Raw genomic sequence first — 69,787 nt, forward strand, 5'->3', positions numbered from 1 at the left:
TGAGTGCTGGGATTACAGGTGTGCGCCACCATGCCCAGTTTATAGTTTAATATGTTTTAATTAGGCAAAGAAATTTAAGAGTAACCAGGCATTATTTTGTACCATTTTTACCTTCATCCCCCAATTTATATTCACTAAGTATTTAGTCCTACACTAAGATTCCATTTTATTTAAAAATTCTTTTACTGGAAACCGGAGTTTTATTGAATGTAAAGAGCTGAAGCTGAATGGCTAAACCAGTACCTTAGGGTGAAAGGGATTTAGGGAACACTTTTGTCTTCCAAGGGACATTTATCAAGTCAGAAGACTTTTTGGTCGGCGTAATCAGGAAAGGGTGGCAGCAGCATCTAATGTGAGCAGGATCTTGCTAAACAGCCTGCAGTACATAGTACAGCACCCTTACAGTAGGGTCACGTGGAGTTTAAATGTCAGCAGCGACTGAGATGAGGGAAGCTGTTACATATTAAGGTTACAAAATACTCACACGTTTTAATTAAGAGTTTTCCTTACCCCGATTCATTAATGAAGCAAATAGGAACATTAGCCCATTTGTCTATCAAGTAATCAAATAAATATACAAGTAATTTCTAATGATGGATTTCTTATTTAGACCTACGCCTTCCCTAATAAATCATATATAAAACTAAACTTTGGTTTTATGTCGTAAGCTCTGAACCATGTAATGATAATTAACCCTTCTGTGATACCTAGCAGAGCTACAGAGTTCAAAACATGCTCTTAAGGATTATGATGCTATTAAAGTATCTGTGTGATGAATAAGTAATAATTCTCTTAAATTACAGCATGTAAAAGTAGACCATGTCCAATTCTCACTCTATTTTCTATATTTAATATTCTTCTACTTGAAATATGACAGCAGTCTGAATTTTAACCTACCCACTTCAAATGTATATGTGACAGTAATGCAAAGGAAGGATTACTGAACTGAACAACTAAGTTATAGAGAGAAATCATTGTCACAAGATGGCCAAAATCATTACACTTTTTAATTATTCATCTCACTTCAAAATTTTCTTGAGTCTGTTTTTTGTGCCTTTTAAAAAATGGTTTATTACTGGCTTATATTTTATTGCCACTTGCCTGATATTCTATATGTCACAATTATTTGGCCAGTAGACTTTTCTTGTCTCATACTTACCCTATTGTATTTCTATTGAATTTTCTGTGTATAATTCCGATTTTTCTTTTCTTTGATTAATAGCTAAAATGCTTACATAATTACCTGCTGCTTCACAACTATAAACACTTTTATATCTTACTTTAATTAGGAAATTCATAAAAATGAGCCGGGGATATAGCTCAGCGGCACAAGTGCCTGCCTGCCAAGCTCAAGGTCCTGAGTTCGATCCCCGGTACCAAAAACAAAAATCACAAAGATGCCTTCAATTTATAGGATACATTTAGTATAGCAGATTCTTGGCCAATTAACACGTCCTATGACATACACATACACACAGATATACATGACATATGCATACATATACACATAACATGTACAAAGTACACACAACATACATATCCAGCTTATAGTCGACACTTAGCCTCTTTGAGGAAGGCCGTCATAGCCATTCCGTCTATGCAGTAATTCCCTGTAATCCATAGGAAACAACACCATGAATGTTTTAACCAGCTGGGAGAAAATTGTAGGGGAGTTCTAGTAAATTAAACTCAATTTTCAGGTTTGATAATTTGAACATAAAAAGCTTTTTCTTCAGTGAAAAGTAGAAACAGAACCGTTTGTATTGACAGATGCTTTAGGTCTTGCTGGCAGTCCATCTCAAAGATCAAGACGTCTCTAGAAATAGATGCTGACTTACCATGAGCTCACAGCAGCCCCTTGTAGCTACTTTATCCCTAAGGTGGTCAAGTGGTTGCTGTCCCCCAGGTGGAAGCCTATCTTTGTCAGATACACCTTGGAGTCAGGGTACTCTCAGCAGGAAGGAAAAGTTGATGACAATAGCAAACTTCAAAAGAGATTCTAAAATAAGCTCCTCATCCGAATTATATTTCCCTTGTTCTGCTCTTCCGAGTCCTGGCTTGGTTGAGTTTGGATTTGGAATTGCCAGTAAAAGAAAATCAATGAAAAACAAAAAAGAAATAATCAATGCCTCTCAGATACTTTTTGAAACAATGAAAACAACTTGTTGCTTTATGGTCACCTCAAATGAAGATGGGGCATTTCCTGGTATTGTTTGCAAAACAACACAAGTCTTTAATATCACTTAAAAGAGGAGGAGGGAATGTTCTCCCATCTAGTTCCCTGCATGGACTCCATAAAATGTACTTGCTTTTTTTTTGTTCCTCTGTATGACAGAGAGGGCCATCCAAGAACAAAATCCAAATTTTCTGTACATCCAAGTTGATATATGACAGCCATTAGTCAGTAGGAATAAGAATTCCCAAGGTTTCAATAACATCAATTCCCTTACAATTTTCAGAGTTATTAATTTAATAAACAAAGTGGAAGGGTCCTACAGCATTCAACTGAGAGATCCTTTTATTAGATACCCATTAAATGCCAGGCATTGTCCCTGAAGATATGAAGATTAAAATATATGGTCCCTTTCCTGCTGTAATTGTGCTTTCATCATCCTAGTCAGTCACTGTATGTTTGAAATTCATAAGCTTTAAACCCTGTTATAAAATTTGGTGTATATATAGTACATTAAATTTATATAAGGAAGAGAGAAGACAAGTGCTGAGAACGAGCAAAGCATTACAGTTCAGGGGAAGGTCTGTTTTTATTTACCTTCATCTTGCAAAGGATTCACCTCACTGATGCCTAAGTTCTGTGCGGTGTCTTCATTGACTGGCCAACCGTGCAAGCAGCATCAGTTGTGAATGGAAAGCATGCATTCATAATGGTAGGACACATTTGGAGATGCACGTCTTGCCTTCATGTAAGGAGTAGAGATAGTCTCTCTTGAAGTTATGGCGTATTCAACGACCTTACCGTAAACTGACGGAGGAAACAAAACATGAAATCGCACACTGGTTCCTTTTGCTTGGCAGAACCCCTCCTGTGTAGTGCATGAACATGTCTTCACTACATGGTAGAAATTCCACGGTAGAATTTTGTGCCTTTTAAAAAATTGTTTATTACTGGCTTATATTTTATTGCCACTTGCCTGATATTCTATATGTCACAATTATTTGGCCAGTAGACTTTTCTTGTCTCATACTTACCCTATAGCAGCCTAATATCAAGGAAAACTAGTACTGTACTGTGAAAGAAAACAGTTTCCTAAGTGCTGTTGGTTTGTGTGTCTGTAACCACATACCTCAACCCTCTGTATAGGGGTGAGAGTCTAGCTCAGTAGTAGAGACCTTGCCCAGCACTCTTGGGGATCAGGATTTGATCTTCAGTCCTGCAGAAAAAGAAAAAAAAAAAAACAAAAAAAAAAACAAAGTAAACCTCCATTATTTTTATTTTAGCGAACATGAGCAGACAATTTCTTCACTTACAGTCTTCTGCTGTCTGATGGCTTGAAGTTAGGTGGGGTTCTACATAGGTAGCGTGTGGAGAGCACAAGGTGAAAATGATTGAAGTAATTTTTCATTGTGATACTGCGTAAGAGTTTGAAGCACACCCATGAGAACACGTGTTCACTTCTCATTTGTGTTCTCTGTATTAACAAGGGTAAGGTTTTCCAGATAGGTCTCATTGCACGTAACGTGAAGCACGTTCTTTGCTTCTTGGATGTTTTTCTTCACTGGGACAAATTGTTTGAAGAGGAAATAGCCACCTGAGTTGATTTTAAAATAGGAATTTTATTATTCTTTTCTTTGTGAGACTTTTTTACCATTAGATGAGATTTTCGTATACGCTGTGATTAATGGATAGCGGTTAAAGGTGGTATCCACCAAGGTCTGCATCTTCAGAAATCATTAGATGGTTTTATTTATGCTCTGCGGATTGCCTTCGTTTTGCCCGTTAGCACCACCTGGTGGACAGAATGTCGTTTTCTTTCACCGTTGAAAGTATCCTTTTCACGCTGTCTACCTCTGATATATTTTAATAGATGCATAACTATAAAAGTTTTAAAATTTAAAGCTCTTTTAAAAAGTAAATGAAAGATATATGGGGTATTTCTCGACTAGTTTTGCTGGTGTGAATACTGCGGTCTTTTTGGTTAATGAACCATCATGGTTGTACACATTTATTGGGTGTGGTGTGATATTTCAGCACGTATCCGATATATAGTGATCATGCAAGCACAGTTCGTATTTGCACATTCTTATCATTTCTTTATACTTTGAAACTTTAAATGCCTCTTATTCATAAAATCTGTAATTCGATATTGAGTTAGTCACCCCACTGTGCTCTAGAACCCTAGAACTCTAGAACCTCTTTTAGTGCTCATTACCTAGTTCCTATGAAGCCCTCTTGAACCCTTTTTCTTTGTAGCTTTGGGGAGTAGCTTTCTGCTTTCAGATGGATGTTTGCTTTTAGTTTTTACATATGAAAGAACACATGGCATATGTTTTACTATGTCTGTAAATACTTAAGATTTTTTAACAATTACATGAATATATACAGATGTGAATAGTATTTTACATCTCTATGCAAAAATTGTTTTCTCCATTTTAATTATCATCATCTACATTTTTCTCAAAAAAATAAATAAGACTAAGAAGTTTTCTGTACTAACAGCAAATGGTGGATTTAACTGGATTGTCTCTCAAAATGCAACTAGTTGCTACAAATAACACCTAATGAAGAATTTTCATACTATACAATTTACTCTGTTAATACTATATAGAAAATTTAACATGTTAATCTTTATTACTTTTTTTTTTTTTTTTGAGACAGGGTCTCACTATGTAGTTCGGACTGGCCTTAAACTCACTGTGTAGCCCAGGCTGGCCTCAAACTCACTGCCTCAGCCTCCCAAATGGTGGGATTACAGGTGTGCGCCACCATATCTGGCTATCTTACCTTTAAAATAAACCATTTTTATGTTTATTTTCCTCCTATAAGTAAAATTCAGCTGTGGTATTGTGTGTATTAGTTTTTAGGTTTCAATAATTTTTAAATGTTTTTCCAGAAGATAAGCTTGATATTTTCACCAGTTTTGAGATATCTATGCCAGTTTTGAGAATTTTAAACATGTGTGTCTTTGTATAGTCCCATACTTCTGTGAAATGTACTTTTGTGAAATAAAGAAAACAGTTCACCTGAGATTCCACAGTCTTCCTGTTACCACGTCAAGAGTTGCATTCAGTCTTTCTCTTCTCTTTCTCTCCAAAGGCCTTGGATGGTCCACCGTAAACTCAGCCTACGGAGATACCATTGTCATGCCTTGTCGACTCGACGTACCTCAGAATCTCATGTTTGGCAAATGGAAATATGTAAGTGTGACCTTTCTGGGATGGACTTCGTTGTCTCCACTTTTTCAATACAGTTAAATAGCTAAATGTAAATTTTATAGTGAGATCGTGTTGATATGACTTGGTGGATACAAATACGAAAAGGTAAAATGGCTGTATTGACTAGCAGTCGTACCATCCTATTTTAAATAAGTCCAGTGGGCAGGCAGGCCTTAGACCATGTTAATCTGAAAGATTTGTCCTAAAGCGTTGGAGACACGGGAAGAGATAGAATTCCAAAGTACAATCAGGAGGACAGGCAGAGGTCTGCAGAGGATGGTAACCTCTTCTTGTCCCTGTTCTGTTGGATCTGGCCACTGAAAGGCAAGCGACATCAGTAGTCAGAACGCTTAGCTCGCTCTTCATTGGAAATTAGTCATCAGTATTACAAGCTTGTTTCCGGTGCTTAGCCTGATAACTTTGTTATGTTTAACATGGCTGAGTATTTTGCATATAGCAAAATCATACTTTCTCATGTATTGAGGCACAGGTCAGAAGACAGAAGCAGAGGTCCTGCTAGGTGGAGGTAGAATGGGGAAGTGGCTTCGATGAAATGTGTCAATTTAATCCCCAAAATCAACGAAAGGTGTCTGTATGCTAGAATTTGCCAATGGTGGACTAAAGGAGCTCATGACAGTTTGCAGGCTTCGAGTAGGTCTGTCTCCTTGGAAACGATAGAAATGTTTCCCCAGCCCCTTAAAATGTTAAAAGGCATCTGTGCAGGGAAAGGATGTGGGGGTCAAATAATGTGTGAAATGTTTCTTTACTACATTTCTCAGAACCGTCCATATGTTAAAATGCATTATGAATTCTTGGAGGCCATAATTTGATTGGATTCTCAGGTTTATTTGGCTACAGACTTTTTTCCTCAGATATCAAAAAAAAAAAAAATTCTGCACAAAATACTATGGGAAGTGTGCTTAAGAGTGAAGGCATGGTGTTGGTACAGCTTTTAAAATGTGGATTCCAAGTCAGACCAACAGCTTGTGGCACATACTCTGTGTGGGATCATAAGCAAGGGGATGAACCCCTGTTTTCTTGCTATGAAGTATCTTCCTCGTAATGTCATTGGTGAAGTGAAATAATTCATAGCAAGTATTTCCTTGGCCTTGACATGGGACAATTGCTTGAGCAAGTAAGCTGCCGTGGCCAGGGGCTGTGACATCCAGCCACGCTGCGCCTGCCTGTGCAGGAAGGGACGTAGGCAGCGCAGCGCGTCTCTGTACGCCTCCTGTTGCCCAGCTTGCTCGCGGTGATTGTGAACTGTGTCTCACTTTCTGTACACAGGAAATGTGAAGTTCAATCCTCCAGGGCAACGTCTGTTACCATCCCCCAAGTTCCAGGAGTCTCAGAGGCTCCCACAAAATGTACCCACTGACTCAAACTCACTGAAAATGTCTATGATCAAAGAAAATTCTGAGTGTAACCCCCGGGAATAGTTTTTGCCTAAACTGAACTGGCACAGTAGTGCTGAGAAATAATAATGGTAAATTTCCAATTGTTAAGCAAAAAAAAAAAAAAAAAATCCCAGCAATAAACTGATGAGACGCATTGGAGGTATTGTGTGCTATAAAGTCAGTCCTGGTTTAAAGAAGTGTGCGCATGCTCTGATTTAGTGTACCGCCTTCTGAAAGACAAGGGGAAGGTGTGGAGAAAGTGAACGGAAGCGCAGAGATAAGAATGAACCAGTTTCCACCATCACTGTAAGCTCTGTGTGCGTAGAGAACACAGATCCCCATTCAGTCCTGCCCACCCCATTTCCTCCGTCCGTCCTTTCCCAGCACCAAGGTGCCCAGCCGCCCTCAGGAAGAGAGGCGTGCTACTGCCCTGCTCACATTTCAGCTTCATCAGCTGAGACCTTGGCAAGTTATCTAACCCAAAGCCACCTTCGCTGTCTAATCTATACATGAGTTTAATACTCTGACTCTAGTATTAAATCTATTAATTGCTGCATAAAAAGCCAAAGAGAGAATCTACCAAACCTATTTCCTATAACGAAGGAGCTGTTTAGGGCAAGGATTTGTATTGTAAGCTTGTGGTAAAACTAAAAGATTTTAGGAAAATATTGATACACTCAGATATTTAAGAAACTGATACTTATAGACTCTACAGTAAACTTGACAGTCAAAATCAACATTTTTTAAAAACATAAGTTTTGGTATAATTTCAAAATTTACCATGCATTTTAACCTATTTTACCATTTTATTTTTTCAGAGATCTTGTTAGGTAAATAGAGAAACTATTGGCTCGTATTTTAGGATAAATTGCTTATTCAGTAACAGTGTTTTTATTGAACCAAAGGAAGGAATGTATCATATGTCTCAGTGTTCCTGGCCAGATTTTATCTTATTTTGATGATAAGTTTTTGCATGAAAGCCATCAAATTAAGTTTTGTGAGCCACATAGCAAAATCATGGATCGTAGTGGTTAATCTGAGTCTCTTGCTTAATGGACGTGATTGTTTTACAAGGGTAAATACTGTTCCTGCATGAAGACTGATTAAATGCTGCTATGTGTAAAGGTCAGCTACATCCGTTCTGGCTGAAGAGGTGCACATTTAAAGTATGTGAGTTCAAGGGAAAAATACGTCAAAGATAACTAGCTGGGATATTTTCAACCAGTATAGGAGTATGTTCCCTGTGATGGTTATCCGAACATCATTTTGTCTACTTGGGTGTACTTAGCTGTTCTTTATTTCATTGTAAATGTAAGACTGCCCCTTGTCTGCTTCAGATAGCCGTTAATTCTGTCCTGCATACTGCAGAGAAGCTGAGATGCCCAGAGTTCTGTCCTTTCATTGTCATACATTGAATACGGTACCCACAGAGGAGCTCAGAGCCTCCCTTCTTGGAAAGACTGATTTTCTGGAACCAAAGATTTATGTCGGGCTCATACCCACAATTCTTCCTGAATAAAAGTATACACATTTGTGGATGAATGTGGCCTAAGAAATTTTGTTATTCTGGATGTAGTCCTGAATCACCTGAATATTCTCGCTTTTAAAATGTATTACTATTTAAATTTGTAGGAAAATCCTGACGGCTCCCCAGTATTTATTGCCTTCAGATCCTCTACCAAGAAAAGTGTGCAATATGACGATGTACCGGAGTACAAAGACAGACTGAGCCTTTCGGAAAATTACACTCTGTCCATCAGCAACGCCAAGATCAGCGATCAAAGGAGATTTGTGTGCATGCTGGTTACCGAGGACAACGTGTTTGAGGCACCGACGATAGTCAACGTGTTCAGTAAGTAGTCTGCAGTCCAGCTGCAAAGTCGGCTGATGGGGGCCGCTGGAACATACTCTTTAGAGGGAAGACTGAGATCTCTGTCCCTAGTGCAGGCGTCTCTAAAAGAGGATTTCTAGATTGTTCCATGTGCATGCTGCCAGCAGGAAAACTGTCTGAAATTCAAGTAAGATTTCGCAGTTGTTTTGTTGTGTAAGTTTACTGAGATATGCATGCTACTGGTGGTAACTAGCATATGATCTCTTAATTTTCAGTGGTAGGTGCAAAGAAATGTTCTGTGATACATACATGGACGTGACACGTATATAATTGTGCATGCATGTGTGTATATGTTAGACTGGACAAAAAATGCTATTTTGATTTATTAAAACAGAAAGACATTATCTTATGACTTAGAAATCTAAACTTCTAATTCATATTTACTTTATAATTTTTACGTTATAATTTTTTAAAATTTTTACAAGAATGTGTGGATATATGTATATATTCAGACTTAGTGCATTTTTGTCGTTGTTGTTTGTTTGTTTCCAGTACTGGGAATCAAACTCATGACCTTGCACTTGCCAGGCAGGTGCTGTGCCTCTGAGCTAAATCCCCAGCTCCCTTTTAATGCATTTTTGATACAGACTTTGAAGCTCACTTAGTTTATATAATTGTTCTTAATGAAAAAGTTCACCACACCCTGGATGTGTGTAATGAATATACCAAGGAGAGAAAGTACAGTGTGAGTGAAAGAAAAAAAATTGTGACGTTAGTTTAGGTGCAGTGTGATATGCCTGTAATTCCAGCTATCTGGGAGACTGAGGCAGGATCTTGCGTTCTAAGCAATATAGTTAGATCCTATCTCAGAAAATAAGGAAGGATGAAAGAAAAAGTGAAAACAGAAAGAAAAATTGTAAGAGAAACTTGAAATGATTGTAGTCACTGTGGCACAGTTATTTTGCCTAATAGTGACATAGACTTACTGTTGCTGTGCAGATAACTTTTCAGAAGAATGACTTGAGCAGTTATAATTAAAGTATTTCATCTTCACATTCACATAGAACGTCCCACCTCAGTTACAGTATAATGATTTAGGAGGAAAGAAAAGCATCAAAAGTTTCCAAACACCAGACTTTTCTTACAAGGTCAGGCATGTTCAGGGTAGTATGGCTGTAGATACCAGCCTTTTCTAATCAGGCAAAAATGACTGCTCTTTCCAACTTCTTCCTTCTGCTTTCTGATATCTTGACAGCACCTAAAATTTATTAAAATAAACAGTGACAGGCAAACCTGGAAGTCCTCAACCACAAAAGTAACCAAAGGCTTTTTCCTGTTCCTTTTGTAATAACTTACGCAGCAATGTCCCTTAAGTATTTATAGAGACTTCAAAGCTCCTAGGGCCTCATGATGTGGATTCAAAGAATGCTGTCCTAGGAACCGAAACCTTTGTTCTCCAGAAGAACCTTGGAAAAGCCCATTACATGTTTCAGTTGATTACTTTTCAGCTGAGAAAGCACTTCCCAGAAATCATCCACACATCTCAATCATGTTATGAATCAAACAAAGGGCCAGTTGTTTGCCAGTCATGCCTGTGACACAAAACACATCTGGTAAACTGGCATTCTGTATTTGCCAGTGACCCATGTATTTTTTTCTACCTTATTTTTTTTTTTTTTACTTCTATGTCACTTAAAAGATGGATGATGTACTGTTTGAGATACCTTTGCTAAAAAGAGCAAAAACTACCCCCACTTTTTAAATTATAGGCCGTCATCTCATAAATATAACCGGATATCAAGAAGGTGCCGTATTAGGAAGAGAGATTGAGTTTCATATATAATAATTTGTCATTTTTGGATTTCTTTTATATCGTGTTAAAATTATTGGATATCAGCATAGTATACAGGGAAGTTGAGACATACAGGTTTTTACATTTAGAAGACTTATTTGTAGCACTTTCAAAATTTGCCTCTTAAAAAATGCCATAACTAAATCTGAAAATAAAATTCAGTGGTCTCTTTCACTGAAATCTGCAAGTCATTTCATAATACAAGGATTCCTGTGATTGTGCAGACCAACTCACGCTGCATATACTGCCAGTACCCTTGCCCCCTTTTTCTTTTGGAAGCTGTTGAAAACAAAGTGACTCTCAGAAGCAGAATTTGCATTCCAGGCTGTGGGCCAGGGAGCATTTACATAGACAAGCGACACGCCCTTGAAAATGGTATTTCATCCTAGAAACCATGGGGCCCTCCAAATCTAATAAAATGAGCACCAGTTAATGCTGCAGTGTTTATGGGATCATATAGGCGCTTTGCTTTGTTGGTTTTTTTTTAAAATGAATTTACTTTCAGTCACTTTTTGTGAAGCGAACAGCAGCTGTGGCAGGGAGGCTTTCATTATGCGCATGTATATATTGCAGTCTCTCCAGAGTTACCAGGCCCATCAATCAGTCCTCTGTTTCCTCTGCTGAATCACCTAGCAACATGCACCATGTACCGCAGAATGGAGAGTTGCTCCTGTGAGCCAATCCCAGATCAGCCTGCCGCACATTGCTGTCCTCAGGGGCAAAGTCATTTTTTTTTTAAATTCAAACAAGTGGCTGTGACTGCTCACTTTACCTGTAATATAGATTTGTTTGTTTGGTGGTAAGCAATACCTCAGATACAAGAAATCAAACCCAGAAGCCAGCCCAGATCCAAATAAGTGACCTGTTTTGTCACCCCATATCAGCTTTTTTTTTTTCTGTAAAATGTTAGTTGAATGACATCAAAATTGAACTATGTTTGCATTTAATGCACACTCGGGGTTAGGAAAACCATTGAGAAGCAAAAACAGACCTTTAAAAGCTCCCTGTTGTTCCTTCCAGTGAATGTGGAAAAGGCTCAGAGGTCAAGAGAACCAACCGGTTGGTGGTGGTGAAATGGAACAATTACCAAGCTGGTCACCAGACTTGCTTTGTTGGAGCTGCTACTAATTTCTGACCTTGAGAAAGTTTCTTCGCAGGTCTGGGCTTAAAGTTAACCTCAGCAGCAGAACAAATTTTAGAATAGATGGGACATTTTCATTGTCTCTCGGATCCTCGTAGGTATCTAGTGAGGAGAGTTTGAGAAGATGAGAAGCTATGAATATTCAATTAGCTGGAATTTTGTGTATCGAATTTCCAGTTATTTATGATAAATTGTTTATAAAGGAAAATTAATCCCAGAGAGGGAGGCAGGAGGATTGTACCAGCCTGGGCGACATAGTGAGTCCCCATCTAAAAAAGGGGACAGCTCAGCAAAAGCGTTGAACATGGCACCCCACGCTGATTTGCAAGCTTCCTCTCCTCCAGTGGTGGTCTGCGGTATTACAGGAAGACTGCTCGCGCGGCGTGGTTTGATGTATGGGGGGGTCCAGGGCTTCTTGTGGTGCTCGTTGGTTTCAGGAAGTTATTTGAAAGCTTTTCATCTGGGTAGGATTCATTTAGATCCTTCCCTTCAATGATTTATCAGAACTGAAATTCCCTTCTCTACTGGAGAAACCCCAGGAAAGTTAAGTCAATCTGAAACTAATATTTTAGGCAGGAAAGAAGTAGAAAATGACTTGTTTTATAACTAACACATACGCTTTATATTTTGGTTTATTTGTTTCACTATTAAAAAATCCCCCCATTTAACGAGGAAAATACAGCATGATCCCATGGACACAATTATTTACTTAGAATGCCTCCGCTGTCCTGACAGTAGTGTTAGTACGCTGTAGGCGATATAGAGCAGTGTGCATGCATCTGCATCTGCACTTGGCTTCGCGATAACTAGCTGCCTGAAACGATAAGTGTTACTGTTACTGATTTCTAGTTTTTCTGAAGGCTGATGTTCAGGTGTTGAGCAGCGCTAGTCTGTGTTTTCGAATGAGAGGAGATCATCTAATTTAGTACATTTATTCTTGATCAGGCCCCATGTCCTTGCCACAGTTTCCTTCTTCTCCGGCAGAGTAATCACACAAATTCTCCTTCCTGATGCAAAACAGGAAAAGTGGAAAGAAAAGTAAGGCTTCTATCTATGACATGTTTCCAGTTGTACTAGGCAGGAAATACAGCTTAGTTTTTAATCCTTTGTGAGAAGACCTCAAAGGATATTAGTGAAAAACTTGTAATCTGGTTTAAAAAGAAATAATTTGAGTCTTAGGACTCTGTACCGTTGCCACAGAACCAGAGCATACGCATGCTGATAGGAGTGTTAGCTGTCTGCCCCGCTCCAGCACGCACACTCGTCCATCCCATTCGTCCGTGTTTATTCTCTCTCCCTCCTTCCCTGCATCCCCAGTTCCTTCCCCGTATCCCCAGTTCCTTCCCCCCCGCTCCAGGCTCCCTCCATACCTCACCCTCTCCCTTTCTCCCTCTCTCACTAGCTCCCTATTTCCCTTCCTCTCCATAAAGAACTATATTATCAGATGGGCCTGTGATAATAATATAACTCCCAGATAATTTAGTAGAGATAGGTCAACAAAGAAGACGAAAATGAACCAAAGCATGTGATATACCAACATGGTATACCTGTGTTATACTATGTGATAAATGGTTAAGTTGAGTGATTCTTAGAGAATTTACCCAAGCATGTTCAGAAGCAAAATTTACCTTGTTTTTAAGTTAGTACTGTTGACTAAATTAATAATTTTATGAATCCTTGAGTCATATTAAGATGTAATTCTTATAAAGTTGTTTTTTAAAAAAAAACACTTTAGAATCAATATGCAATTTTGCTAAAATAGTGTGTGTCCTCTTTTATAGTTCTCCAAGTAACACCCATCGATTGCTACAATCTAATATAAGCGAAAATTATGTACAAAATATGTAGCTAATATGGGGGGCATGAAACGAAAGCTTCACAAGAAAGTAACTCAAGGAAATGCACGGATGATTCCCACCGTTCTTATAGTGCTTACTGTGACTCTCTTTCAAGGAGAAAGAGGAACATAAATGTAAAGAGGACAAAACATTAAACATCTTCCATAAGATTTTTTTTTTTTTAATTTGCTACAATTGTGTTCTATTGAAATAAAAAAGAATTCTAGGAAGTACTTTTTGGAGCAGAGTATACCTTACACGTGGAAAGAATCAAAGGTGTAACACAAGTAGTTATGATTACATAGTGATACAGCATTGGGGTATTACAGAACAAAGCAAGGTGTGCATTCTTTCTAGCAAGAGGAAGTGTACGTCCATATTTTACTTGGATTGGAAATAGTAAACTTGGCAAAGCTGCCCACTAAATCTTTGTCTTTAGGTCCTAAACTTATGGGGCAGGGTGTTTCAAGTCTCTGCACATTTTCCAGCAAAACATTACTGAGGGAGAAACTAAAATTCTTTTTCTTCATGTTACTTTTCATTCTTGTTTTAAAAGATAAGTTAATTTAATATCCTGTGCATCTTGAGCTTTCTGAGAGGTATCACTAAAAAAATTGATGTTAATGTCCAGTTTGTCAGCAAGAATTTTTAGTCTGTTTTAATATTCTAGATGCATTCCCGGTTTATTTCCAGTACCGGGAATCGAACTCACCACCTTGCACTTGCCAGGCAGGCGCTGTGCCACTCAGCTAAATCTTCAGCCCCTCTAGATGCATTCTTCTCTCAAATATATTAGATGTCTACCTCTCAAACACGGATCCCAAACAGAATTCAGTTTTATCAATAACTCAGTTTTAACTTTTGTAGTGTTCCATTCAGTAGTGATAGCATTGATGTGTGGAGAAGCCTTCGTCTTTGCTCACACCGTATGTTTCCTGAAAACTGGTATCTGCTTTTAGTCAATTTTTGGGTCAATTTTTATAATTTTTATATTCACCTTCCTAAAATAAGTTAATCAGGGGTCACTTGTTTTTATTAATTGTTTCTGTTGTGCTTTCTATTCCTTTACACTGTTTTCTATTTCTCAGTCTTATGTTTGTTTCACATTGGTGTATTTGGGCACTAGATAGTCATCATTGTAAAAACTGTGTTAGTGAAAGTGTATTTCAAGAATTAATAGTAAATAGAACTGTTAAAGTGAATGAGTTCAATATATTGGCAGATTTATTGTATTCATTATTCTAATTTATAATGTAAAGCTGACTTGCAAAGGAAAAATTAACTCTAATATTCACCTTAGCATGCTTGTGTTTTTGTCAGCACACTGACAACTATTTTGCTACTTGAGAGTTTTTTTTGTTTTCGTCCTTGATTTCTGTCATAGTTTGAGTATGTAACATGTCTGGTAACAGTTCCGACTTGAGCAATAATTTACACAAAAGCCAATTTAGTTTAGTTTGCTCTGGTAATCAAAATAAAAAGTATTAGCGATGGTGAGATAAGATTATAAAAGAAAAACAGCCTATTTTTCCCATTTGTTTGTGTAAATGAGGATAGAGTAATTGTGTTCAAGGAGCTACAAATATTAGTGGCCATGAGGCAATTTACACTTTCTGTAAATGAATAGTTGGAGCTATTCAAAAAGTACAGAATGCATCAATGCTAGAAAACGATCAGATAAGAGTGAAATCACTTTAAATTAGTTTGAATAAGAAATTGTTGCTGAAATTTTTAATGGTCCTGAAGCCTCTATTAGAATTTGTTTATAGAACTTTCTATATACTTCTGTCCCTCATTTCAGACTGCAGATTTCAAACCTTTCCCCATAGCTTCATCATGTGACTTGAATTAAAAGATGAAGTTTGAAGTATTTAGGAAATTCAGGCTTCTACGTCCTTAACTAGCTTTACCATTATTTTACAGAAAGGTTTTTTACTTCACTGTGCCCAAGAATCCCCTAGGAATTTGTCAAAAATGTAGATTGATCACATTTCCCCTAGAGATTCTGATCCTGTAAGCAGCTTAGGACTCAGAAATGCGCACTTTAGCAGGTGCCTCTGCTGGCGAGCGTGCGATTCAACACCTCCACGTGATGAACGGGAGGTTACAGAAGAAGTAGAAAGTGCCCGCTCTCCTATTTACACCTCAGCTTCCCTTCCACTATTCATTGCATATTTGCTGCCTATAAAACATTCAAAAAGCATTACAGATATTTTATTCAAACAGTTTATAAGCACTTAAAACAGTATGAAAGATAATAAAGCAGATATTTGGAGGGGCGAGACCTACTCGATTTCTTAAATCTGATTTACATAAGGAAATCTATTCTTTATTCTGCTGTGCGTTCTTCTGCTTTGAGGCTATGAATTATTTTTATGTAAGCCAAATCACTGACATCATTTGTTTTCTTCCATGTCTGCATAAAACCTTTTTCTACTTGACTTTAGAGCAACCATCTAAACCTGAAATTGTAAGCAAAGCACCATTTCTCGAAACAGAGCAGCTAAAAAAGGTGAGAACTCGTTTCAGTTAATTACTTTACTTAGCCTGGTGTTAAGTGTCTTTTCCTACTGCAGATACCAGAACAGGTGAAATGGACTTTGTTCTTCTGGAGGTCCAGGCTTGCAGCTGCCAGTCAGAAAGTATGCAGAGGGCACAGGGGGATACTGTGTCCCTTGTGGCCATGGGGACATGAACAAAACAGTGGTCGTTTCTGAAAAGGGGGGGTCTTTCTTATTTGTTTAACGAAGTCCATGAAAAAAGAGTTCATACTTAGGAAAAAAGTAGGAAGGACTCTTTCACATCTCTTAAAATGAGATGAGAAAGAAAATGGCCCATCTGGGAATGTCCGCAGTCCACCTTTCAAACTTGGGATGCTAGGAAGGCAGCAGAGTGTAGCATGATATACATTAGGAGAGGCAGAGGGGCTGGATTGGGCGGGACAAGGCTGCTGCGACACACGGGGAACTGGGACTTCGTTCTACTGACAAATCGATTGCAGATTTGCAGTGAACGTGTAAGAAGACCAGACCTGAACGATCACATTAGCAGAGGTATGAAGGGAAGTTGCACTGAAGGCGAGAGGAGGCGGGTTGGAGCTCCACAACTGAGCGTAGCAATTGAGTCACTGCCCAGTTGTCACTAATTGAAATAGACAAATTTTCCTTTGTGTCTGCATTGGGTGAGGAAGATAAAGTTCTTTGAATCAAATTAAGTTTTACTGAATTTACTCTTTGGCAAACATGCACTATTAAACATACTTGAAGAAAGAGGCGTGCATTATGGAGCATGGTGAGTATACACAGCCTGAATTATTTGTAGTGCGACACTGGAGAGGCAGCCCCGCTTCCACACTAAATGAGTCCTGCGTGTAAAGACGCGTGAACCCCAGGAGAAGGCAGCGCTAATGAAGCTACATTGTGTTCTGTGGTTAATGTTACACATTTAGTAATGCCTGTAAGTGAATGTGATTTTGTTCATGGAGATGGATCGACTATATATTTAAAAGTGGGCAAAACTATGTTTGTATGTTGTCTGTACGCAAGAGAACATGTATCCCATTGTTAGTGTTAGAGAATAAATGGGTCGAAGCGCTCTGCTTTTCCTGAATATTCTGGGCTCCCAAGTGACAGCCTCTGACTGAGGAAATACTATTTCCTTTTTCTTTCGCAGTTGGGCGACTGCGTTTCGAAAGACAGTTACCCAGCTGGCAACCTCACGTGGTACAGGAGTGGGAAGCTGCTGCAGCCCCTGGAAGGAGGTGAGTCTGAGGTGGCAGCAAATTCGAATGACCTGTTTTGTTTTTCTCTTCTCTGGGGATCCTTTACATTACCCAGGATCACAATATGCAGTCCCCTTTTCATTAATGCTCCTATGCTTTCTTGCTTTAAATATGCACTAAATCATAAAGTGATTTTTAAAAGACACTGTTTTAGCACTTGTGCAGAAGAATCAACAGGAGAGAAAATTTTGTCTGTACATGGAATGTTCTAGAAGTTAATCAACGTGAGTGGGAGGGCACATTTCGTGATTCTATTTTTGTGTAGGTCTCTTGATTCATGATTTTAAAAAGACATCATATTTCACTGAGTGTCAGTCCTCCTGTTAAATACAATTAGGTAGACAGAGCCACTTCTGAAAGGTATTAAGATACTCAGGGATTGTGCTGTTTCCAGACAACAGTCTTACCATTACCTTTTTTTTTCTTTAGTGGTGGTCATAAATTTTAAAAAAGAAATGGATCCAATTACTCAATTATATACCATGACTTCCTCCTTGGAATATAAGACAACCAAGGCTGATATACAAATGCCATTTACCTGCTCTGTGACGTATTACGGACCATCTGGCCAGAAAACACTTCATTCAGAACAAGCAGTTTTTGATATTTACTGTAAGTAACTCTGTTACAATTATGTAATTTTAGTGTATTAGAAATAACATGAGAATACTATTAGTCTGTGAAGTTCCAATCCAGTTAGTTTTCAGATTTTGCTTCCAGCATTCTGCCGACATCCACAGCATCCAAATAAACTCTGCTTCCTTGGGAGTCCTGCGGAATAAATTCTTCCTCATCATCACTTTCACTTTTTACTCTGTTATTTATAAGCACCTCTCGTCTGTATTCTGCTACATGCGGAGTTCCTCAAAAGTACAATCTGTAACTTGGTCAGTCACTTCTGGTAGTCCTGAGGCTGAGCACACTCCCATGAATTTTGCAGAAATTCAAACTGCCTTCTATTTTCTGAGTGAATGATAAATACAATCTTATGGTTGACTAGCTTTCCAAGCATAGAATTATTATAGTATTTTAATGAAGAAATTTATTTTGGTAATGAGATCAGTTGTTGAATTTAGGTAGGATATTGTATCTTAAAATATTTCGGTCAACTGAATCATAAATTTGAAACACAGACTCCCCTATTCTTTATTTTACTTAATATGAGCCATAGAGATACACCCTATACAGCAGTAAAGATTGGAATGTGATCTTTTCCTCTGGTGCTGTACTCTTTCAAGCCACATGATTAGGAGCAAACATGCTGGTATTCCAGTGTCAATGCTGTCAATTACTGTGTTTCCACAAAAATTGTTTAATTACTCTACATTTCAATTTTCTTGTCTTGAAATGGAAAAATATGATACCAAACTCCTACTGTTACGGAGATTAACAGACCTCCCAAGCGTAACATAGAACATTGCGCAACACATGAAGTGTACTGCTGTCATTACTGCCCAGACGGTCTCACTGCATAAACTTAGACCTGGGGATTTTAATGGAATAAAGGATTTCACTATTGTTAGTATTATGATTATGATTATTACTTACAATGAGTAGAACTTCACTGTAGTACTGCCATCTGCTCTAGAGTAATCTCGCACTTCTCTGTTTATTCTTCGGTAAGTACAGCAGTGCTAGCTAGTCTTCGGAGAGTTTTCCCCGCATCTGCATGTCTGTTGGGGTCCCGAGGCCCAGAGGCTTATACACGAACAAAACTGAAATTCGAAACTTACCCGAACTTTAAAAGATTATCTTGTCTTAAACCAGGCAAATAAGTTAACTTGATTGAAAAGCAAAACTTTGAGTATCCCAGATTTTAGCTTCTCTAAAATCAAAGTATTGTTTCTGTAAGGAGAGGCAGAGTTCTTTCTTTTTAAAATTTATTTTTTTGTTTTTACTTTCAAATTTTTTTTTATTTTAAAGATAAAAGAATGAAAACATATTAACAGACATGCAGATGTTTACAAAATAATACAAAAACAATACAAGCAATGCAGAATTTCAGACAAGGTGATAGGAAATTAACAATGGTTGTTGTATTGCATGTTGATATCTTCAAATTGGTTACTAAGATAAACAAATATAGACGTGTAAGATTAATCAGTTAAACATTAACTGTTTCTTTCAATAAAGCAATAGAAATCAGTAGTACAGCTATCTTAGCTATCCTGTATATACATACATACGTATTTTTCCTTTCTTTCTTTCTTTCTTTTCTCTTTTCCCTCATCCCAGTTGTTCTCTCCTTTTGAGCAGTTTCTTTCCCTTTCACAACATCTGTTGTACCTTTTAGATTTTATTCACTCTTTCAGGTTCTTACACTAGTGAAACAATATGGTGTTTACCCATATAGGTCTGATGATTTATTTGACTTATGAATATGGTCTCTAGTTGTGACCATTTACCTATAAAAGCTTCGAGTGTATCTTTCTGTATAACTGAGTAATGTTCCATTATATAAAAATACCACAACTTTTTTATCCATTCCTCAGCTTAGCTATTACAAATTGTGCTGCTATAAACATGAGTGCACATGTATCGCTGATATGATGTTTTCAGTTCTTAAAATTTATTTTTAATTCCTTTTATTTTTGAGGTACCCTGTGATAATTCAGTACATATACACAGTTTGTAATATTCAAAACATAGTTAATATTTCATGTTCTTAGACTTCTAAAATTTTTAATTAACATGCAATAATTGTACATGCTCATGGCTCCAACATGCTATTCAAATACCCATTAGAATGTGTGTGAATCAAATTGGACTAATTAGCATTTTTTAAATTACTTTGTGTTTGGAGCCTTTGAGCTCCTCTAGTTACACATAATCCAACTTAGTATAAGCCCCCGAGTATAAAGTGGAGAGAATATCAAGCCGAGGAAGGAGACTTGGGAAGTTCGCTTAAAAGGAACAGGAGAGTACGTGGTGTCCAGGCCTGAAGAGCCAGGTGAGCAGAAAAGAAAACGATCCCCAGGAAATGATTGTCACAGTGGCTGCGCGGGCTGCATTCGGGATGTCTTCTATGAGAAGACAATGCGTGCATGCAGCGCTGGACTTCACGGCAAAGACACTGCAGGGTTTAGGGTGAAGTCTTGACTTTCAAGGACGTTACCATCGCAGTAGGGAAAGATGACCCCTTTGGTACCTCAGAAAGAAGTTGGCAGTGCAAGGTGGCAAGTGGTACACATCGCTGGAGCGCAGTGCCGAGTCCTGAAAGCTGAGGTGTCTACAGACAGTGACTCAGACTCTTCCTGCTTGTCAGAAGAACCTGAAGTTCTTGTAAGAAGATGAGCTTCTGGACCCCCTCCCCCTCAAGTTTCTGCTGCAGTGGGTGTGAGAAGATACTGGACGCCTTGAATTTATAACAGATTCCCTAACCGTGCTCATGCAGCTGAGTGGAGAACCACCACCCTAAGACTTCGGGGAAGAAGGGAAACTAAAGGAAAGAAAATGAAATTTGATTAATTTACTAAAGGTGTTCTAGTGCAGTCCTTCCTTACCCTGTTCAACTAGTCTGAAGCTGTAGAGGCGTGAGCTCTTTAAAGGATGTTTTACCTGACTTCTGCCTTTGACCAGTAACTGAATTTCTTCTTCATTGCTTCTGTTTGTGCCATAATTTCAGGGTAGTGTTCTCCCTGCCTGCCCCCGCAGACAAAGTGCCCTCTGAGGTGCTGCTAGGAATATCTTTGTAAAACACAAATGCAAGAGTGTGACTCTGTGATTAAAATCCTTTAATGGCTCCCCAGAGCCCACAGATTAATCTGCACGCCCTCAGATGCAGCGTGTCTGGAGTGTCCCATGGCCAGAGTCCGCATGTCTCAGCCTCTCCCGCTGCACGCTGCCCCGTGGTCCGCTCTGTCTTCTGGCTTCCTGGGGTCGGCTGCTCCCTGTTCGTCTCTCAGTGTGCAGCCCTTGACTAGTCTTCACCTTATGGCCCATTCCTCCCTGTTCTTTAACCCCCAGTCCCAGAGCACATTCCTCTGGGCACTTCTTGGTCTCGTGCATCTACCAGGAGTCTGATGCCTACGGCGAAGGCAGTTTTAATGACATCAAACTCTACATGGTGAATTTATCATTCTCACAACTAGAGTGAAAGTTTATTGAGACAAAGAATATGTGTTTTTCAACTTGATAACTCCAGCACTTAGTACTTGTATAAAATAGATGCTGAATAAATGAATCGATAATTGGCCAATAGATGCATGGAAGGAAGGAAGGAAGGAAGGAGTTTGGGCAGACTCTTGGTTATTATGTACAGGGGTTCATGGAGAATAGCGAGACGCAGTTCTTACTTTAGCTAGAGTAAATGAAACTGGGGATGCCAGGTTAAGGAGCATTTGCCTCAAGGAAGTTTGAATACTCAGAGTGCTGCTTCAGAAACCGACTCAAAGCAAATAGTTACTAAGGAAAGGACAGAGGCTCAGGGTGAGGGACAAGTGACATTTGATGCAGTGACTCCAGTGAAGGTTAATTGGGGTGTAGACTGAGACTGTGCTGGTGGGAAGAGAAGGGAGAATCTGGTGCAGACTGCACCATGAAATATTAGTCACTGCGCCTTGGTGATTTGAGTGGGGAAGGAGGGCAGAGGAGAAAAGCCGGAGTCATGGAAAGAAAATGACTTACTCATGGACAGAGGAAAGTTCAAAGTCGGGAGCGGGGGGGGAATGGGAGAACAAGAGATCATTAATTCTGTTGTCAGCATGTTAGCGGCCACTCAGGAAGTTACTGTAACAATTAAAATATGTTGCATTAATTAATACATAACAGAACCTACTGAGAAAAGGATGCAGAGAAAGGCCATTTGGGTAAAGAGGAGGGGTCAGGCGTGTTGTAATCCATGGTTCTTCTGGGTCAGCCTTGATCAGAGGTGCGCCGTAGTGACATGACGCTGGCAGAACCTTGACGCTGGCCAGACACGAGTCATGTCAAAGAGTGAAGGACACCCAGAGGTGGAGGTCACTTGAATGCCATTTTAAAAAAAACTACTCTCTTTTCCACTTCCTGGGCACTGCCAGTTGGAGAACTTCCTCAGGCAGATCCAAGAAAAAACAAATAAAAAAGAAGTTTGTTAAAGTAGTCACTGTTTACCTGCAGAATATTTTAGGCACATACTCAGAGATCCCTGAATATGGAGAAATGACAAAGAAGCAACATAGAACAGCCTTCCTGAGTTATCCTGCACAACTCAACTGTAGAAAGGTAAAAGCAGGACTATGAGACATAGACAAAAGGCTCCCAAACTACCACGCCCGTATTTTACTTTCCCGGTGTCTTAGTTACTCTCTCCTTGCTGGGACAGAATGCCCGACACGCAAAGTTAAAGCAGGAAAGGTTTATTTGGCTCACCGTGTGTAGAGGTTTCAGTCCATAGTGGCTGGCTCCAATGAAACGTGGCGGGGCAGAGGGGCATAGCGGAGGAGAAACAGTTCATGACGGGCAGAGGGCAGCAGAGCAGAAGGCAGCAAGCGGTGAAGTAGCAAAGCAGCGAGCGACAAGCAGCCACGGCATCCTCTTTCTTTTCCTCACACTCTGTCCTGGCTGGCCCCCGCTCAGGGCAGGCGGCACTCACACCCAGGCTGGGCCTTCCTGTTACCTACTCCCAGGGCTGTGCCACACCAACCAGTAGACTAACTTAGTAATCACACACCCTTGCTTCCAGCATCACACACTTAATCCAAGCAGCAGTGCTCTAGATCCTACCATCTCTGAGAAGCCCCACCTATAACCACATGAAGTTTAGGGGGTCCGTCTAGACACAAACCAAAATGCTAGCTAATCACAAAAATAGGTCTTTAATGGCACCAACTTGAAAATATAGGCATGTCAGAGTAGTTACTAATTTTTGTGTGGAATGTTCCTTAACACCTTAGGTTATATGATTTTGAAGTTCATTGTTCATTGCATTACTCAGCTATTTAATAAGTGGAGAAGTACGAAGTGAGTCATTTATTACTGCCACACTACCTCCTTTTATTTCCTGTTTGCTAGACATGATCACACCGTATCCAGCCTTGAATTTACTTAGCATTCTCTTGTTGAGCAGTAGCCTGTACTAAAGAATACTCTTTAGCCCTATTTTCTCTGCAAAATTACCAAAATGGACTGCAAGTTACATCTTGGCTCCAGTGAACAGGACAGAATTACAATACATTTACAGTCCTGTTGATTATTTTAAGAGTCCTTCTCAGTTCACAGGACTCATTGTTTTGAAAGCAGATTTGCTCCCCTGCACAGCAGAATCCTTGGTGGTGGTGTTTAGCTCATTTTCCCTCCTTTTATTTAATCTAAGGTGTTATTATGTGATGGAGTGGGGCCGTACATAATAACTTCAGGAAATTGGCTAGCTGATTTTAGTCTTTGCAAACCATAAGATTCACACAACACAGTTAAATTTCCATGTAATGAAGTCATACAGTGAGATGATTGTTCCTACTGGTCTTCTACACATAAAATAATTACAGTTATTCCTACCTCAGTTCAAGACATTTTTGTAAGAAGAAATTGATTTTTATATAACCGGGTCTCTTTGTAGTTTGCTTGAAGATTAGTACTTGGTATAGCAAGTGGCTATTAACTTCAATCGGTCTATAAAAAGATATACTTAAGTAATTACCATTACGAGCTTCTTGAGAAAATTGTGTATAATTTAGTCATTTACATTGTATGCACAGTAATTTGTTCCTTGACAAAAATGTTAACTTGTGTCTGTGACTCTTACAGATCCGACGGAGCAAGTGACAATAGAGGTGCTACCGCCGAAAAATGCCATCAAAGAAGGAGACAACATCACCCTCAGATGCTTGGGCAACGGGAACCCTCCTCCTGAGGAATTTCTGTTTTACTTACCAGTAAGTGCTGAAGCTCTGAAGCTCAGTTCCTTGTTCTGTCCTGTTGTTGGGCCTTCTCTGGCACACAGCACTGCATGCGCTTGGGTGTCTTAAGAGAGCGTGTTATCCTTGGGAATACAGACAACCACCTCATAGTGTCTTGTGATTGTGTTGCACCTGCCAGTGTTCTAGCCTTTTTCTCAATATTGGAGATTTCAGACACAAAGAGAAAAAACAAAAGTGGAAAACAAGAAACCATAATTGCAAAAACTCAGGATATTATTATCCACATAAGCTTTTAGGAAGTAGATAACCATAAAATGAGAAAAAGAAGACAGAAAATGGCTGGAGGTGGATTCTAAATCTACCCACGGTGTTACCTTGAACATGGCTCTGACCTTCGGAAGTAGGGGGAGTTCTGTTGCACATATACTTAGTTTGTTAGAGTAATGCTATGTGTGGGCTCTGTCTTACCATGTACAATTGTGAAGTCTAATTTCTTCAACTTTTATCCATGTCATAGCTGAAGGAAATAATAACCGTGCAGGGCTCATTAGAAATTTCCTCTAGGATGTCACAGTACCATGAAGCCGGAGTAGGAGAGAGCTCTGTCAGGATGCTTGGCTCTGCCAGAGCTTTGTGTTTGCTATCACATTTACATGAGAAAGCCATGTGCTACTCAGTACTGCGCTTCTGTAGGGATGTGCTGACAGATTTATCCCCTACGTTACTTAGCAGTATTTAAGAATATCCTTCACTGCATTTCTCAGTGGTGTAAGTGATTCCTTATAAAAGTAAATGTTTGCATAAAATGTGGTTTCACCTATTAAATTGACAAGCTATTTTTGTCTCACTTGCAAATAGAAATTATGAAGCTAAGTAGGTTTCAGCTTTGGCTACCAGGGCCTATAAAGCCAAATTTATGTCTCACCTTTAGCAACAATACCTGCTGATTATCTTTTTGTTAACATGTACTCCTGTTATACTTACCTTTTGCCTAGTCTTGATTTGCTTTCTTTTCTTTATCTTTCTTTTGTCTCCATTTATTTTTTCTTTTCTCCATTTATTTTTTTCTTTTCTCCTTCACTCCTTACTCTTTCTTTCCTTCCTTCCTGTCTTTTATTTTTATTTGGATATATAGCTTATTTTGCTAAACTCGATAAGTTGTAATTATAAAAATGAGATATTGGACTTCTTAAAAAATCGGTTTCAAAACTAAAACACATTATGCTTTCAATGAAATACTTGTTATCCACAAAATATAAAGCAGTTCTTCAAGAGTCCTTCTAATCAAAATATTAAATTTTTTCCCTAGGAATCATATGTTGGTACTTTTTTGTACAAACTATACTTTTCTGTCTAAAGAATCGCATTCACTTTTCTTCTTTATCTGAGAAAATGCCATCTTCATCAAGAAATACAACTGTGCTCATTGTAGCTACCAAGTGTAATCATTTGACATTTTGCTTCTGTCAAAAGGGGCAGCCTGAAGGAATACGAAGCTCGAATACTTACACACTGACAGACGCGAGGCGCAATGCGACGGGAGAGTACAAATGCTCGCTGGTAGACGAGAAGAGCATGATCGCCTCGACAGCCATCACAGTCCACTGTGAGTCGCCTTTTTCCTTACCAGCCCGTTTCAGAGGCCTCGAGCAGTACAGTGTGACCATCTTTCCAAATCAATCGCAGCTGCAGACTGTGTTTATTAGCCAGCTTGGCTTCAGTGGAGTCGGTAAAGGATCTCAGAATAAGCTCAGTGTGTGCACTGCAGTCCTGGACTCAGGCACGGATCTGGTGACTGCACCTTTGCGGTGTTTACTTCTGTCTGCTTTCTTGGTGTCTCCAGTTCATTGTATCAATAAGGAGCATTCCTGTCGCCCTGACAGAAATTCATTATATATATTTAAGAAAGTGCTGGGGTTTGAACCCAGGGCCTCGTGCATGCTAGGCAAACACTAATGCTGAGATACACCTCCACTCTCTAGTTAGGTATTCTTGAGAGTCACAAGGTCTGCAGTGAGTCTGGAAGGATGCAGATGTATGTGAAGCATCTTTTTATTACAGAATTATAGCAGCACTCAAACCCAGGCAATACAAGGTTACAAAGTATAGACTCAGCCCTTGTGAGAGGAAGCAGAGAGGACTAAACGCCTTTGTTGGATGAATTGCTTCATACAGAAGATAATAAAGTCTGGGAAATAGAACTTCTTAAAAATCACCTTGAATAGGGGCTGGGGATTTAGCTCAGTGGCACAGCGCCTGCCTGGCAAGGGCAAGGTTGTAAGTTCAATTCCCGGTACCAGAAAAAAAAAACACAAACAAACAAAACACACACACACACACAAAAAAAAAAATCACCTTGAATATATCTTTTTATTAGAGTTTCAATCTACTTTTGGTCTCTAGCTACTCAAGAAGTTATATTTGTGCCTCATGCATGTCATGGGGAAAAAAGGGTACAGAAAGAACTGACATGTTCCTTCTTTGTAATTCGTAACAGGCTCTTACTGCTGTAGCCCAGGCATCTTGGAAATAGGACAGTGTCAGTCCTGCTTACATGTACTGTCTAAACTTTGCAGCAACTCCTTTGCTCCCGGTGGTACCACCAGTCAGATTTCCAGTAGACAAGATCCACTAAGTCCTATGGAGCAGGCCGTGTTTTTTGTTTCAAAATTCAAATTTTGTTCACAGTTGTCCTCAGTGCATCGTTTTAAATCTTTCATTGTATTCCTAACACTTGCAAAACACGCAGGATAGAAACTCGGAGATAGATACGGTGTGTGGGGTGGTGTGTGCCGGGGAATGAAGCAGCCGGACAGTTGCCTTTCATGGTACGGTGTCCGAAGTGCACCCCGGGGAGCTCTGTGGATGCAGTGGACTGTTGAGGAGTGTTCACTGCCGGCCGTTTCTCTGCGTGCCCCGCACTCCTGCTGCGTGCGTTTGAGTGTTTCTGGCAACCGGCTAGTTAGGGAGCAAGCAGCGACCTCTCTGTGCAGCAGACGTGCTGCTTGTTCTCTGAGGACCGGTGAGACATGGAGCCATTGACCTAGGCCTGTTCCAGGAAAAAGAAAAAACAAGAAGTAAAACAAGCAGTAAAAGCTAGGGAATATAGCCAGCAAATGGAACTGCCTCTAGAATAGCTCTCTCATACCCTGATTCCAATTTTTGGGCCGAGCTTCAGTACCCCAGTGTCTTTACGACAGCGTGAAGGCCTCGTGTAGACGAAGCGGGGTACCCAGGGTCCTAGCGGGAGGGCTCTTGTGTGTATCGCACGTACATCAGGCAAGGCGGGGAGCGGACTGACAAGGCCTTTTTTGACTTCTTGGACCTCATAGTGTCTTGATCAGCTGGGATGGGGAGAAATTAAACAAATCATTTATAATAGCTTAATTAAATTTCAGGGCATTTAATTAGATTGAAATGTATTCTGGTTTTCACAGGTTGACTATAATACTGATTTTTAAGGCATGTATTTCTCTTGAAAGCAGAAATAAGTATTGCAAGTCAATTGATATTTTACTCTGCTACATTACATGCAAACAGAAAATTCCCGTTTTCCCAATTACCCTTGATTGCTTATTTTCCAAAAATCAAACTTGCGTCCCTCCCGTAGCTGACTAAAGGAGCGCAAGGGGGGAAGCAGCAGCTCGTGCGCTCCCAGCTCTGCAGAGCCACATGCCACGCGGCTCTCACAGCAGGGCCTGGCTGCTGGCAAAACAGCCACCGTCCCTCCCTCTCCATCCGTGCACACACGGATGCTTCATCAGAATTTTCAGAATCCATCTTTGTCCTTTCAAGTCTTTCATCTTAGCCCTGACACGTTAACTAACTGATTAAAATCTCCTAGCTTACCCTGGCAAATGTTTTCATCTCAGTGCAATTCACCCACATATTCCGAGCAATCTCCACTTCCCTGAATGCTGGTGCATTTAGAAGATTACTGAGAAACTGAGAAAGCACGCTTCTTCCCTTCATTTATTCCTAGGTCAGGCTCCGTGCACGCGTTAGAGAAGAATCAAGCCGTGATCGATACCCACATGTTGCTTACAGTCTAAAAAGGGAGACAGACATTAAAAATAATGTTGCGAACAATCAATCAATTTCAGCTAAAATATGGAAAACGAGGGAGGAGCATAAAGCACAAGAACAAGCCTCCACTGTAGAATAAAGTCCTAAGTCCCAAAATAGCAAATCTGGTCCTCTGTAGCCCGGCCTCACAAAATATATAGATGTACCTCCCAGAAGTCAGCGCCGATTGGACCATATAACTTGCATCGTGAAACCTGCCAAGCTGTCTCATTTCTTTGCTTTTGTTTACGTGGCAAAGGTATTGCCTACATTGGTACCTTTCAACCGTGAGGGGCCACAGAAATATAATGCCTCCCGTACAGGGCTGGGACTCGTACTTCGGAACCCAACTTGGCTCTGTTTTCTGCACTCCGTGTACTTTAACATCTGTTAAAGGCCCTGACTTTAGTCTTCCAACAAATATTGATCGAGTTCCTAATCTGTAGCAAGTTTGCTCCTACGTGGTTATTTCACGGGGCAAGGATTACAGTGGATTGAGTGCAGATTACCTCTCCCTCACTAAATTGGTACTCACTCAGCTACCTTAGTACTTGGAACATTATTGTTGTACAATAAATATTTGTTCAACTGGATTGAATTTTCTTCATATAGCGCATACTAAAAAGGTAATATTTTTAGAAAAAGTTGTTATCCAAATGAAGGATTGTACACCTTTAGGTGTGTGCATGCGCTTTTTAAAAACTAGTGTCTGTTGGCAGTGTACCTAACAATAGATCTTATTTAAAATTTCAACAGCATGAGAAAATGGAATAGCATTTCAAAAAAGATCTAACTGCCTGTCAGTTCTCTCTGAAGAAACACATATACTATCTTGTGGTTTTTCAATTTATCACCTGCTGTCCAAAAATACTTGATTTTACCTAGTCTTCATCTTTCTTTATTTTCTTCCAGTAGTGATTTAAAGGGTTTTTTCTTAAGGTTATAGAGCCCCAAGAAATATTTATATGCTCTAAAAACATCAGTTATGTTAACTGCAAATATATGCTTCATCAATTAGATTGAACATTTACTTGCCCACTGATCTCAAAATTGGCTTGAAAAACTAGTCATTTTAGTCAAATAAATCAGTTCTGAATTTTGCAAATGCAGTTAGAAGGATTCTTTCCTTTTGTTACCATGAATACTTTGACTCTCTTACTTTCATAGAGTTTGTATCTCAAGCAGATTCTCTGCTTCACAGATTTGGATTTGTCCTTAAAACCGAGTGGGGAGGTGACCAAGCAGATTGGGGACACCTTGCCTGTGTCGTGCACGATATCTGCCAGTAGGAATGCCACTGTGGTTTGGATGAAGGTAAGTAAAATTTTGATACTGTCCTGCTGTTTGGAGGATTTCTTTTAGAGTTCTTTTGCATTTCGTATTAAATCCAGATATGTATATTAATGGAAAACATACACTCATTCTTTCTTGTTCTGTGTGTCTCTCTCTTTGCCTCTGTCTCTCTGCCTCCCCGCCACACACACACGTCAAACCAGGATAAAACATTAGACTTTCTCAGTAACTGTAGCATCCATAATTGATTTTCTGAAACTTAATTTACTGCGTTACTTTATATGTGTATACTGAATAACGATACACATGCATGTATGCATGTACACAAACACACTCTATGACGCAACAGTTTACAGCATCTGAAGTCACACTGTCTTCACAGGAAGCTTCTAACAGCCCCGTATGCAGATCACCTATTATTCCCCCAGTCACTTATAAAGAAATTAGGGCGAGAGAAACCAGAACGCTCCTAAGTGTGAGAGCAGAGATTCGGGCCGGAGCCTCTTGAGTGCAGTCCCTGCAGTGGGATCATGTGCTCTTTGCCTCTGCGGTATTAAAACTACCCTGAAGTTTCGGAACACAGGTGCTGCTGGATTAGCATATTCTTAAACTTAGAAATCCTTTTCCCTCCAGGGCCATAGTGGAACACACTAGGGCTTTCGTATTCCCTGGATGAGGGCTGATTTTCACGTAACTGTCTGAAAGAAAGACCATGACCGTGACTCGGGAGCCTAATCACTGCTGTTGTTTTAGAGTGAAGAAATGGGGTTAATATGAGGTGCAAAGGTTATCATTAAAGGAGAAGGGTGCGATTATGGTCCCTCCACTTAAATCTTTGGCTCATGTAGCAAAATATCCGGTGTATTTGTACCAGAACCTAGCACGTGACGGGAGCGTTGTTTACCCAGGAATGTACCATTTGAGTGTTGGCTCACAAGAATTAGCTGTAGAAAAATTGTGCATGAATTTATTTGCTAGAGTTTGTTCTTAAAGAAAATATAAATTACTTTATATTGCTTTGCTGTCTGCTTTGTGATCTCTTTCAACACCGCATTCTCTGTTGCTTGCTCTCTTGCGCTTACAGCTCAATTTCCTGTTTCACTGTTAGTCACGACTTCTTGTTCAGTCAGATAAAATGCCATGATATATTTGTAGCAATTAACGCTCACCAATTAGACAAGTTCTAAGAAAATAAGTGTATGAATACCGATAGCGAGCTGTATTTGGTACAAGGTTACCAAAGCAAGTGTCTGTGTCAACTGCAGTCACTGTTGTTGATTAAAATTAAACATTATATTTAATTTCATCGATATTAGAAGACTTCTTATAAAAAGCGTCCTAACTATAGTCACTGTAGCTCTGTAGTGAATCCCGTTTGTCAATTATGGTATCAGGTAAAATTGTTGTCAGGCGTTTGTACCTATCATTGAGTAGGTATCACAAATCCATATCTGATAATTCTATATCTACTAAAATTAAAATGCGTCCTTACTGTAAACACATTGCATTATTTACATAATTCAGTCTTCCCAGCAGTTCAGTGTGATGAAAAAACATAACTCCACTTCACAAATAAAGGAACTAGAGTCTCAGAATTTTATGAACACGTTCCCAATTATCGGTTCCATAACAGAAGCATCTGAAATATAGCTCTGGCATGTTTGACTCCGCAACTGCAAAGGAAAAAGGAAACCTACTTTGAAAGCATCTGAACTGAAGAAAAGATTTAGAACAGTGTCCAGCCTGGTTGTTATGTAATAAAGATACCTAATGTTCTGTGTGTGCCCTGCACAGTAATCTGCTTTTCATTTCGTCAGGACAACATCAGGCTTCGATCGAGCCCGTCATTTGCTAGTCTTCACTATCAGGATGCTGGGAATTATGTTTGTGAAACCGCTCTGCAAGAGGTGGAAGGACTCAAGAAAAGGGAGTCCCTGACTCTTATTGTAGAAGGTAGTGAAATTCTTAGGCACCGATTCCAATTTTTCTGTAAAAGTTTGCTATCTTCTCTCTTTGATGATCTTAATTCGTTCTCATATTTTAATTGTAATATTTTAGGAAAACCTCAAATCAAAATGACAAAGAAAACCGACCCCAGTGGACTGTCTAAAACAATAATCTGCCACGTGGAAGGTTTCCCAAAGCCAGCTATACAGTGGACCATTACTGGCAGCGGAAGCGTCATAAACCAGGCAAGTCTCTGTCTTCCTGTTACACGCTGCCCGTGGTCCAGTATGGAATTTGATTTAGCTATGAACGGTGTAAGCTGGTTTGTTACCGCGTGGAATTTGCAGCTCACTCTGAGACAGCTCCTGCTGACTTCTTCATTCTCATGAAGCAGTATGGGTCAAAGAGAATTTTAAATCTCAGGGCCACAGAGAATAGAGGAAGCCTAACGCTGTGCTCAGAATCTGTTTTTAAAAGATTTCAAGTTGGGAGTTTCTACATGGGCTAATTAATTCCTGAAACTTGGGTGATTAACAAAGTAAGCTATATACTTTTCTGCATTATAAACTTACACATGTGAGTATACGCAGCCTCCGTTACTTTGCTTATTTATGTATGTTAAGGGAGTTTTCCTCTTAATACTGGGCCCTGGAGGGTAACAACAAACAGCTCAGCTTGTAGCATACGGCATGATTTGCTTGTGCCAGAGCAAGGGCCAGAATAAAGCAAGGAACAGACAGCATCTAGGTTGTGCCCTTCTGGACAAGAAACATGAACTGAGCTGAACTTTGTACCCTTTGTAGGATACTTTAGTAATAGTAAAGGCCTAAGAACTTACGAACAGTACTGGTAATTTTCTGTTAATACTGTCTTTGACCTTCCCCCAAAATCAAATCTGTCCTATCACTATGGTATGCAGGTTCAGAAAATGTAATTGCATTAAATTGCTAGTCTTCTTGGATTACCACCGTACTTGTTAATTCCATTTTGCCTGCAGAAGTGTTCGTGTCTCCTCATCTTAGTAGAGCCAGTGAAGATGCTTTAAGAACATCCAGATGCAATTCAATTATTTGCATCTCCTGTCCTGCCTTCTTCCCAGGTTTGGACCCACTTAAAATTTGAGGAGACTTGTATAAAGCAAACTGCTGCAAATTAATTTTAAAGGAAAAATCTCCACTTTTCCTCTGTCTTGGGAAATTGAGCCGCTGGTTCAGCTCATGTGATACAGCTTTTGTAGTGCAAGGTAGATTTTGGCGTTTGCATATATAGTTGCCTGAGTACAGGTGTAGAAAGGCCCAAAAGCGGTGGTCGCCCTTGAAGGAAATATCTTGGGATTTGGTTAGGTGTGCCTGGGACACAGGAGAACCGGGCCAGAGGGGGCGGGCAGAGAGGCCAGTGACCCCTTAGGCCTCTTCTTGATGCACAATAAAGACCTGAATTTCTGACAGTGTTCAGACCTGTTTTTAGCATCAAATGCTACAAGAGGAGGAATGTTTCTTTGCTCCTCTATTCTTGTTGCTCTCTAGTTCAGCCGCGTGGTAAGTACAGCGAAGAACCTTGGAGGAACATGGGTGTCGAAACCAGAAAAACGGCACCAAATAAGCATCCAGTGAAAGAATATACAGCTCTAAAAGGCCGTTCTAGAAGTGAGCAAACATATTTTCTAGAGATTAGCGTAGTGAAACCTCTCAGTGAGAAAGTCTGTAAAAAATCCTAGTAAGAAGTGAAAAAATATCGGGTAAATTTCCTAAGATGATTAAAATAACAATGCCATTCTTCATCATCGAGAAGGATTGATTCTGGCCCACTAAGCAGTACGTTATTTTTCCTGCTCTAGGTCCGTACCAATCCACCGTAGTCTTTTTTTATTTGTCTGCTCTTCAAATACATGATGAACGTACTATTTCGTAGGTAAAGGCGTCTCTACCCCTCCTCTGCCCATAGGGACTAAAAGCTATCCCAGCCTTGCCCTCAAGGCACTTAGAGCTCAGTTACAAAGAGATAAAACAGAGAACAAAGTAGGACACAAGGTGAACAAAATGACCCAGAAACGAGTACAGGTATAGGTTTCCTTCCGTCATGTTGGGCTTAAGAATCAAACCCTGGGGATGAGAATAAAGTGGATTATTCTCATGGTTTGATCAACCTTGCATACTTACATCGGGTAATCTGAGCATCTTTCCTGACGATAGCAATATGTAATGAAACAACCGCTGTGAACTCCTATCATGTTGTTTTGAAACCCTGTACTATTTTTATTGTTTTTGTGTTGTTTTGTTTTTGTCTATGTTCTTGTTATTTTTTTTTATTCTCTTTAAAATAAAAAAGTGGATTGTTCCTTACATTAGAAGGAATGAAATGCAATGATTGTTCTTATTCACAACTTGCAAAAATAAAATGTATTCAGCAGTCCACTTTTAGGTAAATGCTCTCTATTTTGCACAGAAAATTTTAGAGGAAAACTGTTTTATTCACGATAAACAAATTATACATTCCTGTGCTCTATAATGGCTTAAGATAAGGGAATTAATCCCTGTGGTGAAGAGCAGTGAGACCAAATCCACAAACAATTCAATTTAAAAGCTCACTGAATGAAAACTGGTAAGTAGATAGTAACTACTTTAAAAACAAATGTCATCTTGTCAAAACTATGCATTCATTGGAAAAAAAAGTGATTGATGATTATAATTCACAGTAAAAATATCCACAGAAATCTCACATGGCTTCACTAAGTGTTTCCTGCCTGCTGTAGGTGTCGGGGAGCATGGTCATGTATCCATATTGTACCAGTTCGTGTTTACTGAATAAACACATATAACGCATATCGGAGGTCAGCACACAGCACCGCACCACACCGCCCCTGCCCTCCCTACCCACTGCTGTCTTTTCCTGGCTTTTAAAAGTGCTCCATTCTAAACTTGTCTTCCTTCCTTCCTTCCTTCCAGACAGAGGAGTCTCCGTATATCAATGGCAGGTATTATAGTAAAATTATCATTTCCCCTGAGGAGAATGTTACCTTAACTTGCACAGCAGAAAACCAGCTGGAGAGAACAGTAAACTCCTTGAATGTCTCTGCTAGTGAGTATTTCATTTCTGGCATTAAAAAGTAAGAAAATTTGAAGTTATTCTTCATTAGTTTAAAATCTTCAATTCCATCTTCCTGTACTGCATTATGGTAAGTTTTATTTATTTCTTTTGCATTTGGTATCATCACCATAAGATTTTTTTTCTTTTTTTCCTGGTTTTCATTCTTACAATAGTCTTGTCTTGACAGTTAAATCATTTCATACTTTATGGGTCACAGACTTTGTCCTGTACAGGAATATTTCCCAAGAGCAGCAGAAAATAAGAAATAAGTTGTTCTTATTTAACCCATCTTTTTGTTTAGAGTAGAAATAATTCAAAAATTAGCTTTGAATTTTTTTGCAAAAGTTTTAAATTTGGTAAATTTTTCACTGCTTATTATTTTACATTCCAATTCTTTGGGGTATTTATCCTTGTACAGAAATACCACAAGCTTAATGTCATTCAGTAAATTAATACCAACTAATATCAGAATTCATAAAACCTAGTTGCAAAAATTGCTTTTTTCATATCATATTTGAGTCATAGCCCAGATCAGATAAGTGAAATTATCTCAGAGAAAATGGAAAAATCTCTCAGTACTGAAACCAGCATAATACACATATAACAATATTAGGCTTTCTAGAAGTAATTATGACATAATATGAAATGGGCCCCCATCTACGATGCTGGTATTGTTCCCATCGTGTGACAGCCTTCAGTGAGGACTGGGCTACGGTGAGGTTCATTTCTGGACAGCATCTTAACCGACCTGCCCAGTTTTATTCTTCTGTCCGTTGAAATCCTGTGCGTGACATTAACAGATGACGGATATAATAGCTAGGAATTAGTGGAAGCTAGCAGAAAATAACTGCATACAGATAACCATCCCTGACGGATTATGACTTGAATATAAAGGCCTGAGGACTGGGCAGGAGAAAAGAACGAAATAAATTTAACTCTAAGATAGGAGCGTTGACGTCTCAGAATGTGATTCAACAAGTATTGATTTGGAAGGGATCTCATCCTGTCTTCCTGAACACAAGTCGCTGTTTTGCTCTAGCCCATAAGATGAGCTGCCTCACTTTTCTGCACCCTGAAATGGTGTCCTTGATCAACGCACAGTTACTTTCAAATTCAGTGAACACCTTCTGTGATTCCTTAGTGTGTATGAGGAGCACCCCGGGAGTCTACATTTTACCAGTCATTGTAGGCAGCTCTGATGCAAGCCCATACGCTCTGAAGAAGAGTTTTGCAGTTGGATATTGTATCAGTCAGTGTTTACTAGCGAAACAGATAGAACACAGGATATATAAGAGTTTACAAGATCGGCTTACAGTGGCCACCCAGGGTCGGATGAGGAAGAGGCAGAGGTATCTGCACACAAGAGACCGAAGGATCCGGGCAAAGGTCTGGAGCTCACTGCAGTGTCATGGGAGTCCTGTGGGAGGCCAGCGGGTGTTCGAGGGGAGGCTGAAGAGTCTATGCCGGAAGCCTGGAGATCTGCACCAGAGGCGAAAGAGTCTGCACCGGAAGCCAGGAGATGATGTCCAAGGTGAAATTAAAGACTGGAGCTCCAAAGAGACATACGCAGATCCGTCCTTCTTCATTTCCCCTTTATCCCATCCAGGCGATGACGAGCTGCCCGGGGTCTTCCGTACCCTAGGGTATGGAATTGCTGAGCCAGTTTCGTTAAACTTCTCTTACTCAGATTGACATAGTCAACCACTGCAAATACTATAGTTGAATCTAGTTGGCTAAAAACCCACAGAACCAGCAGTGATTCTTACATTTGACCGAGAGCATGACACTGTCAGAACTGTCCGAAGGGCTTTGGCAGAAATCACACACAGTGTGTGATTCTTAATCTTTAGGGTATCCCTAGTCTTTACCCTACCCCCACTTTGAAAACATCTCTGGTGGTAAGTCCTTGACACTAGAGGATAAAAATTCTCTTGCGTGGGGGTAGGAGAATTCAAGAAGAGTAGGAGGGCAGCATCTATATTTCCTAGTCGCCAACATGTTCCTCCTAAGAAAGAATTTTAAAACGTGGGCAGATAGTGGGTAATTAATACGGATTTCAGATCAGTACGACAGTCTGTCAGTTGTGAAATTTTCCACGATAGGTTCCTAACTTTGCATTTTAACTGCTCCCCTTTCCTTAAGACTGATTTCTTTGTAGGGAAGTTCATGCTCTATTAACTATGATTTTTTTACCCTTAGCTGTAGAATAGACATTTTATCTGACTGTTATGACATCATACTATAATGGTAAAGGTGACTTTCATATATCAACAGATTTTGTTTTTAATTCCATATTAACATTTTTCATTTCAGTAAGTATTCCAGAACACGATGAGGCAGACGAGATCAGTGGTAGGTACTCTGCTGCCCACTCCTTTCCTTGACTCTCAGCTCAAAACTTATGAAGTGCCATCATATAAGTAACTTTTTAGCAGTCCACAATTTGGACTTGAATTAAACTACAAAATGAGACAAGCTAGCAAGAATGCTAAAATTTTACCCTTTAAAATCACAAATTTGCATGTTAATCAGAACAGTGAGCCGTAGTCATTTTTAATATGAAGTAGTAGCTAGACTATCTTTTTTTTAAAACCCTTAGCACTGTCTGTAATGGCCTGGGCTTCTCTTCTTTGTTGTAGATGAAAACAGAGAGAAGGTGAACGACCAGGCAAAGCTAATCGTGGGAATCGTTGTGGGTCTCCTCCTCGCTGCCCTTGTTGCTGGTGTTGTCTACTGGTTGTACATGAAGAAATCAAAGTAAGCGGTAGAAGCAAGACCATTGCTCATTGACTTTCACTGGGAGAAAACACAAGTGCTATTACGCTTAATCCAGCCATACTTGGAAATGCTATAATATCCCCTAAGTCAGGCTGACACTGTATCCTGCTTCAGTTCCCAGTACCTGTGTTGCTGGCATGGGGGGTGTGGCCTGAGTGTGACATTACCTGTGTCCCCTTGTCTCTGTTAGTGAATATTCTTAACCCAGTTATTTATGTCTTCAGTGCCTGAGCAGACTTTTTTAAAGGTTAACTGTTCTAAACTTTTAGTTGAGGTTGGTGAGGATTTATTAAAAGAAGCCAAGATACCATTTAGAGACCATCAGGTGTCTTTGTAGTGATAAATGTAGCCAGAATGACATTGCTGGTGAGGTGGGAGATGTTGGTGTTTGCATCTCTGTTTTCTACATAATTGACTTTATTCCATAGAAGAATCTAATTGGGGGGGAGTTATTATTGGTTTTGCTTTAGTTTTTAAAAATGGATTAGAAATGATACTAAGACTCCTTTAAAGGACTTTAGATGTTAGATAAAAATGATTAGAAATACAAAGTATTACATATACAATGAACCATAAAAATTATCTAATAGCTTATACTGAAAATCTAGATGACTAATGATGATCTTTAACATTCTCATGGCTTTTTTTCTTCTCAGCCTAGATTCTGATGTGAATGTCAGGGGTGAAGCACTAGCGTTTGTATTTTTAAACATTCCATTGGTGACCATACGGCATACTCCTGCTTTCAGGCATGGGTTTTAAACCCCTTTTCTTCTAAATGAAGTAATTAATTTTTGCGGCAGGATATACACAGGTAGTAGTAACTTTGGCCATAACTTTATAGTTTAATGGCTGAAACAACCTCTCAAATATTTAACATTCAAAAAAAAGCAGACTGGAATCAGAGTACATGATCTCACCATATAAAGGTGCCAATTCCAGGGAAGCAGTGTTTGGATGGAGCCACGACCTAAGGGCAGCAACAGCTCAGAATTTAAATCATGCGACAGTAGAAACTGCACTGAGCTCTTTTGTTCTCATAGCGCGTCTATGAAATATATCCACTATCAATAGTCATACTTTCCCCTTTAAAACTCTGAGAGAGAATAGTGAAACGACTTTGTTCAGGTTACAAGATTGTGAGGCACGGAACTGTTACTGATTGAAGGGGATGCCATTTTAGAATCCTTATGTTCCATTTCTAGGCCTCATTTTCTCTCACAATAATCTACTTCCCTTCTTTTTACTATAAGGCAAAAAAATGGAAAAGTTTTTTCTGTTGCCACTTGTGTACAGGACGTTGATTCCCACAAGGGGGCGCAGTCACACTTGACCTCAGCGCTCCACTCGGTGTCAGCAGTTCCCCCCAGCACCTGCTGCTTTAGGGAGCCTCTAGGGAACCCCGCATGAGGTTTATGGGTGCGTGCGCGCGCGTGTGTGTAAGGAAAAACTTCTAAGGAAATGCCTGTCATGATTGCGGAGGCAGGGAAGTCTCAAGCTCTTCTGCAAGGCTGACGTGTGGTTCCGGTCCACGTCTGCAGTGTGAACTGTACCTGAAATCCGACAGCAGAGTGTTGGGAAGAGCCAGTGTCTAATCTAAGTCTACAAACCGGAAAGACAAATAAGGAAAAAGCCCTCCGGATCAGATGGAGGGGCCGGAAAAGTTCTCTTCTGAGCCTTTTCGTCTTATTCTGACTGTCACTGACTGAATGGGCCCGCAACCATAGGGAAGGCAGTGTGTGTACCTATTCAAGTGTTTGTCTCACCCAGAAACACGTCCATAGACAGAGTCACAGTAGTGTTTGGCCAAATGTCCGGGCACCACATGTCCCAGTCAAGTTGACACATAAAATTAACCATTGTGCCTGGCAACACATGTTCTTGTTCTCAATGAACATTTTACCTACAGATATATCATGTATGACTTTATTCTTGGTGTCTGTTGAAAATTTAGACCCCTGCCCTCAGGGTTGGAAAATCTTTTAGAGCTTTCAATGATACAGACAGCCCGCTATGGCACAGGTGCTGATGTTTGCCACCACTGGCCTATACGTGTAAGTGAAAGAAAACACAAAGAGTTGCCAGAGGAATTGTACATCCATGGAAATTCTCCCTCTATGTGTACAAATTGCTTAAATCGTGTCCTCCTCTTATAATCCATGGTAAGCCACAAATCTAACAGCTTGAACTCTAGGATATTTTCATTGTACTAGAATTTGTAACATCCCCAAATAATTTAGTTTCTTAAAAAATTAAAAATAAAATATCCCTGTGTACTGAAAACTCAGCTCAAAAATACTGTGGGCTTCTACATGATAACCAACTGAGTATTAAGTTATTGAGACACCTCCAGCATCTTAATCATAACATCCACGTGGCCAGCATCTCACCATTTGTCCTTTCATGAATACAAGAAGTGTGCTCATGTATGTCTGTGTGCACATGTGTGTTACTTCATTAGTTGTTGCCATATGGTGACCCCAATTGCAGTTATGGGTCAGTATATATTGGACACTTACATGCATGAAGTCATTAGGTTAAGGCCTCAAGCATTTCCTTTCAGTTTTCTCATAAGTGCACTGTTTGCCATCTGACACGAGCGCTAATCTAAATAACTGTTATTTAATTGAGAAGTTCACCAACTTTGATAGTGTCAACATTATTGGTGATCGACGTAATAAACTCCCACGCTCGTCCCCAGCACCCAGGGTTTTCATTGGGAATGTTCAGAGTGCTTCACTTTTGCTGTGTGCTTGGCACTCCTGATGAGCTGTTCTTTGCCTGTACTCTCTGAAATAAACTGTCATTTTTGCAGCATGAGTTAGTGTTCTTAACCCCGTAAGCCACTTGTCCTGAGTGAGTGCACATCCATAGTAGGAGTTTTCAAGAAAGATTTCTGTGGCCGTGTTACTATGAAACAGCTAGCAAAGCAGGGAGGTCTTAGCAACACTTAGGGAAAGTTCTTCACTTTGGTGATTTTCAAAGTTATTGCAGAGAAATGTGAAACATTTTTTACTCCTCAGTACCATGTAAGAATATATTTGTTGGTAGCCTTAGTGGCACTCAGCTAGAGGGTACCCCTATTCCACTGTTAGGAGCTCTGCGTATTTCAGACGTGGAGAACTCCAGCAAGAAGTAGATAGCACTTCTGTTTTCTCACTGTGATGAGGTACATTCATCAGAGAAGGAGGACTCACGACTTTTGCTGCTTTAACCTGTACAAATTCTCAAAGAAAGTTTTTTGAAACTGGAGATAGTTTTGATAGTGATAATATGTACTGATTGTGTCCCATGGCTGTTGGGTGTTAAGTGACAGCATTCAGCGAAAGACATAAATTGTCTGAGTTCATTCCGCTCTAGTTGGTTAACAGGTAGAAGGGCGGTAGGGAATAAGAGGTTAGTCAGTGGTTATTTTTTATTGTTTCTTTTTTCTCTTTCTCTCTGTTCTGTCCTCTAAGCATTATTTTCAGCTCCTTAGAAGGTAAATGTCACTATTTGAGATACAAAGAGTTGAAGATAAAGGGAAAGTGGAAAGGCAGCGTGATGTAGCCCTGAACTTCTTCAGTTTATTGAAACCGTAATGTCCGGGTTGATTGTGCTGAAGAGACATTTGCCCCGTACTTGTTATCACTGAGCTGTGATCAAGCGGAGATATTTGTGATCTGACAAAATGCAGTGTGTGAACTTTGGAAACTTACCAAGAGATTTCTGTTTGTAACTTTAGAGCAGAATATTGATTTCATGAAGATTATTGTGTAATTTTAAGATGATTCAGAAATCACAAATATCATACAAGAATTTTGCTTCCTATAATACTCTGTTATTCCAGTACCCTTCCAAAAAAAAATGAGTGGAAGAGCTTACAAAGACTTCCTATAACATTGAAACCTCAAGATACTGTCATATTCAGCCTGTGTTTAACTCTTCTTATCTGTGTATCATGATCCATAGAACAGGGTCTTGTAGGAAGGTTGATTTTATTTGAAGTTTATCCTTGAGTCAATATTCTAAAATCTAATCAATGTCCTCCTGGCAGGGAGGGACGCCTCACTGAAGAAATTGAAAGATATTCTGGAGGACCGTGTATAGCAAATTTTTAATTATTTCATCATTTATCACTCCATGAGCATCCTTTCTTTTTCTTTCATTTTCTCTAGGTATTCTAGTTCTCCGCAGTGTAATGAGGCATATGCAGTTCACCTCATTCCATAGCTTCTCTGTAGCAGAGGGATTAACCTGCCCAAGCTATCATTAGTATTTTATCCAAATCTTATATATTTTCATATGTATTTTTCTGTCTTACTAGAACTTCCTAGGAATTAAAATTTCAGCTCTGAATTTGATTATTTGCTGGCATTTAATATAATACCATAGTCCTAGGAAGGTTTATGATCATAGGCCCAGGGCCGAGGTAGTCTCTCCGCTTGCATTAGAACAGGCTAATCCGTGAAGGTTGAGCGTCTTTCTTTTTCCGTATTCATAGTCTGGCAGGCAGCCAGAAGGAAGAAAATGATCCATTATTCTGTCAAATCATCAATAATAGACTAGAGGGGAAATAGGATAATGTGCCGATGCCAGATTCCTCGTAGTTAATTATAGGATCATTGGCCACTGAGCGGAGAGCCGTCCGTGGCCCGCTGACTCTACGGCTGCATGTGCCCTGAGAGTTTCAGAGGAAAGAAAGAGTTTTTGGCAAAATACAGTCTTTTTATTCTTTAAAAAACCACTTTTACATACCATGTTGAAGGTAAAGGAAAAATAGCAACGTTCTGTTTCCTGCCAGCCTGCCTTGAGCTAGGCTCTTTTCTGCCCCCAGCAGTTTGTTCGGTTTGTCCACCTTTTCATTTTGTTTTTTGCTTGTTTTTTTGAGGCAGGATCTCACTATGTATTTCAGGCTGGCCTTGAACTTGCTTTGGTCCTCCTGCCTCAGCCTCCCAAGCGCCGGTGTACAGGTGTGCCCCCCCACGGCTGGCTCCTCCAGCCTTACGCCTCGTAAGGGAACACACCCATGATGCAGTACGTATGCAGTATTGGTACATTTGTTTTGATCATTCTGTCTTTAACCTACTGCATGAATCTTTTACCCGTCTTCATTACTTGCTAAGATACAAGAGCTATTTTCTGATCTTTACTGAGGACATCTGAATTTTACTTACTGTCAGATTTCATTGTGGAAGCTTAGAAATTCTAAGGGTATTAAACTAAAAACTGTAGTAATAAGGCCAACTAGGTATTCTCCATTTCTTTCCTCAAATCAAGCCATCTTTGACCATTGTCAGCAGGGATTAGAGCTGCCCTTCCCACTTCAAACTTTTAAGTTGAGCCCCAGAGAAGACTCACGTTGCTAACATGTGCAAGCAGAGAAAGGGAAAAATTAACTTTGCCTGGAACACGACTGCAGTGGCCTGCACAGGTGCCAGTGGCCAGTCTGCTGAAGGTGGCGCCTGCAGCTGTCAGAGTCCTTGTGCTGAATGCCCAGTGTCCTGGTGGTGGCCTATGGTATCAGTAGGGCATGCCATAAATTAGCAATCAGCTGTATTACTAGAAAAAGGTAAGGATTCCTCACACTCTCCTAGCAGAGTTCTTATTTTGTAATCCACATGCTTGCATTATCATGAGCTTTATTATGTGTGAATTATTCTAAGTAGTTCTTTTTGTTTTCCACATATAAAAATCTACTGAAATTTGTCCTTTTTTTAAGTAATACCTCCCAAGGTTGTGATATATCGGCTGTGCTATTCTTGCCACCTTTAACTTTTCCTACTTCTTCCATCCCACTAAGAAATTATTGTTAAATTAAAGGCATCCTTTGCAAGTGCCATCAGAGGAGTCCCCTACCTTTATCCCAAAATAACTCAGCATAGGAATATGTTTGGAAAATTTCATGAGAAAAGTTTTTAAATCTTCTGAGAAGTTATTTGAAAGCAACACTAGCACTTTAGAGGCATTACACTTACGGGAGTAACCAAAATGAGGAACTGAAACACATTTAATTCCTGTGCTGCTCGGTAGTTATGAGGTAGGACCAAGACATAAGGTGAATATTTAAAAATTATTTTTTAAAAACTCCATTCTAGAGTTGGGCATGGTGGTGCATACCTGTAATCCCAGCACACAGGAGGCTGAAGCAGGAGGATCATCGTAAGTTGGAGGCCAGCCTGGGCTACAAAGTGAACTCAAGACTAGCCTGAACTGCATAGCAAGACCCTGTCTCAAAAAGACAAAAAATATTCACTATAGTAAAAGACACACTGCCATTAATCTCTTGTAAAATATTCCCCATCCCTCCAAACACACATCCCCATTTTTCTTGCCACTTTCTGAAGCAGTTCTGCAAGTGCTCTTTTGTGAGTGTCTTCAGTTGCCATGTCCTGCGTGCCCTAATGTCCAGTATCAATTCAAAGTGTATAACTTTCATAATTATTTTGACTTGCAGGGAAGTCTAGAAGTTGCATAGTGCCAGGTCCAATGAAGTAGATAAAATAGATGAGAACACACTGTGATGTTTTTACAAACCTGCCTTTCCATTGAATGGACTCGGCAGCTACATTTACTCTATTTTCTATCAAACTTTTTAAACATTAACTCTGCAGTGTGTGAAAGTAGTGGGAAGGTGACCAAGGCAAGAGGTCACAGTGGATATGTGAAAATGATCAAAGCATATTTTCAAAATATATTTCCAAAATGAGTTAATCTGTTTAGCCAATTAAAAAAAAAGTTAAAAAAAAAAAAAACCTAGAAGAGGACTTTCAGAACTACTTCAGAAAGTGGCAACCAGGGTAAGTGTGTTTGGAGTGAGATGCGGTATTTTGAGGGAGTGTATATTATTGACAATGTGTATTTGTAATCACTTTTTAAATTTAAACGTCTTTGGATATTTTGATCACACCTCATATGTGACCTTGGACAGCAGACCCCTGACTTCAGTTCGTTGAGCACCTGTGTCCTGCCTGGAGCTTTCACACACTCTGTCACATTTACCCTGGCGCCAGCCCTGTAGGTAGGTCCTGCCAGGTGCCATATTCACAGGTGAGCTCACGAGGAGGGGCCTGTCCAGGGTCTTGCAGCTCAGACCTGACGCACGAGGTGAAAACGCAGACCTACCGACCTCCGGGCGAAAACTCCTGTCTCTACTTTTTGCACTGGAGCAGTGACAGCGAACATTTTAGAGCTTTCAGTGACACAAACAGTCCACTGATCCATGCGCGCCCTGGGTTTGCCCACGCTGGACTGGAAGGGCACCACTAGGGCTCCTCCCCACATTAGTTTATGATTCTGTGGTCCAAATTTTCACTGATATTTAAAGTTACTGAAAAGAGGCACTGTTAAAGAAAATTTAAGAGAAGTAGCCAGCATCATCCACATTTAACCCATTTTTAAATGCCTTTGTTCTTCACATCAATCTGATTGAAAATTATTTTGCTAAAGGGAATGATTTAGATAATCTAGAAGTTATTGATGAACTTCTAAGCTGTACGGTTCTTGTAGATCTCTAAAATTTTCCACAATCAAAAATCACTGGATATTGTGCTGGGGCGGGGGAGGGAAAAGAAAAAAGAAGAAAAAAAGGATAAAATGGAAAGAAAGCTTCGTAATAGGAGGGGAGGAGGACCTGAAGAGAGGGGAGGGGGCGGGGAAAAGAGGGACTAAGGTATGCACAGGTGCAGTGATCGTTACGCATCGCTAAATTGTACCGATGAACTTAGCTATAGAAAGAAAATCATCGGATAACATTATATTTATGTTTTACCACATTAGTCTCAAAACAAATACAGACATATCCAGGATAATTTTTAGATGTATTTCCCTGCTAGGCAGAGGGGACTCTTAGTAACTAAAATGGAGACGTTCAGGATCTAATGCGTGCAAGCCTTCTATGCCCTCAGTGAATAGCCGTCGCCCCACCCGCCCCGCCCCACCAGCAGCGAGTGTTTCTGTTGAGTGGATCCCAGAGTGGTTAACAGCTTAACACATCGTAGAGCTGGTGACTCAGTGAGTGAGCAGAGACGGGAGCCAGATGGCTGGAGTTGGAGTCTGCCTTTGGTACTTACCGGCCATGTGTCTAAGGCAAGGTTATTGTTAGTCCTGTGTAAAATAGAGATGTTACAAGGATAAAACGTTTTAACATCTATAAGGCCTTATGACAGTGTCTGACACATTAAGGCATCTGAGTGTTAGCAGACTACTTTGAAGAGCAGGATTAAGAAAAAAAGGGAGGGAGTTTACGTTTCACCCTTATTCACTAAGTATTGTATTGCTTCCTATCATTTTATATGCTTTAAAATCAAAATAATCAATTTGAAAGTATCTGTAAATACAAATGAATCCTGTAAATACATTCCAGATCTCATATGACACTCAACAACCTTTATTTTACAGTTCTAAAATCTGAGCAGTCGTATTTTCAGCAGGGTTTTAGCTGTACAGATATGGTGAAAGATGATGTGATGTATGCTGAGAACCACCACTTCCCAAGTTGAATTCTAGTCGCTCCCTTTTTTCAGTACCGCTCCCTCGTTTTGAAAAACATTATGAGATCACATCAGTCACCTTCAAATTTTACATGATTGTGTTCACCTAGAAAGTAAACAGATGGGAATTGAAAAATAGCACCCTGTTTCTTATGGCATATTGTGCCTTCTTCTTTCAATTCAATTATCAAATCTTTCAATTGCATTTATTTTTGTGCTCATGATTACTGGGGTTTTTTTTTTGTTTCAATTTTTATGTCATTGTGCCCCTGAGAAAATTTTCTGTGGCAATTTTCAAAGATTTCTCTTTATATTCACTTTTGATTAGTTTGAGTATGAGATGCTCAGGTGTGTGTTGCTGTTTCTTGCTGTGAACTTTCTGGGCATTTTTCAGTCTGCACCTTTTAATGGAATTCATCATATTTTGGAGTACTTTTGTTGTTCACAGTGTTTTTCTGTCCCGTTCTCTTTTTCTTCTACCAGGACTCCAATTACACATGTATCAGACTGCTAAACATTTACCACAGTCCACTAAAGATTAATTGATTGATATTGTTATCTTTTATTGTTCTGAATGCATAATTTATATTTCTGTTCTTAGATTCACTGATACTTTTCTCTTCCACTTCCAACTTGACATTCAGAGCACTTTGTGAATTGTTTGCTTTAATGCTGTAGATTTTTTGGGGGGGCGTTTTTTTGTTTTTTTTCTGGTATCAGGAATTGAACTCACGACCTTGCGCTTGCCAGGCAGGCGCTGTGCTGCTGAGCTAAATCCCCAGCCCCAATACTGTAGTTTTCAGTAACAGAACTTTCTATTTCTTTTTCTTTTTTTGCTGCCTGGCTTGTCCTCAGTTTTCCTGTTATTGCCATATTTTCTTCTAAGTCAGGGATAAGGTGTGGTAATAACTGGTTGAAAGTCTTCACGTGCCATCTGATCTTTTCCTTGTGTGCTATGTTGGGTGGGATACTGGAAAGCCTAGACCGTGTTACATTCCCAAGATACAGACTTTTCCCCCTTATTTCCCCCTAACAATGAATGACTTTCACCTTGATATTGTGCAAGTTAATTTTACATTGTACAACTGCCTGAGGAGGAATACTTAGTCCTGACATATGGTCTTCTCAGCTTTTTGTGGGTTGTAATACAAAGGCTGATGTGCTTGCTTAGGACCTCTGATTTGGTCAAGCTCAACATAGGGCATTTTAAGTCCTCCAGCCCCAACAGCTTTGTGCTGGGCTCTTTGAAAATTTTACACACAAATGGAGCTTAGCGGTTGTCCACAGAAAGGACCGCGGCTTGTACAGACCTGGGGAGAGGCGCTCCTTCCTTTCCATGAACCTTTGCCCCCATTCCAGCTTTCATTCCCGCTAGCACGCACTTTCCAGCTGCGGAGCACCCTCGGCGGAGAGGCCGTGCAGAAATGTCCTTCAGTGTCTCCTTTCTCTTTGTCCTTCTTATATACAGTCAAATAGTTTATTTGTACTTTTAGGGGTTTATAATTATCAGAAATGTAAGTGCTAATAAAATATAATTTTTATCACTCCTGGAGCTAGAACTCCCTCCATGCTCTACTTCCAAGCTGTAAAATCATTTATGTGCTCAGAATGACTTCCTTTGTACCACACAGCGGATGCCAGGTTGAAAAAGCAATCGAAAAGCAAGACTATAATTCACAAGATAAGAGCTTCCTTGACTTACCACATTGCTGATTTATTTATTTTTATTTTGTTTTCTAGTATTTGCCTACAGAATGTTAAAGTTTTTATCAGTCATTTCCCTGTGGCCTCCAGTTAACATTTTCACTTCAGAGGCAAATGGTGATGGTTCGGACATGAGTCTGAGAGAAAAAAGACTCAGGCAGAAAGAAAAAGAGATGTAGCAAAAGCAGAAATAGACACAAAATGAATGGGGAGAAGAGAGGAAAAGGAGGAGGGGTGAGAGGAAGCTAGCAGAGAAGCAGCTCTAGGGATTGTCTTGTATTGCTGCAGTATCTTAGTGATTTATAAAATTAGAGTAGACGGCCGGTGGAACGGTTACTAGACTGTGTGGTTAGTAGAATAATCAAAGTGCGTTTTGCATCAGTTTTGTGCAGCACTATCTGAAAAGTTCGGAATAAGCCGGTGCTAAAGTTCTGTCAGTTCAGTTCATGGTTCTCTGTGTTGCGCCTCTCCGAAAAGGCAGCGGGTTTGTGTGTTCTTCCTGCTGAGGGACGCGGGTAAGGACCAGGAGAAGGACATAGGTACAAAGTGCAGTACAGAAGGTTCGCGCGCGTTAGCACAGTAAGTACTTCTGGAATCCTCCGCAGCCCATCGTTTTCTATTTCGTGGGTGAAACAGAAAGAAAAAGCTGCACTCATTCTCAAGGAGCTTACGGTGAAGTGGAAAACACTGCAGATTTCCCACATTTTGAGGCTTCCGCTGATAGCGAACTAAGAGCTAAGATGGTAGAGGAAAAGGCTGACTTTTTCTGTATTTTAGGACAAAAGAAAGGGATACAAGAAGAATCCATGAGAAGACTGCAAGAGCTGGGCCTCAGAATAAGGGCAAGCCAGAAGCAGACTGGGCCCCAACCTAGTGCAACCCCTGATGGAGCTGGGGAACTGCCCTCAAACTGTTTGTTTAGCGGGGGTAGGGGATGACTTTATGCACAGTAAGATTGTATGAAACCTCTACAGCGCTTTTATACCTGATATAAGAAAAGTTACAAGCGATTGGCTATGCAAAGAGAAATAAAATACAGTCAGTAATAAGGAGGAAAGGTAGACAGCACAGCAGATGAATGGGGGGTGGCTATTATACTTAACAGATGAAATTAGAATTATTCTAATATACTAAATGAAGCTCAAGATGATCTAAAGAGTTGAGTGGAATAGAGAATTGAAATGCATTTAAAGATTTTAAAATCAAGTTGACAATTTGAAACTGAAAAATGTAATATTATGCACTTAATCTTTAGTGGGTGGATTTAACAGTAGTTCAGTCACTGAAGAACCGAAGGGAAGTAAATTGGAATCAGGTCAATAGGAAATGCCCAGACCAGGAGCCAGGTGTGGTGGCACACGCCTGTGATTCCAGCACTCGGGAGGCTGAGGCAGGAGGATTGTTGTGCATTCAAGACCAGCCTGGGCTATAAAGTGAGCTCAAGGCCAGCCTGAACTGCGTAGCGAGACCGTGTCTCACAAAGATCAAAAAAAAAAAAAAAAGGAAAAGAAAAAGAAAACAAAACATGCAGACCAAAGCACATGGAGGAGAAAGAATTATTAAGGGAAGAAAGGAAGTATGAGCATACGAGATTTGTGTAACATGCGCAAAGTCTAAGTTATATTTAATGGAAATCCCAAGGGGAGCAAAGAGCCAGGTGTCCATCAGCAGGCAAACAGCCAGATGAACAGTGGTTTACTCCTACAACTGCAAGTGTCGTTACACATGCATGTCGTGAGCACAAGGGTGAGTTTCAGTAAAAGAAACACTCCAGTCAGTACATGTGATGTTACTCCATTTATATATAAATTACATAAACTGTTCTGTGGAAATTCAGGTTAACCTTTGCAGGGCCAGTAGTGACTATGACAGACTATAATGCTCTGCAGTGACTGTTGCCTAAGCTCATTAAATAACTGCATATATATTCACCTACATGCACATATGTGTGTGCATATAGACACACATACACCTGTATGTACCCACGAGTACATATGTATACAGTATATGTATAAATGTGTATTTTAATGTTTTATATCTATATCTGAAAAAATATACATGAAAATGAAGTTATTTTCCTACAGTGTGCAATTTTAGTACAAGATAGAAAATATTTATGTGATAATACATTATAACTCAGTGTTTCATTTACATTTTAACATTTCTGTGTCATAATATATTACCATATATTAGAGGAGCTCACCACATTGGCAGATTTGAGGTTGCTCTTCTGCCACAGAATGAAGATAGAGGTTGTAGTGTAAGCTAAGTTAAGCATTTTAAATCACAAATTAAATTCAGCTTGCGCTTGTTGTAATGAACATTCACATTTGAACAGGCCGCATGGCTTTACCTCACCGGACATATCTCATGTCTGTTACAACGCTTTTTCTAACAAAGTTGTGATTTTTAGAAAACGAGTGAAGTAATTCCATAAAGTGTAGAGACACTTGTAGTGGAAAATGGTATGCTCTACCCCAGTTTATTAACCAAGAGGCAAATCCGATATGACTTAAGTTTGTAAAAGTATGACTAGGAACTATATGGCAATGCTGTTGTGAACCTTACTGTAGTATTCCTACATTACTGTAGTCCCTGTTTTGCTTATAAAAGAGAAGAATGGAAGAGAAGAAAGGAATGGAGAGAAGAAAGAAGGGAAGAACGAGAGATGGAGGGAGGAAAGGCAGGGAGAAGGGAGGGACGGGAGGGGAGAGGATATGCTGATGCGGTCTTGTTAATACACTTATTATTTGTCAATCAAGAAACTTACCTGTGTAATAAGAAAACCTGATTTCCATTCTTAAAGGGTGGTGCCCAGGCATTTGTAGAGCCCCAGCAGCCAGGAAGGCATTGGCTTTGAAACTCCTGGCCCCCAAAGCACCACCTGTTAACACAGGCTGGAAGCCCCTTCCCCAGGTTCTCTGCCCCTATCGGAGGCAGGCTGATACTCCTGGTGTGGTGAGAACCATCCTGTCAGAGCCATTCTGGCTTCTCCTGACCATCATGTTCTGTCATGAACCAAGACTTTATAATCTGGTGTTAGATTTATTTGCTAAAACAATCCATAAACATAGACACAGGTCATCGGTTCACCTGCGATGCATGGTGGGGAACGCCAGAGGGGCAAAGAGCTTCAAGAAACTCCCACCGAGCATTTTTGCAGAAAATGTTTTCCTGGAATGAAAACATTGACTATCAAATGACAATAATTACTTCTCTGAGAGTAGATCGAGAAACAACCCAGCTGTGACTTTAAAATAAGTATATGAGGACCGTTTTCCAAACCATTTATTATTATTTTTCCCTTATTGTGTATGAATGCCACAGCTGGTGTTTCCTGGATTGTGTTCCGTAAGCCACAACTCACGGGTGTGGATTTGTCAGCCCTGGGAAGGAGCCTATAATACATTTCCTTCTCAAGAGACACATGACTTTGAGCCTTCAAGTTTTCAGTTCACGTGTCAGTAGGATGTTGATGTCATTGTCTTGTAGGACTGCTTCAAAACATGTGAACAAGGACCTGGGTAACATAGAGGAAAACAAAAAGTTAGAAGAAAACAATCACAAAACAGAAGCCTAAGAGAGAAAGCGTCGATGCTGTCCAGGTAAGTGGGCGGGACGCGGTTCACAGACCTGATTCCCGGGAACATGGGGAGCCTCTTTGGAGATGAAAGGGAAAACTGGGACTCCAGGGGCTTTATAATTCCAGCTTCCAAAACAGGGAGGGAGGTTTTTCAGAGGGAGCTCTGATGACTCAGATAGCGCTCTCAGAAGAACGGAATTTCTCATCTCTTTGCCTCCCCAAAGTAATCATCTGAGTAATAAAAGTCATTTTTGAGATTTTAGCATCCAATTTTCATTTTGTTTGCTAAGGCCAAAAATTTCTCTGAGTAGAAAGAAATGAAGAAAATTTATATTATGAATTGGTATCTGGCTTCAGTAAGAATAGACTCTTCTTTTTCAGTGGCCATTTTTAAATTTCTTTCTTTTAATTTTCAGTCAAAGTCTCATGAACTTGCCCTTTTGGAACTCAAACTTGCCTTCCTCTTGCCTCAGCCTCCCTCAGAGCTGGGATTTCAAATTTATTTTTAAAACAGTTGGGATAATTTTTAAAGTAAAAGTCCTTTAAGAAAGGGGTAGATGTGAGTGTGTTTGCACTACTACCTTCCAAATCATTTTAGAGAGCAGGCTGACACACTAGTGCGTGTGTTTACGGACACACACTTCCTTGGGAAGTATATGCATATGCGTGTGTGTACCTGTGATCAAAACTATGTGAATATTTCAGTTGTTAAAAATGTATTTCAGTAAGAGATCCATTACCATTAATCACCGCCAAACACTCCCTATCTCCTCGAACACACCCTATTTTTACTGCACTTCTGAAGCATTTCCGGAAGTCTTTTGTGTCTTTGAGAAGTGTGACCAAAAGTACCTTGAATGCAGATGCTACTTTTACTGTAATAAAGTTTTTAAAATTTGACATTCATTCTATATTTTGATCTCTCCTATATGCAAATATCTATGTGCATGTAAATATATATAATATACGTGCAAATGTTGCATAGATTATGTATATTTATATGTAACAGTTTTATTTGTGTGATTTTTTTTTTTAAAGAAAACCCCCAAAATTTGCATGATTCCATGGCCTTGCCAGTTGCAATTTGAGCTCCTGTTTGTGTTCCCTTAGGCCAAGCAGAGGAGCAGTTTGGATTAATTACTTTGTCCTTGAAAAATAACTTACTGTAGAGTGGGGTAGAAAAGCCCCAACAACTGCTTTACACCTTGAGCGCCTCGTACATAAGCCACAAGTCACAATCTGAGTGGGTCATCCAAGTTAATCTCACAGTACTAATCGGGGATGTAGGAAAGACTCGCATTTGAAAGGATGTACACAGGGCAGAAAAAGAGAACAATTAAAATGAAGTCTATCTTTTAAATCTCCAAATCAAGATCTTAAGCTGGATCCAAAGAAAGTGTCAGAACTGGGTCTGTTCTCCTGTTCTGCCTCCCCCGGGGGCCAAGTGTCCAGCGTCCTCACACTTTCCCGTCTCCAGGGTTTGTTCCTTAGCCCTTTGCAAATGCAGACTTTACCTTCTGATTTCATCAAAACTGGGTTGAATGATTTCTCCAGAAAAATGAATTTAAAAGTAAATCCCGTGAACAGAATATGGTTTGGAGGGAGGAGTGTATTTTATAAATTGAAGAAAATGGAATGAAACATTTTCCAAAACACCTTATATAGATCATATGATGATCTAACCAATGTTAAAAGAAAAAACAATTCCAAAAAATATTTGTGCAAGTGATTAGTAATGGCTGGGTTTATGGTGGGGAGAGGGAGGATAATAGGAGATTTCTCCCATGAAGTAAGACCTATCACTTTTAGTACAAAGCATCTGTTGTTGGTGGAAAATGATTGCTATGGTAACTTAATTATATTTTTTCATCATTTCACAGAAAAAACTATATAAACCAATTGAAGCATGAACGTGGATTGTATTTAAGATATAAACAAAGACATTGACAGCACTTCATGGTTCAAGTATTAAACAGTTCATTCTACCAAGCTGTCACAGAATTTTAGAGAATTATCTCAAGTAAAACAATGAAATGAAATTTTAAAAAATAACAAGTTTGGCAGCCATGATAGTAGGTCATACGTTGTGTTTGGTTTGAATTATTTTCTGTAAATGTCTGCACTGAGGATTTCTTTTTGGTTTGCCTTTTATGTAAATTTTTTACGTAGCTATTTTTATACACTGTAAGCTTTGTTCTGGGAGTTGCTGTTAATCTGATGTATAATGTAATGTTTTTATTTCAATTGTTTATATGGATAATCTGAACAGGTACATTTCTGATTCTGATTGCTATCGGCAATGCCCCGAACTTTCTCACAAGCACCTAAAACCCAAAGGTAGCAGCTTGTGAAGATCAGGACACACACACTGCCCTACTCAGAAACTGATTTTTATCACAAGTGAGGGAGAGGCTGACAGATTGATGAGCGGTGCCTGAACTGATTGTGTGTCTGCCGGCAGTTGGCTAACAAATCCAGACGCACACGGACGCACGTGCACGATAGCACTACACTCCCACACTGACACTCTGCCTTTTCTGAAAAAGACCTAACACAGAATTTGGGTAACACTTATCTTTAGATACCTGTTAGTACATTGTTTTTCGTGAATGGACAAAACAAACCTACGTGTGAGAGACGGTCTGGAAAAATCATGAGTAACGTTCCCATTTTCACAATCACGATATAAATCACCGTAATTAAAAATTGGTCTTAAATCCTTTGGGTTATCCACTGCCTTAAAATTATACCTGTTTCCTTTTCAAAAAGGGTATCAGTCAGAATTGGAGATTTTTAACAGTGGTCATTAATTCAAAGCTGTGTTATTTTCCACAGAATATAGAATATATATTTTTTTCGTGTGTGTTTTTGTTAACTACGCTACAGATATTGAATGCACCTTGAGATAATTTAGTGTTTTTAACTGGTACATAATTTATCAAACAGTACATGAGAGTGTAATAATAAAATGTCTATGTATCTTTAGTTACATTCAGATTTGTAACTTTATAAACATGTTTTATGCTTGAGGACTTTTTAAGGTGGTAGTATAAATGGCGACTTTTTGAAGTAGACTGGATATGGTCCAATAGCTCCTTGTGACTAGACTTCTAAACTTCGCTCTTTCAGGCAGATGCCTGGTTTCTGGGAGAATACTGCACAGCCATTTTTGTCCCAGAACTTATATAACTTTAACTGAAAAAAAATGAACATTAGATTTCCAGTTACAGAACCATGTTCTTTGAGAGGAAAACTGGTGTTTGTTTTTTAGACTCATGGAATAAAAATGTATGAAGGCAATGAATAATTAATTGAAGATTAAACCCAGATGGAGATTAGGGAAACTGTTTTGCCACTTCTACATTATTTAGAAACACACGTTATTGTACATTTGTGAACAATTTATTGTCTGAGCGATAGTGACTCAGTTTAATAAAAGCTTCCTGTAGTGCATTGGTATGGATTAAATACATAAAATATTCTATTAGACTCAATGCTGTATAAAACATTATGGGAAAAGAGAAAATATATTATTTTGCCTCTAAACTTTGATTTATTGAAGTTTTATTTGGCAGGAAAAAAAATTGAATCATGGTCAATATTGAAACCAAAGTAAAAGGGGAAAAACCAAAGTTACCGTTTTGCATGGCTAAGCCATTCTGTTATCTCTGTAAATACTGTGGTCTGTTTTTTTCTCTTTAGAATTTTGTTAAAGAAATTCTAAAAGTTTTAAACACCTGCTTTCCACAATAAATCATGAACACTAACGTGAAATTAGATTACTTCCATATTAATTTTATTTTCTTCTTTTCATTTGCTGTGGGAGATCAAAAGTTTAAAGTTCTACTCCTAAGATATGTTTGCAGAAAGAAGCAACAGGGCGATAGAAAGACAGGGTTATACTACGGTTACAGATTTCCTTCGTTTGCAGTGCTTAACTAAGTCCCCAAAACAGTTGTCAGAACCTAGAAAGAAATCCAGAGCTCTGGACCAAGAGCAGAAATTTTCCAGAAGGAGGGACGGCATTATTCTCATTGAATCAGTGCCGGATAAAGAGGAATGCGTGCTTGCTAAGGGCAACCGTGTGCACCGCGGTACCAGGAGGAAGATAATTCAGTCTTCAACTTCTGAGGTTTTGTATCTCCAGTTTAACTCTTTGGCAAAGGAGACAGGCTTTGCCAGTTCAAGGTTCGCTCCCTATATGTGACTATAGAACTTGTATGTGGAAATGGATTAACATATCCGTCTATGCCTAAAAGATAATAAAAATGAAATATGTCTTCACATAATCTCTCACGGCTCTCCTGTCTTGTCTACGATAGGATGTTCGTTTATAGAACGTGATTATTTATAATAAAGAGTGCAAACCCGGCTGTGCGTGTCCTTCCCCCTGCAGAGGGAATGCAGAAGTATCAAACCTCCCCAGCCTGCTTGCTGTGTCAGCTCGGCTTACCTTTGCTCACTCCCAGCTTTCACCAGGAGCTGGTTTGATAGCGTCTCCGGCGATAGGATCACTCTTACCGTGAGCGCCCTGTGCCACTGCGCAAGGAACTTCACAGAGAAGACATTTTCATATTCCTTCACCACCGCCAACCGCGCACCTCTCAGATCACCATGTGGAATTCCCTGTGCGTGAACCTCCTGAGAAATGCGCTCCCTTCAGAGCAAGATAAAGTTAGCTGTGTACATCAGAGGTGGACATTTCTGAGCCCACACCACGTGCCAGGCACATCCATATTTTATTTAATCATTAAAAGTTGCAAATAGTACTAAACACCCTTCACTCCACAGCTGAAAACCCAGCTTCATATCCCCACGGCACACGTGACTGGAGTTCATGCGTTGGGTATCAAACCAGATCTTACTCCTTGCCCCCGTCAGACATAGGCCCAACATTCCTCTAGTGAAACACTCCTTTTCCTAATTTAAAAAGCTAGAAAATATGATACGATGCACGAGCTGGCTTACCATAGAGAAAAGCTTGTTCCAAAATACTTAAATTATATAATAAAATAATATTGTATAATTTTAAGTTATATGTGGATTAAATGTATTGCACACTTAATTAGAATATATTTACATTCTATATCATTTTAAACACACATACTTTGTATCATACATTAAGTGCCTACAATGAGACAAACACTATATTAATGTATTATTTACATCATTTCATATTATTTCTCTCAGTATCCTGGTAGAGAAGATGATATCCCCATTCCACAGGTGAAGAAGATGCAGACAGCTTGTCACAGGTACAGGAGAGCTAAGGGGTGACTTATGCCTCACTTTCAAAGTTTAGGCTGTGTTCATTTCATTGCTTGTTGTCCCTATTACAAAAGGGCTATGCTCGGGAACGACCTCAAAGAAGATAGACTAGCACTGGATAAGCTACTCATTCTTCTGCTAACTAATGGCATTCATATTCAAGGTAATGTGATAGTAAAGATTTGGAAATTACTTCAAAAATAATTATTATATAAATGTTAGTTGCCTTTTTAATTCTGTGTCTGAGGAATCAAATGCAAACTAACACTACCGTTTCGGAAATCACTGCACTATGTTGGGCTTTGCAGCAATCATATTATCACAATAGAAAGTTCTTCCATTAAATGTGTATTTCTTATCTAGACTTGTTAATGCAATTATTTGAAAATTGCACTGCAACAGAGAAACCTGAAGACAGAAAACTTGAACTCATTTTCCCATAGCACTGTGTCTTCATCCATCCATCACCTTCACTCGGATCTACATTTTCCCCAAACGCTGTATCCATTTCTCATTAATGCTTCTCACAGGGAGAAATATTCATTGGAAAATGAATAGATAGGGACAGTGTCCCCCCAGCAGACCCCATTATTGAGTTCTCTGCCCTGTCTCTTTTTATTAGCCATCTCTGGGGAGTTTTACTTGTAATGGCTAAGCAGCAGAATGGGAGAAAAGCTCTGTGATTAAATACATAGATCCATGCACACACACGTAAACTGATCGGTAACACAGGCTGAGCACAAAGGGACATTTTATCCCATTTTCCTGGGCAAAAGGACAGAGGATTTGCATGGCGGAAAAGCTGACGTGTGGAATATTTACCCTGGTGTGTGGGAGGCATGGCTAAGTCTAACAGGGAGAAGAGAGCAGCAGCTGAAGTGACCCTGGGTGAGGCACCCTCATTCCATGAACTGTAACAACCAAGAAACAGACAGGGCCACCTTCACAGCAAAACAAGTTTCTAGGTTCTTTAAGAAACATATCATCAGAACATAGAACATACAGTTTCCAGGAAGGGTAGCTTCTGAGAAAAGTATGCCTTTAGGAAGGGTCACACCTTGATCTGGACTCTTTGGGTGCTGTGTAGTCAAAGCGTGAACTCTTCCCACGAACACTCTCTTTGGGTACTGCTTTCCAAGGCAAGCCAGGTGAAAGCTGACCTTCAATTAGCAGTTTAAACTGAATGCCTGGTTCACATAAGAGTTGAGTTCATTTGCACGGATATAACAGTTGGAATGTAGACACCCCTGTAAAGTTTTTTGGATTCTGATCAGTAAATAAGGAAAACCAAATTATCCATTAAAGAAGATAGTTACTGCTTAAAACTTGGCTCACAGCATTTTCCCTGGAATGACTTACTAAGGAAATGGAATATTTCTATTAAGAAAAGATTTATATCTAAGAAGTAAAAAATTTCTTACCGACACCCAAGTTTCTTCTGAAATTTGGGGCTTCTACAGTATTGGTAATAACAAGTCAGTTCATTTTTCTTTCTTTTTTTTTTGCTTTACTGGGAATTGAACCCAGGACCTTAACATGGAGTACATCTCTTCCTCTGTTTTATTCTTTCAGACACACCTCACTAAATCACTAAGTTTTTGTCCAGACTGGGCTCTTACTGGTGATCCTCCTGCCTCAGCCTCCCAGAGTACGGGCAAGTTGTGCTGTCATGCCTGTCTCAGTTCCTTATTCATTGCTTGAAGAGTATTGTCTACTCCAAGTTTTTAAAGAGCCTACTATGGAAAAACAATCATGACGTTATTAAATACGATTTCAATGGGAAAACCAATATTTTAAGCATTCACAGGTTTATTTACAGAAAAAAATTCTTACAATTTTTCTTACTTTAAAGAGCTCGGTTTTTCATCCTGAATAGATGCTGACCAGCCGTGTAAAAGATGATGCGTTCTTGGTGACAGTGGCAACAGCATCACACAAACGACTGATCTGCGCCCCCCATGTTCCTAACGGTGAATCTGTTTTCAGAGGAATGTGATTAAAAGGGTGCGTGCAGTGGTGGTGTGCAATCATTCTGTCATTTGTTTGGTGTCCTTGAAAGCAATAACATAAGTAAAATATCAAACGTATATGTCACAGCTTCACCACAGCACTCGTTACAGCTCTGTTGTCCTGATCCCAGTAATGGATGTGATCGATATTCAAAGAACTGAGTAGATCTGAAAGCAGTGCTTGCTTTACAGGGTTCCTGTAGCACAGAAGGAGTGAATTTCATATTGGTGCTGTTAATAGTGTTCGTTGCTCCCCAGCACCATGCTAAGATCCCAGAGCTCTGGGTTGGTTTAGCTCTATTATCTTGCCCACCCTCTGTTATCAGAGGTAGGATGGGAATATGTGAGTAAGTTGGGAAGACGAAGTTTGATTCTCAGCTTCTCATTTAAAATGACTTTTCCAAGCTTTCGTTTCAATGGAGAACTCATGGTTGGGAGCAAAGTCAAATGGGCTTGACCAAAACAGTTTGTATTGCACTTTAGGGATGAAAAACCAAACCGGACAGCCGAGGTACAGAAACTCGGATGAACACCGTGTGCTGTTCAGTTACGGCTTGGTGCGTCCTGGGATGTGAAGCGCGTGCATTTATAGCTGCAGTTTGAGGAGCTTTGGCTGTGAGATGCCTGTGTGTGCTGAAGCGGGCAGCTGTCCTCAGCACCAGTCCACACAGGCTTTGCTTCTATCCCCGGAAGAAGCCACTGCAGGATAAGTCATTCCTCCCCGCCCCCATGCATGTGTCAGAAGATGCCTAATTAGGCATCTTTTGCAAAGTCATCTTCTTTATAACCCAGTTGTTGACTTCGTTTTCTGAGTCTTTGTGCTATCCAGCGTCCATCCTCTTTACAGTGTGACTTTACAGGTCCTCCTGTGAGAGGATAAGAGCGTATTTCCCCCGTGCTTGTCACAAGATTGGACGGTGTCATTTTCCTGAACCAATAAAATCATGTGCGTGGGACATGATTTTAAAACTAGCAAACTGATTGTGCTAGTTTTAAATCTAGGCTTCGACCAGCTACCATGTTTCTTCTTGCCCTTTTCTACTTCTGTCCTCACCACGGAAAGGACAAACGAAGCAGGCCGGGGCCAAGAGGGCGGGACACAGCACCACTTGTACCAAGTTAGAGCAGAGCTCCAGGCCGACCTCAGCCACACGAGACCCCCAGCCAAGGTCACCTGCGCCTAGTCCAGACCAAGTCTCGCAGATGACCGCGGATGACCACGGAATCACATTAATACCTGATGGTCGCTCTAGGCCACCGTGGTTTTGAGTTGTTACTCCACCACCGCTAACTCGTACACGCTTTTGCTTCTAAGCTCGGATAATACAGGAACAACCACTTCACAGCTGAGGAGCATTTCATTCACGTCCCCGTGATCAATCCTGTAGTGCTTTCAGAACATTCTCCTTTCCCTGAAATTTCTGGGACTGACATTTACTACCTGGGTCGTCCCCCACAATGTGCTAGTAAATACACTCTGGTAGGAGCATTATAGTAACACCTGCTGACTGCTTAGAAGTCTGGGAGTATATAAATCCTGTGCAAGTCTGTTGGCAGCCTGAGTGTGGTATGTCCTGCCTCACTCTGGCCTGCGTTTGTCCTTTTACAGGGTTCCAAAAGTTCACCGTTGAAGACAGATTTGTATAATTGCACCCTCTCTAATGCCCACCTAATTACACATCAATACCTTCCCTCAAATTAGAAATTATGTTCGGCTTAGATATTCCGCTCACGACACACTCCTCGTTAAATGTCAGAGTCTCCTAAAAAAATAGTCTCAGCTCAAAAGGCCTAATTAGGTTTTCAGTAACTCATGTTCTTGGTCATTAGGACAATCAGACAAGTCAGCAAGCATGCAGTTGCCAAGGCACTAAATCGAGACACGAATCTAAAAGATCACAGGCAACAACGCTAAAAGAAATCTAAAAAGTTTCCTCACTGCTTTCATTAACCTTTTCCTTATGTTTTCACATTTCGGGAACCGGCTCTTCAGACCTATAAAATTGCTCAGCAGAGAGGCACAGTGGAAAGGGCCAGAAATGAAACGCGTAGGACTATTTAAATTGCAAACAGTTGTGAAGGAGACACGAAACTCACCCACGCGAGGGATGTCCCTCACCAAGTTTCCCTGCAAGCTCTGCATGTCTGATGACCCGGCATGTTCCCCACACAGCAGCGGTGGCAGTGATGTGAGGCGAAGGGTTCGGGACAGAGTCTTTTTTTTTTTTTTTTTTTTTTTGGTTTTTCTCTGGTACCGGGAACCGAACTCACGACTTTGCGCTTGCCAGGCAGGCGCTTTGCCGCTGAGCTAAATCCCCAGCACCGGGACAGAGTCTTTTTGTGTCCTGCAGTAACACCAGGCATTCTTGGAGGGCAGGTAAACTGATTTGACTGGGAAGACACGGCCCTTGGAAGCGAGCGAAAACTTGAACTGAGTCCCACTGCATACAGTTTACATTCTTACAGAACCGGAGATCCCAATCTGATGGAGAGGGCGGGTTAAAAGATGGAACTGTAATAACAGAAATAGGTTCTTTCAAAAACTATATGAAAATTCCAAATGATATCTTTTCTCACTGGGAAAACAGTATCTGAGAGCGGCTGACTTGCTGCTTGGATCTAGTCTAATAGATTAGTCCTTGTGAAAATCTTGGCCTCGCTGTTTGTGGTTATTCCTGGAAATGTTCTCCAGGTATAAAGTTTTCTAATTTCAGCTGAAGTCAGGTGTGGCCTGATGTCCGATACTAGTGTCAAGGTTTGCCACAGGTTAAAGGGTCGCCGTACCTCCTCCGCCGTGTTTATTCATTTCATCTGCATTTATCTTTCCCCTTGTCCACTGTAATTGACAGTAATGTACACATAGGCGGCAGTACAGGAGATTGATGGAAGGACAGCGGAGCTGAAATTACCGCTTCCAATTCAGCCACTTGTTTCCCTCGTATCCTTGCCTAGTGCAACTGTGTGACCTGATCAGCTCTGTTGGGAAAAGTGTCAATAATTAAATGAAACCAGTTTCCTGTAAATATCTCCCCAGGCCAGAGCCCTTAAAGGCGTCAGCAAGTGAGAATTTTCCGACCTCCTTGCTCTTTTCACTTCTTCCCATCTGCTCAGATCCTAAAAGATTGAAGCTACAGGCAGAAAGGATGAGCTGGAAATGGAGAAAAAGGAAAAGCAGTCGGCGTGTACTTCTGTACCCAAAGTTTAGTGAGAGCAAAGTTGAAAAACAAAAGCGTTCCTCACAATGAAGATTGAAGTGGTGGGTTACTGCATGGGACTGGACACATCAACTGAGACTGTGATTTCCTCTGCCTTTAGGACTGTTTATTAGCTATGAGAGAGCCAGAATTTTATGTGTTCTACCCAAGTTCCTGTCCAAAGGGAGAGAGCTTTCAGATTCTTTTTCTGCTTGATACCTAATTCTTTGACCCAAAAGTCACTAGATGAACAAAATAACAAAACAACCGCCAATTTTACCACATGCTTACTTTTACACCGAGGTGTAACACAGTTGCTTTCTTACCGTTCTTTCCACTTTTGTACTAGTTTTTTTGTTTGTTTTTTGGTACCAGGAATCAAACTCAGGACCTCACGCATGCCGGGCGGGTGCTGTGCCGCTGAGCTATATCCCCAGCCCCACTTCTGCACTCTTAATACAAGTCTTAGGAACACACCAAATAGAGGATAACATAAATTGTCTGATGACCGATACAGCTAATGACGTGAGCTTTCTGTTATGCACATTACAAATTCAATTTTGTAAACAAATCCATCTTCTGTTGTCTTAATATGCAACTCATACACAGCATTACAGAATTTTGCAGTTACAATCAGTGACAGTGGATTTAAAGAATTTGTGAATTATCACTGTAAATTAAGGTATGGTTTAATATGAAAATACTTTGCCATATAATTCCATCTCTACAAGATCTTCAAAATTAAAGTAACACATTGTTAGAGTATCATTTCCTTGAACTTTGTCTGCCATTTGAGCCAGTTTATAATTAATATACCAGGACAATCATTCCAAATTCAATGTTTAATACCACTAACATGCTCCACTTAGAAGCTAACACTTTTAATCACTTTACTATTAATTTGATTAATGCAAACTCCTATATGTGGCTGTGGAGGGATAGAGGTTAATCATACTCAGCCCACCAATTCATTTAAGTGTAAGTTGCTGAGAAATGATACGCTCTTCAGCTCGGGATACCAAGTAGAGGAAAAATATTCCCTGTACGAAATAATGGCTTCTTTTTCTTCCATGAAGAACCCAAGGAAATATTTCAAGTTCAAAATGACTGCACATTCTGGGATGATATATATTCCCTGAGGATTTAAAGGAGAAAAAATAACAACCATAACGCTCCTGAGTGAAAGCAGAGGGACTCCAAAGGCAACTTAGTTAACCGAGAATTCCTGTGCTCAGTAGGAGGGTCATCTGGGCTACAAACAACACCTTAGAGAAATATCACCAACATAATTTTATAAACCTCATTAACGCTTCATTTCCCATGAAATTGCCCTTTCTGCATTTCACTGATCATGATTTTAAATAGCCATTTTTCTTCTTCACCTTGAAGAGTGCATGATATTCTATGGAAAATACCTTCCTCTGCATTTTAAGTTTAAAGCATACTCTACACGCACACACACAAAAATTTAGTAATATAAAATATAAATAATTTGGAGTTCAGTAAAGTTCTTTCCAAACCAATAGTAAGGACACATACATTTTTATGTCAACATTGTTAACTTGAGATATTCCCATCATCTAAACGGCCTTCTTCTTACCCTATAATTACTCCAAAGTTTTCCTTTTTCTAAACTCAAGCATCATGAAGGTATGGTGTTTATTTTTTTTTACTGATTTCCAAACACCTTTAATAATATCAAGATAGACACTCAGTAAAGGAAAAAATAGACCAAAGAAGAGGGAAAAGCAGAGAAAGAAGTAAATTGTTACAGGACACGTAGTGAGTGAGAAGAGGATATAAATGTCAGCCTTCTACTAACTGAGTCTATTCCCATGTGGGAGAATGTCCAGCAAAACTTTCTAACCTACCAGCAATCTGAAAGCCTGTGTTTTTCTTTCTTACATTTTAACATGTCTCTGTCATTGAGAAACAAGTTCTGCCTAATGACCACCTGCTTTGTCTCTCAACAGTCAGGAAAGTGTTATTCTGTCAGAAAATATCACAAGTTCCACTGAGGAGACTTGTAAAATTAAATTTCAGCAAACTGGAGGATAATCAAGGACACTTTAATCTGCAGGATACAAATGAGTGTGGTAGGAGGTGAAAATAGCATGGATCAAGTGACTTGTGCAAGTTCCATATGAAACTCAAAGCTAGAATAATTCTATGTCATTGTAAAACTGACTTAGGAGCCAAGTACTAATGGCTTCAAATATATATTGGCCTTTGGTAAGACAAAAGAAACTAGTCAAATAAACATAGACCTGGATGAACAACAGTGTGGAAAATTCACACTCTGGATGTTAAGAAATTTTAGGAATCCTTAGCCAGCATAGTTCACTAATATGGTTGACTTTCCTTAAGACAAAAGTAACATAATTTACAGTGGATATCTAACCACGCACGGTGGTGTATACCTGTAGTCCCAGCTCCTAGGGAAGCTGAGGCCGGAAGACTGCTTGAGCTCAGAGTTCAGGTTTATTCTGAGCAGCAGAGACCCCATCTCTTAGCAAAATGAAAGGAGCTCTTCTAATAGATGGAAAATAAAAAGTCTAAGGGATGAAACTATGTGTCATAGTTTTATCAATAGCACTTTTTCTCTTCTGATACATAAACTAACACCGAGTCTACATTTGATGGCATTCTGAGTCAATGAAACATAGTATATGCTGGCTAAGCCAAGGACAAACCAGGAAAATGAGTGAAATTTACTAGAGAAGCATAAGCAATAGTCTTTTCAACTAATTTGCTATTGTACAGCACAGAAATGAACGACATTAGATCTGAGAAATCTCTATACGTGAATTCTTGACTACTCATGGGGAAGTCCTTTACTTTTTCTGAGGTCTTGGGGTCTTCATTTATAAAATAATGACAAAAATACCTCTCACACAGAGTTATTATGAGTAATTGAGCATTAGAAACCCAGTCTGGTCCCTACCATCCACTTACAAAAAGCTGCTGTTATTTTTATTGTATTTACACACTTCTCCAAAAACTCCAGCATGCAGCCTCAATGCCTATACCTGTGGCATGAACTACAGGCTCCTCCTCATGACAAACACCCCATTCCTGCTCCTCATTCCATACTCAACCCGTTTGTCATCTGTATTCTCTGTGAACTTGTAGCTATATTTGCATGAGTGAGTATAGTTAACTATTTAGGCAAACATCCCTTACAGGTACTAAGAGACAGTTCCTTTCGTGTTTTATCAGGAGGCAAAAATGTCTCTCATGCTATCATGTTTAACGATCTAGCAATAGTTAGAACTGGGCAAAATTGCTGCTTTGGGTGATGACGAAGGCCTTTAAGGAAAACAATTTGATACTAGTGTTCTGCTTTCAGTGGCAAACACAACTAAAAACTACCAGCACACAACACTGAGACTGGGCTTTTTATATACACTCAAGATAGCTGGCATCATTATACTACTGAATTCTATTGGTTTGTTGAAAGGAACAGTTAATGCGTAATTGTTTTATTGATCTTCCTTGCCTGTGTCTGATGACCTGAACAACTACTCTGAAGATAACAATACGTAATATAACAGCTATTCATTTCCTTGTACCTTGTTCTGAAATTCTGTGTCATGTTTATAGGTTTTTGTTGTTTTGTTTTTGACTTTGCAGTTTTTGTGTGTGTGTGTGTGTTTTTCTCCTTAACACAAAATTTTTAAAAAAGAGAAACTGGGGCTTAAAACACAATTGGACACATCGGCCTAGGTGACAGAAAAAAGTAAGCACTGGCGGTACTAAGGATATTTTCTCTAGGTTGTCAAATATTTTTTGACATTATTTCCAATCTTGCATAAAATAAGTATTCAAATATTTGCTGAATAAAATTGAAATCTAAAGGTATTCACTTTTCAGAATGCTCTGAGAACTGTATCTTAGGATTTTTGGAAAAATTCAATTGGTATATTAATGCTTTGCTTAATATTAATGATTTATTTGGTGCTTATGTGGAGTTTATTAATAACACTTCATAGTTTGTATAATAGGAGAGTTAAATGCGTATCTTCTACACATTTATAGAAATAGTGGGTTTCTGTATTTTAGGAAATATCTTTTGCAACAGAACAGTAAACTTCCTTTAAATTTTTAAATCAATAAATATGTGTTTCTTCTGTAGGAAGTGAAAACAAAAACATCTGAGAAAGACTTCGCACAAAACATTCCCCATGTGCAGATTCTATCTCCCTGCAACCACACCTAAATTTTCTTCTTCAGGAGTAATTTTTCTTCTCTGCATCTTACAAGGGGTTACAACTACCATGTAGACACCCTGCCTTCTGGCCATGGTGTTGGTTGTGATCAAGAATCATCTGTGTCCTTTCCCAGGACTTTTGACTTGGGAGGAGAGGAAAATCAATTTCAGTTCCTCTGTATTGCAGATGTTATACTCTTTGGAGTCCATGCCCCCAGTGGGCAGAAGTTCATCAGCTGTACAAAAAGTGAATATCACCCACCCAAGGGAGAAAGCAAGCCACCAACCAGCTGGAGTGAGCATGCAGGCTTAATACCAGACGTAGGTTCTACCTGTTCCCCAAATACGCAGGTTTCCACCTGTTGTTTATTTAAGCTGCCTTTCAGGTAAGCTGCAAAGAGTTCATTTTCTCTCATTTGCAGCCCAGAGAGTCCTGTTCTACACATGTGCACACAAGGTTTTCATATTGTTCCAGGGCCTCATGGGCTTCCTGAAGTTCACCCCTGAACCCTTATCATATGAACCTCTGTTTAATACTACCCATCCATTCTGTTGATACTAATCACTCTGTGCTCTTTATCCAAGAAAACAATTATTATCAATGTTTTCACTGGATCACATTCAATCCTTATAATTAACGTGAGATAGTATCCTTGCTTTATTGATAGGGACACTGAGGCTGATAAGATAAATATTTTATAAAGTCACACATAAGCTGGTAATTTTGTCTCAAATCTGGAATATTTTCTCCTACATTAAAGGTGCTTCTAAGCATTGTGTTTAATATTTTAAATTACAGCCTTAAAAATCTGCCTTTCAAGTGAATGAATATAATTCAATGAAACAGGAACATAATTGCTAATGGCAATTTTAAAATGTAATAATGGAAACATGGATACGGTATAATTTTAAAAGACGGCTTTAGATTGCTTATTTGCATATTACTTTACCCAATTTCTAAGTAAATAAGCTGTGATGAGTAGCAGTAGCCTTCTAAAGTACTCTGAAATCAGAAAATTCTTGGGAGAAAAGAGCCACAGTAATAAAAGTTATTATAAGTAATAAGAAATGCCTGTCACACACCCGCCTCCAGGTTTGTATGAAATGACTGGCGTATATCCCACCCAGAGCAACCTTCCAGCTTCAGTTTAGTTTCTACAAGAATCTCATTACCCCAGGGAGTGAAACTCGCAAAAGAACACCCGTCCACAGTGCCCTGATGTGGGAGGGCTCAGCTTCTTTCCTAAATGCAAGCACAAGAATCAGCCTTTACAAGTCTGCGTTTCAGAAATAATGGCGACAACAGGGGAAATCATGCTCCCGGTTAGCGCTGAGTGGAACAGCCTGCTCTTCGGAGCCCTTCTCTGACCACGCACGGGACCGACCCAATACCGAGCTAACCAAGAGCTTGCGGAGCCTTCCCCGGTCTGCCTGCACCGCCCATCGCCATCCCCACGCCGTGCTGGTGAAATAGATTTTCCTTTTGATCAGACAGTGTCCTCAAACGAAAAAGAACGTCCTGAAGTAAAGACAATAGGAGGACTTTCGCTGCAGCTTGACTGTAACTGCCGTCCTGGAGTTTTGTCCTCTGTGGAGCAATTACAAGGCGTACCTTCCCTCAGCTTACAGCAGGTTCCTGTGCTGCTCTGCGGCTGGACTGCAGGTCCCGCTGCTCTCAGCAGGGTCCAGATTGCTCGCAGCTCCGTAATTTACAAGGTCCTCTGGGTGCCCTGGATCTGGTTAACTCTCAACTCCTTTACTCCGAGAATGAATAGTTTCTGTGCTAACAGAAAGACTACTTGCCAGCTTAAAATGAGCTTTTCCTGAGTAGGATGGATTGCCGTGTGACATCCTCCGACTCTACCTCCCCTGTTGCCTCCAGCAGCTGCCAGGCAGAGCCTCCGGGGAGAAGGTGCCCTGTCTCTTTCCTCTGTTCCTCAGGGAGTCTAATCAGGACCTGGAGCCCAGTGGATGCCCAGAAAACGGTCTTGTCGGTGGCCACCGGTGGTCTCCCAGAAGGCACAAACATCCTAGAAAGGCTCCATTCTTTCCCCGTCCCACCACCGAGCCCGGAGACTCTGGAATTAGAGAGATTTCCACCGCCACTTGTTTACCGCTTGCTTCTCTGACATGGCAGCAGAGCTAGTGGAGGTAGAATCCAGCAATGGAAGAAGGGGAAAATGTCTGGAAGAGAAAGGAAACAGGCAAAAAGTTCAGAGCAAGAGTTTTTGCCGAATGTATATCCAGAAAATAGACTAAGGAAGTTTGTGTATATAAAAAAGTATTTAAAAAGTATTGAGCATCAATTATACAGGGGCATTTTTTATTCGCAAACTTCAATCATCCTTTACTGGTCTGCATTACTAGGCCCATTTTCAGCTGAGAGGACTACAGCTTCACTGATGTAGGCCCCATCCGGATGGACAGTGAGGACCACATCATACTGTAAAGGCGGTACCCTTGCCTCCAAGGTCACTCCGCTTCTTTGAAGGACTAGTAGAGGACTCACACTTATGATTCACCTAAAATTTCATGGCCAGCAGCTGGATCAAATAATAGAGATTAGAAAATCAGACAATACTTTAAATCCTCAGAGCCGCTAGAAGTTTTCTGGAGAAAAACTTGCAAAACAACTTTAAGGATGTGCAGTAAAACCTTGGATGCCAGTAACTTGTTGGGCAAGAAAAGCCAACATTTCTAACAAATTTTAACTTGATAAACAAGCATCATCTTCTCCTATCAGTACATGACGCCAGGCATCACATGATCACAGCTGCACCAATGATCATCTCCCTCTCTTGCTGCAGGATTGTAGGTGATCTTCTCCCAACAGCAAGAGGTTGTGGAGATTTCACTGTTGAAGAGGAGAAGAACAAGGTGGAGGAAGCTCCCTCTTCAAATAAGATGAGGGATATGCATACAACATGGGAAATAGTACAAACTTTTGTAGAAAACACCGCATGAAAAAGCCTGTAGCGGTACAAGCGATGAATTTGTTTAACGACAACGCAGTGTCACATTTCCACAAAACCTTCGAAAGGAGGCAAAGCAAATGTCACGGGACAGATTCCTTGTTCAGACTGCATGAAAAGAAAAAGTCCATTGAGCCAACAGATACCGATGATGGTGTGAAAGTTGTCTTACAATGTAACCCTCCAATCATCCTCCTCACACCAGCCATGAAGGTTTTCAATGGTAAGTAGAGGTTAATTTATTTTTTAAATTTTAAATCTTCTTATTTTGTACTATATTACAGTATTATAACCATTTTTTTATTTTAAAGAGAGTAGTACATGAGACACAAACAAACAAAAAAATAGAACAGTAGCAGCATACCAGTATCACAAACATAAACAAATCAAAGCAAGAACATTCAAAGTGATACAGGGTCTCAAGACAAATTAATACAAATCAACAGTGGTTTTTACATTGCATATCACTATCCTCAGCTACATTGCTCAGATTACCAGATGTAAGAATGAAAGATTGCTCAAACCACTAAAGAGAATAACAAAATAGTTCTTCAATAAAACCTTAGAGATAATACAGAGTTTCACTAGACAAGATGGTAGGAGTTCACCATTGTAATTTCACTGCATATTGTTACCTTCAAATCAGTGGCTCAGACCACCAGACACAAGCATACAAAGTCGATCAGAACGTAAAACACTGTGAGCATTAACTGTTCATTTCAATACACCATCAGACAATAGCAATACAGTCATGGGAGCTATTCATACATATATTTATGTTTTGCCTTCTTCTTTCTTTTTTCTTCTTTCCTTCATCCCAGTCGTTCCTTCCTTTGAGCAAATTCTTTCCCTTTCCTATCATCTATTGTATGTTTTCAGTTATACCTAGTCTTTCAGGTTCCTACACCAAGGAAACAATATGATGCTTATAGATGTGGGTCCAATTTATTTCACTTATGAGTATGGTCTCTAGTTGCATCCATTTACCTACAAAAGCCTTAAGTTTATCTTTTTTAATAGCTGAGTAATACTCCATTGTATAGAAATACCACAACTTTTTTATCCATTCATCAGTGGATGGGCATCTGGGTTGTTTCCAAGATTTAGCTATAACAAATTGTGCTGCTATAAACATGGGT

The 69,787-nt window shown here is 39.8% G+C and overlaps 1 protein-coding gene across 1 annotated transcript; it reads left to right on the plus strand.

Annotated features, from left to right (window-relative positions):
- Positions 1 to 5,272: 5,272 nt before the first annotated feature.
- Alcam (activated leukocyte cell adhesion molecule) lies at positions 5,273 to 55,284 on the plus strand (the record flags this gene model as incomplete). Its single annotated transcript, XM_005386343.2, is given in 15 exon segments — positions 5,273 to 5,373; positions 8,421 to 8,640; positions 15,898 to 15,962; positions 17,123 to 17,210; positions 17,661 to 17,843; positions 23,955 to 24,082; positions 25,541 to 25,673; positions 29,334 to 29,446; positions 31,243 to 31,378; positions 31,484 to 31,617; positions 34,318 to 34,450; positions 36,773 to 36,811; positions 37,099 to 37,216; positions 50,905 to 51,017; positions 52,876 to 55,284. Coding segments are annotated over 14 exon segments (1,679 nt in total), but the record flags the coding sequence as incomplete, so codon positions are not given.
- Between the last annotated feature and the right edge of the window lie 14,503 nt (positions 55,285 to 69,787).

This window comes from Chinchilla lanigera, unplaced genomic scaffold, assembly GCF_000276665.1.
Source record: "Chinchilla lanigera isolate Chin_1 unplaced genomic scaffold, ChiLan1.0 scaffold00026, whole genome shotgun sequence".
Classification (NCBI taxonomy): Eukaryota; Metazoa; Chordata; class Mammalia; order Rodentia; family Chinchillidae; genus Chinchilla; species Chinchilla lanigera.